The 68407-nt window shown below is 33.7% G+C and overlaps 4 protein-coding genes across 4 annotated transcripts; 1 reads left to right on the top strand and 3 right to left on the bottom strand.

Moving 5' to 3' along the window:
- Positions 1–10546: 10546 nt before the first annotated feature.
- On the bottom strand, positions 10547–12303 carry LOTGIDRAFT_59062 (hypothetical protein; the record flags this gene model as incomplete). Its single annotated transcript, XM_009056712.1, has 2 exons — positions 10547–10728; positions 12234–12303. Coding segments are annotated over 2 exons (252 nt in total), but the record flags the coding sequence as incomplete, so codon positions are not given.
- Positions 12304–14969: 2666 nt separating this feature from the next.
- LOTGIDRAFT_118591 (hypothetical protein) lies at positions 14970–15617 on the top strand (the record flags this gene model as incomplete). The annotated part of the gene is made up of 1 exon (XM_009056864.1): positions 14970–15617. The coding sequence occupies one exon, from the start codon at positions 14970–14972 to the stop codon at positions 15615–15617; it is 648 nt and encodes a 215-aa protein (XP_009055112.1).
- Positions 15618–21362: 5745 nt separating this feature from the next.
- LOTGIDRAFT_118767 (hypothetical protein) lies at positions 21363–21803 on the bottom strand (the record flags this gene model as incomplete). The annotated part of the gene is made up of 2 exons (XM_009056863.1): positions 21363–21562; positions 21626–21803. 2 exons carry the CDS (start codon positions 21801–21803, stop codon positions 21363–21365), a joined length of 378 nt encoding a protein of 125 aa, XP_009055111.1.
- A 14871-nt stretch (positions 21804–36674) lies between these two features.
- Positions 36675–61622, bottom strand: LOTGIDRAFT_161484 (hypothetical protein; the record flags this gene model as incomplete). Its single annotated transcript, XM_009056862.1, has 14 exons — positions 36675–36694; positions 44580–44688; positions 48142–48333; positions 48546–48759; positions 48918–49059; positions 49306–49447; positions 49793–49968; positions 50219–50299; positions 50610–50733; positions 51058–51197; positions 51397–51496; positions 52069–52129; positions 58100–58203; positions 61563–61622. The coding sequence occupies 14 exons, from the start codon at positions 61620–61622 to the stop codon at positions 36675–36677; spliced, it is 1665 nt and encodes a 554-aa protein (XP_009055110.1).
- Between the last annotated feature and the right edge of the window lie 6785 nt (positions 61623–68407).

Below are 68407 nucleotides of genomic sequence, written 5' to 3'. Positions count from 1 at the left end.
CGATCATCTTATTCAGGTAGCAGATCTTATTCAAGGTAGCAGATCTTATTCAAGGTAGTAGATCTTATTCAAGGTAGCAGGTCAATCTTATTCAAGGTAGCAGATCTTATTCAAGGTAGCAGATCAATCTTATTCTAGGTTACAGATCTTAGTTAAGGTCCCACAGATCTTATTCAAGGCCACAGATCAATCTTATTCAAGGTAGCAGATCTTATTCAAGGTAGCAGATCTTATTCAAGGTAGCAGATCAATCTTATTCAAGGTAGCAGATCTTATTCAAGGTAGCAGATCTTAGTAGATCTTATTCAAGGTAGCAGATCTTAGTAGATCTTATTCAAGGTAGCAGATCAATCTTATTCAAGGTTACAGATCTTATTCAAGATAGCAGATCAATCTTATTCAAGGTAGCAGATCTTATTCAAGGTAGCAGATCAATCTTATTCAAGGTAGCAGATCTTATTTAAGGTTACAGCTCTTAGTTAAGGTCACAGCAGATCTTATTCAAGGTTACAGCTCTTAGTTAAGGTCCAACAGATCTTATTCAAGGCCACAGTTCTGTTTTAAAGTCAGATATCTGTTTTAATGGATAAATTTCAATTAATCATGATTAGAGTTACACCAATAAGATAGCATTAACTACTTTAAACCTTTTCTGATATAGTATTTCACACAATCTGAATGGTTTCCAATTTTAGAAACTTATCTACTGATTGGGTCAAAATTTTAAAAAGATTGAAGCAAGCTTTGGCACCCTGCTGAGAAATACCCTGTAAATTTTTTTTTCGATGTTATCATTCAATTTATTAAAAGTTTGAATGTCATACTAACCTAAAAAATATAGTCATATCGAGTTGATTACCAACATATTTAATCAGAAAGTTTTAAATAAGAAAAACACCTAAAGTTTCTTACGCAAAGATTTACAACAGCTAGTAATATTTACAGCTAGTAATATTTACAGATAGTATTATTTACAGATAGTATTTATAGCTAGTATTATTTACAGCTAGTAATATTGACAGCTAGTAATATTGACAGCTAGTATCATTTACAGCTAGTATTATTTACAACAGCTAGTAATATTTACAGCTAGTATTATTCACAGCTAGTATTATTTACAACAGCTAGTAATATTTACAGATAGTAATATTAACAGCGAGTAATATTTACAGCTATTAATATGTACAGTTAGTATTATTTACGTTAAAATTCATCTCAGCATGAAATAAAGTTTTTAATGATCTACTATATGATGTGAAGACTTTAACAAGTTGCAGACACTTCAAGTCTAAATATCTGATATCAATAATTCAGATTTTTATATCAAACTTTTTTTTTCAAGGCTGGAACCTAGAAACTTTTTGTTGCAACTGCTAGTTATTTTTTGTTTTAACTGTTTCAAACTTTTTCTGCTTTAAAATCTTGATTTTCATAGTAGCAAAGATTCGCAAAATAATAACAAAACTTTTACATAATAAAGAGAGTATGGTTTTATATTTCTATAACAAGGTCCTTTTATGAATTCCATATTTACTTTGTAACGGATATTCCAATTGGAACAAAATAATCTATAAGATTTGATTTACAGATAGAATTTAGTAGTAGACAGTAGTTTGATTAAATTATTGTATTGCATTTATTTGGTTTTCACTTCTATCTAATTCTCTTTCTTTAAAATTCAACATTTATTTTTAAACTTAAAATGAATAAATGTATAGTTGTTCAATTTTTAATATATAATAATAATATACTTGTAGTATATAAAGTTGGATTCCACCAGAAGATAATGATAATATTTACTTTCTTAAACTCTCAATCCACCACCAAAAACACTCAGAAAGATTCAATATTATAGCAAAGTCACAGCAGTAGAAATATAATAAGCATCCAGAATCCACGACATAGCAAAAAGCAATATATTTCAAAAGAGAACCTAGTGACATTTTGTACAGAGAATATTCAGGCATAGTAAATAATTCACATCTTTTTGGAGATTATAATCAAGTTTTTAAATATGGCTCTTAAATTTTAAACACTTTTGAAAGTAGTTGATAATATAATAATACATAGTTCATATTTTAAATCGAAAATAATTTTCAGAAAAGCAAATTAACATTCAAAAAACCACTGCATATCATACCAATGGATACATAAAAGCATATAAGATAATGATTATGTGATATAATATGATACATGATGATACATGATGATACATTGTAGGGTCACCTGATAACATGATTCTTTCTAATACTGGTTCAAATATTTCAACTGAAAATACAATCAGATACATTGATTACAGAACTTGTTTAAAGCAGGAGGGCTACATCAAGTAAGGATACAGGGAAATTTACACATTCTGCATATTAAGTACCATAGATATTTGCATGTAGCCTACAGCTTCCATTATTTTTACCTTTAGAAGATAATGCCAAACTGGAAGTTGCACATAACAGACAATGACAAAAAATTGGAAGTAGGTTGGGTTAAGATTAGTCATAGTATAAACATAAATTAAAGCTTTCTTTTTCTTCTGCAGCTGCTACGATGACAGATAACACAACAATTAAAACATGTAAGAGAAACATAAAGTTGAAAATACAGCAGATACATGACCTTCAGAAATGATCAAGAAATACAAATTTTAGACTTATCATGATAAAGGTTATGCTTTATATATGTAACTTTCAATAATAAGACAGTCTATTTAAGTAACTAAACACTGAATAGACTCAATAATCTTCCGACCAAAAATCAAAGTTTGATCAAAGTCTAGATTCTTGTTAAAATCATTAAGTTGGGTATTTTAATTTAGTATTTGTGAAAGTGATGTCATGATCAAAACAACCTTAGGAATCGGAAGATAGAAAAACTCTTTGGATCTCTTAAAAATGATGATGAACAATCATAAAACAATATTGTAATTTATTGCCAAGTCAGTCATCAAGCAAGACGGCAACTATCATAGGACATCAAATTCAATTTCCTCCTTCAAAATCTACCTTACACTCTATCAGTTATCTGAGGACAAAAAAAATCTTTATACCAACTTGACCACAGTGGACTTTCCTGACCCTTATAAAAATGATATTGACCTACTAAATACAATACAAATAGATACAGGTACATTTTACTTTGATCTGACATCGTTAAGGAGTTACCAGGTAACTTTCTGATTTAATTAGGTCAAACTCAGGTATCTTGACCTTGTTTAAATTAGAATAAATAATTTGACAGTTTTATGATGACTTTTTAAGTGCACAGCATGTAGTTGCAAAGCATATAAGTCTCCATCTTTATTTTTCAATCTGAACAACCAGACTCTTTTTTTCATTTTTGGTCTCTCTTAGCTATAGGTAAGATCATATGAACTGTCTGTATCTATGCTATGAGGAACTAGGATTGGCTTACTCTTTATCATTTTCCACTTTTGGTATATTGTCCCCTCTGAACTAGATATTTTTTCCATCTGAACTGCATCATTGACAGGGGAAACAAGGTTAAAAAATATGAAGGTATTATCTCGACCTATGACCTCCAGGTTAGCAAACATCTTACTCACTGAGCCATTGGCAAAGAGTGACATATGCCAACCTGAGGTTTGATACAGAACATAGTGTTGTTTAGTTTGAGGCTTTAAAGATCATCTGAAGACATGAATCTTATGAACATGTTAAAATCAATTCTTCTAGGATCACTGACTCCTCATTAAAAATTAATTGGTATAATCTCTTATTATTTAAATACGAGCAAATATTGGCTGAGATGGGTCAAGTTCCTGGTCAAACTTTGATGAGTAAGTTTGTAACTGACCTTCAATATTACTGATTTGACTGATTTGGTAGTGAGGTGAAGCCACCAAAGATGTTAGGAGAAGGGTGTATGTGGGCAGAAAGGACTTGAGTCAGAGGTTCTTGAGGTTCAATTGAACAACAAATAATTTTCAATATTGGGTAATTTACAGAATAGCTGATCTTGCTGATAAATTCAAGTAAGAGACAATTTCAAAGTGTGTATATATCTGGAAATTCAACTTTTTACAGCTCTACAACTAAACTGAAATGTTTTTTTTTTACAAAATCTTTAAAAGTGTTCTGCTCACAACAATAACACCTCAACATTTAATGATAGTCAAAAGATTTTACAACCCTTTTATCCACCTATAGTAAAAACTACTTTCTACATACCATATGACAAGGGTCTAATCTAGTTCCCTATCTTTAATACATTTACTAGGCGGTGGTCTGTTAAAATCACATTCAACAAGATAACAGTAAAGTTACACATCCACTAAACATACCTTTATTTCAGAAGATTGGCCACCAGAAGAACCACACTTTAACAAACAGAAAGTAGCTCTCTATACTGGTAGAATAGTGAACATTGCTTTAACCCTGTGCTAGTGCCTTCTATTGAATAGTAATTTGCTACCATTCAACCACCCTAATCTCCATACTGGACCATAATTCATATCTACCATAGGTCTCTATAGTCCCTTCTTCTAGGTAGATCGGTGTTCACTACCATAAAGCTGATATTACAATGATGAGTAATAATATGCGCTGATAGCTTCTTCTTTTGTGATGAGCTTTCAAGAACAAGATTATCATGGATCACAGACTAGCAGTGTGCTCAAATGCCTAGTTTCAACATTTGTCTTTGTATTACATTGAACACTTTTAAGTAACCATAGAGTTCAAATGCATCAACTAGATTTTGAGCAATTATCTGAACTCAAGTCAAATTGTAAAGAGTATTCAAGGATTAGTCCTGATTGGACAGGGGCAGTTTATCAGACACCAATTATGCAATGAATAGAACTTCAGTTGGTTAAGAGGGTTCAAATACTTCTATAAATTTCCTTAAAAGTTATCCAAAATAAAACAAAGCCTGGAGTTCGCTTAAGTAGACTATGATTAAGGGACTGAGTACCATTACTACTTAATATCAGGAAGAATTTTGACATGGGCAGATGATCAGGCATTAATGAATAGAGCTCAGCTCCAACTGAATGGTTAATATTTTAGTCAGTTGTCTGAAAGGTTAACCCCAAAAAAAAAATTAGCCTAGAGTTAACTTAAGTAGAGGGATATAAAGGGACTGAATACCTTTACTAGTTATATGATATCAGAAAGAATATTGAAGATAAAACTGTCTCTTTGTTGGTGACATGTGATATCTGATATCAATTTCATCTTATCAACTCATTCTTTAGTTAATTGATTGACGTTAGCCACATTTAGGAGTAGAGTATACTATAACATTATTTTCAACACAATTCACTTACATAAAGATTAGTAGTTACATGTTTTATAATTTGAACCAGGTTGACAAAATACAAAGTAACTAAAAGGGTTTGATAAACCTTTTAAATAGTATTGACAGTCTAAATATTAACAGTACAAATCTGTAGTTAAAACTGTTAGATAAGGTGAGAGAAGCTTTCTTTTTAGATTTTGGTCTACAGTTTTAATTTGAGTCAGACTGCCCCTTTAAGATCACTCCTCAGATTGTGGATGTAACATCTCCTGGATAAGTTTCAAGAACCACAGATGTCAGCTGGTAAATCAAAAGGGTGCAACTAAGTGAGATTAGTGTAAAAAGGTTCACTGGAAAAGGCTGGAAAACTTTTTTTTTCCTTTGATGGATTAAAAAAAAAACGAACTAAATTTCCACCATTTTTCCAAACCAAAATTTGACCAAATAAATTACACAAAAAAAACAATGAATCTCAAAAACCCCTTAAAAGTACACTAAGGTTATTCAAACTTTTCTTTTTTTAAACAGTAAGGTGTGAAATTTGATGCTAGTCAGAAAAATTCACCTGAGATTGTTGACAAAACTAATCATTCTAATCTCGACTAAATCAAATTTCCCACAATACAACAAAACTTCACAGACGGACACAAGATCAGCATGGTATTCTCATTCAATAGACTACAAACTGGCCATACTGTGACCTTGAATGACCTTCAAATACTGGTGTGTCTGCTGTCAAACGTCACTAGAATTGTAAATGTCTTGATAAAAGGACATCAAAAGACGATAGGATGAGAAATATGTGATAGGTAAACAAGAGTCCATGTTAAGAGTGTAGAGTGAAATTTTAAGAGTATTGGTAATTTTATTATATTGATATTTTAGACATTTCAAACAGCTATAAATCAGAATGTCAATAAATTTGGATATTTTTAAGTCCTGTTTTGGTACTAATGAAGCTCAGAAAGATCTTGAGTGCAATAATGAAAAATTTACTGACAGAAAAAAAGGCACCATTACTCTACTCTTTTGTTCAATATCCAAATGTCCAGGGATCTTTATCATTGACAGCAGTCTGTTGCACACATGGCCCTGGGTTACTGTCTTTTATACCTTAAGACCTCCCCCCCCCCCTCCTTCCTACCTTCCTTCCTTTTGAACTGGTACTTAAACAACTTTTATCCCCACTGGGATATTAAACAAAAATATAAACAGTCTATGTTTAAAGCAGCATGAACAAATTATTCTGTTAAAAGCCATTAAAAAACTATTTAAAATTGTAAAAAAATGTTAAAAATGCCAAAAATAAAATTATAATATACATAGTACAAGAACTATTCCACTTGTCATATTTTATTTTATCAGACAACTCTCGAATCATTGAAATAATAAAATATGATAGAAGTTGACAGAAAACATGAAAACTATAATCTCCAGTTTACATTTCTAATAAATTATTGTTCTTTCTCACAGTATTTTAATATTTCATCTCTCATAAATAGTCTTTGTTACAATTTCTTTTCTAAATGGTCTTCTCTACAAACTTTATATTTTCTTTAGACCCAAAATATCAATAACTTGACCAAAATTTTCTATTTTACTGTCTTTGGTGGTAATTCAAGCAAGGGCATGTTGACTTTCATAGAATACTTTATGATGATATCTATACTAAAAGACTGAGGTTGAAAACACTGGCTAAGGCATTTAGAGTTGTTCAGGTAATTCCAACTAACATGCCACACCTTACAACTTTGCAGCTCTGTTAAGCCAACTCACTATTTACTGAGATATCCTATCCTCAAATCCATGAGTGTCCAGAATTATCTGCGTTTGAAAAATTACGACTTGTCATTTTAATATACTTTGTGATATATAGAAAAGACATATATAGAAATGGCAAGTAAAATTCCTAGTTTGAATTATTTTTAGAGGAATTTTCGTACATTTCTAGTACTTCTGAAGACCATTTACATATATTCAAGCCTAAAATCAACCCCCTAAAATGGCGCCTTGTCCCTTTAACGTGCACAGCCTGTAGCACACGAGGCCTCGATTTATTCTCCTATTAGATGAAATCTGAATGTAAATTGTATTGTTGTACAACATAGGACCATATCTTTATATTCTAGACATGATTCAACTTTAAATCAACCACAATAATCTCACCTGTCAGGTTTTATATTTAATATTTCTACTTTAAATTCATTCACAACTTTCAACAGATAGTCTTACTACTAACTATGGAAGACATTCATTGCCAAATTACATGTCATTAAGCTCTATTCAGCCATATCATTTCTAAGATTTAATTTCATAAGTCTAGTTTGTCTACAATCAAGAATAAAGACAGGCAGATGTATATTTCAGTTTCACTTTGTGAAATAAATACCTTTAATACATTACAAATTTCATCCATTTTGTTCGATTCAAATACAAATACAAATTTGTCCAAACCAATGTAAGAATTCAAAAAAACTTCTAAAAAAATAACTCACATATATTCCCAGAGATTAAAAGTAGGCTCACCATTTTGGTCCATTTTCTGCTACCCTTATTTTCATTTTGTCTATGTGTTTGTTTATGCTGTATACATGTCAAACTCATGTTTCTGTCAACAACAGTGTAAAAATGTTAAAATATGGTAGAAAAATTTGATTGAAAAAACAGTCTGAAAATCTTTCCACAACAAAGCATGAGAAATTCTCAACACAAAAAAAATTGTTTATGAAAAAAGCTAAATTTTTAATATAACAAATATAACAAACGAGGTCTTTGATTTTAAATAAAACTGAAAAAGGTTTCGAGATTCAATTACATCTGAATTTCTAAAGTGCACAAATACTGAGGTACCTAGTGTGCCACCAAAATATTGAGAATCATGTATTTCTGAAGTTGAAAATACAAACATAACAAAAATTCTCAGAAAGAAAAAAACAAGTGAGAAAGTAGTTTAAAGAGTAAAACATGGAGTAGATGATGTTTGAGGAGACCCTAGAGACCAGATATCAAAATATCAACATGTTACCAGGGTAATATGAGAGGGTATTTGGGGGTAGGTTAATTGTAAATGGGGATATATGATCCTGTATCTTGAGACCATGGCTTGTATTTATATAAGATAACCAGAGACATATCAACTCAATGAAAATATCATGTCTAATAACCTGCTGGGGTGAATATTCATCTTGTATTCACTGAGAACAAAATGATAAAGTTGAGTTTTTATAACCTTAGTTTTTATCTCTCCAGTAGTTGTGTTATTTGACAAACTGAACTATTCTATAGATGTTAGTTAATAGTATATACCAGTAAAATCAAATGAATGGAGTTTTACATCCTACTCTTCTGCATCTAATTGGTCTTACGAAGACAATAGTTGACATATAAAATGCAATTTCAATATCTCTGAAGTAACAGTGAGGTTTTGAATGAATTCTGAAGGATGCTTGCTTTCCATAGTTGAAGGTGAAACACATTTCGGTGAGAGAGGTTAAAGTCCTCAATATATCAATTTTAACAGCAGAAATAACTTTTTAGCAGATCAGTCTAAATTACAAAATTGCACTTTACTACCATGTTCCAGATTATGTTTACTGTAGACTAACTCAAATTCATTTTTTATCCTGAAAAGTGATAAAGGTAATTAAAATGCTGTTCTTTTTAATGCAAGCCACATATCCCTTTTTAATTTAGAAAACATTCATAATATCAGATAATATCAGATACAGATAAGATCAGATATCTGCATACAAATAAGATCTCATCTAAGCTTACTTATTGAAATATAGTGAATTTCATATTTTTCACCTTTTCATATGTAAAATCTTTCACTTTAGATAGTAGGCAATAAAAGCTATGTGTGTCCTTAAATAATGTTCATTTCTCCCTATCCTAAGTCCCCACAGATATTACAGGACACAATGAAATGAATGAGTGTTATGTCCTACTTTTCTGCACCATGTGGGCTAATGAAGATGGGCCAAGCCATGTAGGGTGCAATGAGAGAAAATTTGCCAGGACAGTAGCATCAGCCTGCTCGTTTTCAATTTCCAACTATCAAGGGATCTTTAAAGTGCACAGTCTATAGCACATGGGGACTCGGTTTATTGTCCCATCCTAACACTCCTTCCATGTCAGCCCCTTACCCTCATCACTGACAGGAGGAAATCAGGTTGAAAAATCTGAAGGTATTATCTGGATGTATGTCAGGATTGAAACCTGGACCTTCAGGATGTGAGCAAGCATTTAACTCACTGAGCCACACTGGCTCCCAGGTATTAGAGGACAGCAGGTCATGTAACTCCAAGAGCGAATCAACTTCTTGGAAATACACTAAATTGCACTCAAAAACCTTAAAAATTAAAAAATTCCTGATTACTATTCTCATCATTCTATGATCTTTGTTTTCAAAATCAGGTGTATTTTATCTCCAATATTGAAGAGTCTACTTTTGTGTTTCTCTTTATGTAGTCTTATCTACCTATACCTTGAATTTTTTTTATATAATGTCATGTTTTGTATAAAAATTTATCTTAATGTTTATAGCAGTTGTGATAGTACAAGATTAAGTCTGAATAATCTGGGAAAATTAAGTATAAAACCACCATCTCAATGTTTTCTATTGGTAAAGGCCCTGTAAGATTTTTAATCAACTCAAAATTTTGATTAAGAATTTCTATCTTTAAGATAATACCAAACTTAATATATTACTATACATTTTACAAATTTTAATACTATACTTGAAATATAATCGTGTGTAAAATACAAAATTAGATTCTACTGAACAATATTTGAAAAAGAATTTCTTCAGATCACAGATGGTAAGTGTGGTATCTAAATTATATTATGGCATTGTCTGTAATTGAAACTTTTTCATTTCCTTTCTAACACAAGTTTAAAATGTTCTTCTGCGTTTTTAGAGTAAACATTTGAGAGAAATGATAATTATAAATCAAAACAGATATATTATCTATAAAATCTTATTTTCATTCATATATTTGCATTGCAAATCATTCATTCATCTGCAATCATTTTCAAATTCATTCATAGTTTTGTTGCCTTTCATTCATTCATTCATTCATTCATTCATTCATTCATTCATTCAATTGGAACTACTCCACTCCGAGGGACAGGCACGATATAGGTTTATCAACAAATCACGAGAAAAATTCACGAATATACAGCAGTAACGCATATACAGATATGATTTGAAACTGGTAACTATGGGTAACCAATGGCTGACGATTCTGCAACCTTGAAAGTTACACAAATCTGACATACCTTCAGATGGAAACTGGACAATATCAGAGATAGGACCAAACATCATGTTGAATCTAGCTCGAACTTTAAAATAATAGGTTAGATTCATATTAAGACGTTGAATGGTGGTCTCTGTGATATTGCCGATGATTGCCTGAGCTGCCCACTGTTGTTCTTCTAGTCCAACATCATTGGTATAGTAGATGATATAACCTGAAATAAAGACCAACAGTGGCATGTTTAGGCAGTAATTTTAGCCAGGCATAAAGATGAAAAATTTTTCTGCTTACACTTCCAACTTTCTACATTAGAAATTGTTCCACTATGACTCTCCACTATGACTGGTGCCCTCCAAAATCAGCAGAGGTAAGTCAAGACTCTCAGATACATAAGATAACCACTACTAACCTGTGATGCGTCCATCAATTTCTTCAGGTGGTTGCCAAGATATTATCAAACTTGCTGGTCCATCTTGCTTTATTTTCAGATTCTGTGGAACATTACCTTGAAATACCAACATGAAGTATATCAGGATAATGAAAACTAGATTGGATATTCTAAATATGCTGCTTAAATATGATTGTATCAGGAATGTGTCTTCAAAATCTTAAAAACTTGAATTTATTTATTACCTGAGGATCTTTTATAGTTGTTTCTTTAAAAATAACTTTGTCGATTAAATTACCCAGTAATTCGATTTTTTACTATCAAATGAAAGTAGAAAAAGTGCTAAAAGAAGATATAACCCTGTTGATTTGACTGGTCTTGATGGTCATGTCTGAATTAATTACATCCATTCAGACACAAAAATATTCTGTTTTTTTATGTTTCAAAGGATATGCTACAGCTCTGAATTTATGTGCAACAGCATAGAAGTTTACCTGGCTCAGAGCTGCTATCTGTACTTTCTGAAGATTCATTCCTGGAGGATTCTGAGGATTCACTGCTGCTACCAGCCTGTCCAGATTCCCACCTTGTTCCTGACTGTTCTCTGGAATGACCGGTTGACAATACTGAATCACTTCCTGACTTTCTTGAACCACTACCCAACTTTCCTGAACCACTTCCTGACTTTCCTGAACCACTTTCTGACTTTCCTGCCCCACTTCCTGACTTTCCTGAGCCACTTCCGGACTTTCCTGAACCACTTCCTGACTTTCCTGAACCAGCAACTTGAACACTTCCTTGACCCCCAGAATGACCTGTTGGCATTCCAGAGTCTGTTCCTGAACCGCTACCAGATGTTCCACTGGCCAGTGAGAACTTAAGGGTATACGAAATAGGACCAAGCATTAAGGTGGATCTTGCTTGTATATTGACATAATAGGTTGAATTCAAATTGAGATTATTGAGGGTTGTTTCTGTTCTATTTCCACTAATTTGTTGAGTTTCCCAGTTCACAACATCTGAGTCATAAACATCACCTTCAGCATAATAAATATCATAACCTAAAATATAAATCAATCAAATATTACTTTCTTTTATCTTAATTTATTTATTCAGCCAATGCTTTTTCAATGTAGAAGATCTTCTTCATCAACAGTGGTAGCCAAAGTCTTTCTGATATTCATCATTGCAAAAAATCCCAGATATATCTGCAAAGTAAACCTCTATAACCTACATCACTGATGAGGGAAACCATGTTTGAACATCAAAAGGCAAAAATCTAATGTAAGCTTTAGCCACAAAATGTGATATTTTGTTGATTAAAAACTAACCTATAATAGGTCCTTCTATTTCAGAAGGTGGTTGCCAACTTAGAATCAAACTAGATGGTCCACCTTGTTTAATCTCTAACTGCTGTCGTACAGTATCTGAAAGAGATAAAAAAAAAAAAAACATCAGCTATCGTATATCATCTGTTAAAAAACCTAGTCTTGATAGATTTGAGTTCATTTGATATACTTCCTCATGTGAAAAGTTCATTAGTTGCTACCAATATGCTGTTTTTGATTTCGGGTTATTGCTTTGTGGTTTGTATCTTTGGTTTCTTTATATGGACTGAACAAGAGAAGGCAAACTACTAGAAAATATCATCTATGAACATAACAAGGTAAATATTTATCTACCCTAATCAAATACCAAATCAATTAAAAGGAAAAGTTCATAAAAATTGAATAATAAAATATCAGCAAAAAAAAAGATTTGAATCATACCCTGTTCTGAACTGCTTTCTGCATCATCTTCAGATTCACTACTGGAGGACTCTGAGGAACTACTCATTCCATCTGAGGTTGATTGTCTGTTGCTACCATCCTGTCCTGATTTTCCACCAGTTCCTGTTTGTTTTTTAGAATGACCTGGTGTCATTTCAGATGCATCACTACCTGACGTACCAGAGTCAACTTTTTGTCCTTCTTGTCCTTCAGATTTTGAGCCTGAGACACCAGGGCCTGTTTCTGCTCCAATTTGACCCTCTGCATTACCAGAACTTCCATAGATTCCTCCATTTCCTGTTGATCCTTGTCCTTGTCCACCTGGTGATCCAAACTCACCCTTTGTCCAAAAGACAATACCTTGCCCTTTAGGTTGACCATCATCCGTTTCCGAGCTACCACTTGTAGCTCTGAACTCAGTTTGAGTACCTACACTCTTAGACCTACTACCTGTTGCACCTTGTCCACCTACAGCGCCAGATATATCACTTTTGCTTTTTCTTTCGGAGCTACCACTGATCAAACCACCAGAACTTCCAATGCTTCCAGCTGATCCCTGTCCACCTGTAGCTCCAGATTCACTTTCCCAGCTTACACCACCATGTTTTCCAGTCTGAGTACCAACATCTCTGGAATTACCTCCCTCTTGTCCTCCAGTTTGACCACCTGTACTCCATGAACCACCACTTTGTCCTCCAGATTGACCATCTTGTCCTTCAGTTTGACCACCTGTACTCCAGGAGCTACCTTGTCCTCCAGTCTGACCACCTGTACTCCATGAACCACCATCTTGAGCGCCAGTCTGACCACCTGAACTCAAAGAGTCACCCTCTTGTCCTCCAGCCTGACCGCCTGTATTCTGTAAGCCACCATCTTGTCCTCCAGCCTGACCACCTGTACTCCAGGAGCCACCATCTTCTCCTCTAGACTGACCATCTTGACCGCCTGTACTCCATGAACCACGATCTTCCCCTCCAGTCTGACCACCTGTACTCCAGGAGCCACTACCTTGTCCTCCACTCTGACCACCTGTACTCCAGGAGCCACCTCCTTGTCCTCCAGTCTGAACACCTGTACTCCAGGAGCCACCACCTTGTCCTCCAGACTGACCATCCTGTCCTCCAGTCTGACCATCTTGTCCTCCAGTCTGACCACCTGTACTCCAGGAACCACGACCTTCCCCTCCAGTCTGACCACCTGTACTCCAGGAGCCACCACCTTGTCCTCCAGTCTGACCACCTGTACTCCAGGAGCCACCACCTTGTCCTCCAGACTGACCATCTTGTCCTCCAGTCTGACCACCTGTACTCCAGGAGCCATCAAATTGTCCCCCAGTCTGACCACCTTGTTCTCCAGTTTTACCATCTGTACTCCATGAGGCACCCCCTTGTCCTCCAGACTGACCATCTTGTCCTCCAGTCTGACCATCTTGTCCTCCAGTTTGACTGCCTTTCCCCTGTGAGGCACCCCCTTGTCCTCCAGATTGATCACCTGTACTCCAGGAGCCACCCCCTTGTCCTCCAGTTTGACCATCTTGTCCTCCGTTCTGACCACCTGTACTCCAGGATCCACCACGTTGTCTTCCTGACTGACCATCTTGTCCTCCAGTCTCAGCACCTGTACTCCATGAACCACCACTTTGACCACCAGTCTGACTCTCAGTACTCCATGAGCCACCACTTTGTCCTCCAGACTGACCATCTTGTCCTCCAGTTTTTCCATCTGTACTCCAGGAGCCACCATCTTGTCTTCCAGACTGACCATCTTGTCCTCCAGTCTGGCCACCTGTACTCCAGGAGCCACCACCTTGTCTTCCTGACTGACCATCTTGTCCTCCAGTCTGACCACCTGTACTCCAGGAGCCACCACCTTGTCCTCCAGTCTGACCACCTGTACTCCAAGAGCCACCACTTTGTCCTCCAGACTGACCATCTTGTCCTCCAATTTTACCACCTGTACTCCCGGAGCCAGGCCCTTGTCTGCCGGTTTGACCATCTTGTCCTGCATTCTGACTGCTTGTACTCCAAGAGCCACCACTTTGTCCTCCAGTTTGACCACCTGTACTCCAAGTGCCCCCACCTTGTCCTCCAGTTTGACCACCAGTACTCCATGAGCCACCATCTTGTCCTCCAGTCTGACCAACTTGTCCTCCAGTTTGACCACCGGTACTCCAGGAGCCACTACTTTGTCCTCCAGTCTGACCACCTTGTCTTCCAGACTGACCATCTTGCCCTTCAGTCTCAACACCTGTATTCCATGAACCATGACTTTGACCACCAGTCTGACTCTCAGTACTCCATGAGCCACCACCGTGTCCTCCAGACTGACCATCTTGTCCTCCAGACTGACCATCTTGTCCTCCAGTTTGACCACCTGTACTCCAGGATCCACCACCTTGTCTTCCAGACTGACCATCTTGTCCTCCAGTCTGACTACCTGTACTCCAGGAGCCACCACCTTGTCCTCCAGACTGACCACCTTGTCTTCCAGACTGACCACCTTGTCCTCCAGTCTGACCACCTGTACTCCATGAACCACCACTTTGTCCTCCAGTCTGACCGTCTGTACTCCAGGAGCTACCACTATGTCCTCCAGGCTGACCATCTTGTCCTCCAGACTGACCACCTGTACTCCATGAACCACCACTTTGTCCTCCAGTCTGACCGTCTGTACTCCAAGAGCCACCACTATGTCCTCCAGACTGACCATCTTGTCCTCCAGACTGACCACCTGTACTCCAGGAGCCTCCACCTTGTCTTCCGGACTGACCATCTTGTCCTCCAGACTGACCACCTGTACTCCAGGAGCCACCACCTTGTCTTCCAGACTGACCACCTTGTCCACCAGACTGACCACCTGTACTCCAGGAGCCACCACCCTGTCCTCCATTCTGACCACCTGTACTCCAAGAGCCACCACTTTGTCCTCCAGTCTGACCGCCTGTAGTCCATGAGCCACCACTTTTTCCTCCAGTATGACCACTTGTACTCCAAGAGCTGCCTGTGCCTCCAGCCTTGCCACTTGTACTTCCAGAGCTACCACTGGTCCACTTCACATCACCTTGTTCTCCAGCTTGGCTACCTGTGCCTCTAGCTTGACCACCTGTACCACCAGAGCTACTAGTCCACTTTGAACCATCTTGGTTAACATTTTGACCACCTGAACTCCATGAGCTACCTGCTTGATCATCTTTTCCTCCAGATGAGCTTGACCAACTTGAACTGCTGGTCCAACTTGTTTGTTTCTCAGATCCATCTCGTCGTGCTTCTCGTGGTATCCTTCTGCGAGCTGAAAGTAAAAAATTAAGGGCATAGAACTAAGTTCAAGAATTAAAAATTTATCTTTGCTTAATAATTGTTCACTTGGTATTTCTAGCTTCATCCAGAAATAAACCTCTTAGGATAAGCAACTACTTCAAGACAATATCTAAGATAATTTAGTTAATAACAACACATGCATTGTTAGATTTAGACATGACATGTTTGATCAGAAATGCACATGGGAAAAAGGGGTTTTACCTCCATCTACTGATTTTATTATACGTATATAATTTTGTGGCTTTTTATTCATCCAAATAAAAAAGGATAGATTATATCAATTCAATAATCTAGATTTCTTTGAGCATGAAATTACGATCAGTGTAAATAGTAATGCTTCTGTTGAACACATTTCATCAAATTAATAATAAGGATATGAAAAATCTTTTTATTAAGAAAATCTGAGATTTTGAATAACTTACCCTTTTCAAGACCCTGTTAATCCGTTGGTAATTAGTAAACATAAACCTTTAGGAATACAAGATGCATCTGGAAAAATTTTAATACAAGCCACTAGAAACCAAAGGTCTGTAAGGCTTGTATTCAGGAAGGCTATCATCACGAGACCTTCACTACGATCTGTTAGGGGATAAGGGGATTTTCTAACAAATTGTTAATTCATATTTCTAAAGCATCAAGTCATTCAATTGTTCATTAGTAATTCATTCATTTAGAAATTCATCCATTGACAGATGTATTTACCATCCAATATATCAATCAATCATTCTTCATACATTAATAAATTCATTCATTCATTTGTTTTATTATGATTCAATTCATCATGCTGTTATTAACATTAGATTCAGGCATTTTTCTACTCCTTTCACTATTTATTCAATCATTCTTTCCACTATTCATTCATTCCTTTCATTGATACTTCCCATTATTCATTGATTCTTCCCATTAATCATTCATTCTTCCCATTATTCATTGATTCTTCCCATTAATCATTGATTCTTCCCATTATTCATTGATTCTTCTCATTATTCATTGATTCTTCTCATTATTCATTGATTCTTCTCATTATTCATTGATTCTTCCCATTATTCACTGATTATTCTCATTATTCATTCATTCTTCCCATTAATCATTGATTCTTCCCATTATTTATTGGTTCTTCCCATTATTCATTGATTCTTCCCATTATTTATTGATTCTTCCCATTATTCTTTCATTCTTCCCATTATTCATTCATTCATTTTTTCACAATTCATTCATTCTTCCATTATTCAAGCATTTGTTCATTCTATAAAACTCATTTATTTCCTCATTCAAATAGACAGATAGATTCACATCTTAATTAATCAATTTACAACTAAAGAAGTCACGTCTGTTGGAGAAACCCAGGTAGAAAACCAAATAGAAACTGAATTAAGATTTAAATTGATAATCATTCATAATTAGATTTCTGTTCTTTTGAACCAGAAAAAAATCAATCTTGAACCCTAATTCTAAGATTAATTATTTATTAGCAATGGCTGGACTTATTTTGTTGAAGTGTTGTCTTAATATGAAATATTTCAATCACTAGTATGGCCAATGAACTTGTTCAATCAGGCAACTTTTCCATTGACATCAAAAGCTACGATATGAATCATATTTGTGCAACATGACATGTCATTTAGAGATGATCAAAATCTATGAGAAACAAGTATTTTTAGTTACAAGTTCAGTTGCAAATGGGTCACCCAGTAATAGGAGTTCTCATTCACATCTTTGAGACATGAAAAAATATTATACTGTCAGTATGACACGAAATTTGTTGACCTCAGAGTTGGTTGCACAGAAGACCTTAAAACAATCATTCAGCTAATTAGAGGTGGACATGTTGGGAAATGTTTTTTGAGCAATATAGAAAGTTATTACCCATCTATTTGGCAATATAGATAGTTATAACCTTCCTCAACAGTTACCATCACTGACTCAGTCATACAAAGAAGTTTGTTTACATCTTGTCATGTAGTGAATGTATTTTATCTCCTATCTATTGTTTCTATCATTCACTTACATCCTTCAATAAATAAACACTAATATGCTTATAATCAACCATTTCAGATAAATTCAAGAAGGTAGGGATAGAGAATAAAATATACCATTGAGCTTTAGTAAGTTTTCTTGTAAATTTTCAAAATAATCTATCAACCTAGAGTTTCTCCTATCAACCAAGAGTTTCTCCTATCAACCTAGAGTTTCTCCTATCAACCTAGAGTTTCTCCTATCAACCTAGAGTTTCTCCTATCAACCTCCTATTAACCTAGAGTTTCTCCTATTAACCTAGAGTTTCTCCTATCAACCTCCTATTAACCTAGAGTTTCTCCTATTAACCTAGAGTTTCTCTTATCAACCTAGAGTTTCTCCTATCAACCTAGTTTCTCCTATTAACCTAGAGTTTCTCCTATCAACCTCCTATTAACCTAGAGTTTCTCCTATTAACCTAGAGTTTCTCCTATCAACCTAGAGTTTCTCCTATCAACCTAGAGTTTCTCCTTTCAACCTAGAGTTTCTCCTATTAACCTAGAGTTTCTCCTATTAACCTAGAGTTTCTCCTATCAACCTCCTATTAACCTAGAGTTTCTCCTATTAACCTAGAGTTTCTCCTATCAACCTAGAGTTTCTCCTATTAACCTATAGTTTCTCCTATCAACCTAGAGTTTCTCCTATCAACCTAGAGTTTCCTTGTAAGCTTGGGCTTCACAAAACAAACCAGAGCTTCCAGCAGCCTTGAGGTTGAAGTAATTAACCTGGTTTTCCCATATCAGCCTGAGAATATCTAGAAGTGAGTCTAATCTCTTAATCAACACATGCTTTCTGTATTACCATAATAATAATAAATAGCATATCTTGATTAACACAATCAGTGAGAGATATCTCTACAGGCATTCACTGGCTGGTACATCAAAGAAATGCACCCTGGACTCTGGTCAGTGAAAATAGGTTAGAATTCATGTTAGGATGTTTTTGGTTCATCTCATTTTCTTCACTGCTATTTCAATATGCCTGTTTTATGAAGATCATGTATAAAAATGAGTCATTGTTAAATGAAAATTTTTGTTTTTTCATTTATCCTTCATCTGAAAGGGATTGTAAAAAGGATTTATAATTTTTGTATGTGTATCAGGGACATTGATACATCACCTTAGAGATTAGTGATGTCATCAAACACTTAGTTTTGGTGGAATTGCAGGAACCACAGACATCTGATTCATCCATTAATTCATTCTTTCATTTTCCCATTCATTCATTCATCAACAATTCATTTATCTATCCACCCACAATTCATTTATCCATTCATTTATTTATTCAAAAAACATGACGTTTCAGCTGACATGCATTTCAACAATATCAACTCTTTAGTTTGGGAGATAAGAAAACACTGAGTCAGCATCTGTTACTAAGTGGATATGAAATATGCACTCAGAGAATTTTATAGCTGATATGAAACTTTGGGAAATGAAATTTCATAACATGGTTAGTTAGGTAGGCTATAAATTGATAACAGAAACTACTGCTTAAATGCTGCTCAAACCAATTTAACTGAATTGAAAATAAGGCAATTAAATTTGACAAAGTTTTAAAATAACTTCACTGTAATATTTTAAGAAACATTTGGCAAAAAATTTGTAAGATTTTCTGAAATTTATTAGGCATAAATGAAATTCTACGAAATCTTATTTCATATCAGTAACATTTGATAGATAATATCTGATGGTAGTCTATAACATACACTAGATTAATTAAGCTATGATGTATTCAACTTTTTAAAATGTTTGATTTCATTGTTCAAAAGTTCAATAGGGAAATAAAATAAAACAATTGAATGTGTTAAAACAAAGGGAAAGTCAAATTTTCTTCAATAACACCCTGACATTTTACATTAATCTTTGATAAACTTCAGTTACTAAAATCTTCAATATGTTAAATACAGTTTCTATAGCAGCAAAATTTGAATCAATTCAACCATAAATGTTGAATTCGACAAAAACTGGAATGCATACATGCAAAATAGCACATGTGCAAAACAAATGATAATTTATCATGCATACTGTTAAAGTAATCATTTATACAACTCAAAAGATAGATTCATGTTCACAACCTTCAACACCTTTTACTCATTATAAATGCATTTAAAATCATTCAAATGGGATAATGAAATTTGCATACTTGAAATAAACGTAGGCAATGAGACATATAATGCATTCTTATAAAAAGTCAGAATTTAAGTCATTATCAAAGAAAAGAAAGTCTATCAATGTACAATTAATATAACATGTTTCTTGTTAAATATACATTGTAATAGACTCATGCTAATAAAGTACAAATATTCATGAATAACATTCTGGAACTTTCATGCAGTATTTTTAAATGCAATGAAGTTTTAAGAAATTTCCATAGATATGATGTCCATTTTAAAATTCAGATTTCCTTGTCTTAAATACTAAAATTTGGTAGATTTTGAAAAGCCTATTTTTAAAAAATAATTTGCATTGAAACTAGAACTTTGTTAAGATCTGATCTGATAAAATTGAAACCTTTTGTTCTATTTCCTTGATGATATCAATAGTTTTTCACACAGGACATCAAAAGCTGAGGTCTTTACAGACAAATTTGCAGTTATCAATTGCCATTTAAATATAAGTATTGATATAGCAAGCAATTAGCTACAGAGAGTTCACAAGGGTGGTCTGTCAATGTATCAGTAATCATTCATAAAAATTATCTGAATAAAATGGTATCTTTACATTTATTGATCTAACTATTGATGCAAGCTAAATGAATAGAGATACTTTTCATATTTATAAAGCCATTCATATTTTATATTTCAGAAAGGATTTCATATTTTTACCCCCACTTGGTTTCATAGAATCAAATTCATAAAACTAAATTTTATAATAATAAAAAAAAAAATTACAGATGAAATTATTCTAATTGGTAAGTTTTCCTTGATGAAAACTTTTTTTTAGCAAAGTTTAATTTCAAATAATATTCAGAGATAAATGAAGAATATACTATTTTAAGTTCTATTAAAGAGTTCAATGAAATATCTATAGAATGACCTTCAATGAAAACAGGACTAAAAAGGACAGGTAAAAAAACTAGCTAAGAGACTACTAAAGTAAATTGGATGATAATAAAAAAATAAATCATTCATAAAAACAAGATATATCAGATATGCAATTAATATGTTTAGCAAGACAGACATCTCAACCCTTAGGGTTCAATAAACTAGGGGCATAAACATACCACAAGCCTTAAACAAACAAAATAAAATTGATAAAGAAAATAGTGAAATGAGTCAAGTAGTGAAAGCAGATATATAACAGCCAAGCTACAAGAATGATTTCCCTTTGCTAAAGCAAGCAGCAGGCTACAAAAGTTATCTGCCCCTACCTGGTGCTGTGTGAGAGGACGTGACTTTGCACGCTTCGAGACATTCCTGTTGTGTTAGAAATCTGTTATCGTTTCCTTTGCAGCCTCCGTACCAGAATTTTTCACACGTTATGGAACTGGAATCAAAGTAGAATCTCAAGGTAAAGTTTCCACATGTTCCTCGATCTTGATCCAGTTTACACCGCTCTGAAACATCCAAGGTTGCTTTACTAGATCCGCCATGTTTGAGTTTTATTCTACTATCTCTACGAAGACAATGCTTGACACATTCAACTCTTGTGGAAAAACGATTTTCATTTCCGCCACAACCACCATACCAAAATCTACGACAATTTCCACTGTTTTCGTCATAAAACCATTTCACCTTATAATCCAGATGACAAGAACCGACTGCAGCGGGAAGCCGACATGATGCCAGCGTGAACATCACCGGCATTAAATCTGCTGCCATTTTGATCAATTATCAAATAATCCAAACTTTTTAACTATTTAAAAAAAAATCCACAATTTTCATTCATCATAATCCAAAAAAAGAATTCTTTAATGGTTAACTTTAACTTAGACCATCCGATTCCAAAAACTATGAATTCTTAATCCTAAAATTACTTTTAATCCATTTTAATCCAAGGAGTGAATGAAAAATCAATATTTTTGTAAAAATGACCACACACGGACTGGACTAGGTAAATCAATCAGTATAAAGTCGAGTCCAGTGTAGTTAGCCAGCTGTCTAAACTAGCTAGTGACGGGTAAAACACTTCGTCAAGTCACACTGTTCTAGCCAGTCTTCTTCCACATTACACACCAATCAGTCGCGACTCCCACAACTTTCTTAGTCTTACACTCCAGTCTCTCACTGACTGCTAACCACTGAGGTTCTAACTATCCCAACTCTTAACAAACTGACGGACTCTACAGTGTGAATTATCTAAGGTATAACTTCTAGCCCAGTGTAAAAGTAAACCCTATGGTATCAGTAGAGTAGAGAATACATGAATGAAGAGTAGTATGGTAGCTGGGCAGGCTGGTCACTTACTTTTAATCTATTCTACAACTTTACAACCTCTTAATTAAATCCTTTTACCATAGATAGTAATATAGGGACTGATATATAAACCAAGGGTTTGTCTATTTCTTAAAACACCTGAAAAAATCAATTACTTGGAAGTTCCTGCTAACATTACATTCTAAAATATTTTACAGATCAAGATCAAACCAAGAAATAATTTTTGGCAATCCTTTTACCATAGATAGTAATATAGGGACTGATATATAAACCAAGGGTTTGTCTAATTTGTAAAATACATATCAATAAATAACTTGGAAAGTTCCTGCAACATTATATTCTAATAGTGTTTACAAACCAAGTTCTACCTAAGAAATAATTTTAAGCATTCTCTATCCATTTTCTGTGAGATCATTTCCAACTTTCATACTTATAACCCTGCATATTCAAACCTTTGTTAACACATTATAACATATCTTAATTATGTACATATTAATTTGATTCTTGAATCAAAACTTATCAATTTGCGAATATTTCATAATAGTTCTATGCATTTTCCTTGAAATAGCTCAAGAGTTTTACTGTTATCATCTGTATTATAACTTATACTGCACGTCAGTATACTATTAAAATATTACTATAAAATATCAAATTTCACATAATTTAATTCATAATACAGGCTACACATGTTGAATGTTAAAAATTCATCGAACAAAGGCCACCTGCTTTTTAAAAAAATTAAATAAGAAATTCACGATTTGGAGAAAAGATACCTGCACTTATCAAAGCAAATAACCATAGATATTTTACAATATCACAACTTAATGTAACTCTAAACATTTACTTAAAGGGTTAAATAGATTGAATAAAGGGTTACAAAGAGGGATTTGAACTTAAATCAAAGGACATCCGTAGTAAATCAAACAAAGTTGAAATTTAAACCTGAGCCAGACAATAGGACTAGATGTTAATCTTGTAAAATGCAACTTTTAAACTTGAATACTGATAATGTATTCACTTGCTCACGTAAAACCCAAAAAGCAGAATGCAGATGTTTATAATCTCATCTTGTGTTTCAAATCTAATATTTCTCCAAAAAAAAAAAATACCTAAGAAATATACCAAGATGACAAATCCAGACAAAGCAAAAGAATTTCACCAAGTTGACACCAAACATATTCTGAATTGCATAAAACAACCCTGTCAACTTTTCCTTTTTCTGTTAAGGGCAATTTAACCAATACACAGAATCATTAAGCAGACGTCAAACTCACTTGATCTTGAATTTCGCGAAAATGCACTTTTTTACCTCATTCCTAAGAGAGCTGCATGCACTTTTCTGTTCTCATAATCAGACAATATTAATAAATACAGAAGTAAAAACCACAATTCCCACTGCAGTGCAATAAATTCAGCACTGTTTGAACCACAGACCAAAATGTCAAGAATGCATATTAATATTCCCTCCTTTTAACATATTGAAGTCCTCTGGGTTTGCAAACATTCAGTAGCATAATAACATTCACATTTTTTGAGTGAAATGTATCTGCTTATCGCTCTAAATAAATTACTCTATTATGAAACTTTCTTATTTATCGAAAATCATTTCATTTTTGTCTGAAATGAAATTTGAGTTTTATGTCCTACTTTTCTGCAAATGATGAACTTACAAGTGACACCGCTGAGACAGCAGTATTAATCTCCTCTTGTTTTGATTTCTAATATGAAAGGATCTATCATATTCACAGCAGTGATTTATTTACTGAAGGACAAGACACTTTCATTTTGAATAGAAATTTCCAGAAAGATTTTATGTAAAAAAATGATAATTCAATTAATGACAGATTCTCTCCTTTCATCTCTCATGTCCTCTTGACATTTTCAAAAAATCTTCAATAAAATTTTTTGCCTGGAACATTAAAATAATTTTACCACTTGAAAACTTTTTTGACTTCGTTAAAAGTCTACCCAAGACCAATTGACTGATATAACACTTAATACTTTCTCACATTTTCTTAGCAAGAGCTTCTTTGTCACCAACAGAGACTGGTGAGAACATCAATATATCTTCTGAAGATGACTGAAATTTCAGATGACTTCTATGAAATGTTCTTCTAATAATTCTTTTGATTGAATGAAACAGACTTAAAGGGGCAGTATGTCAATTTTTCATTATAAAAAACATTGAAACTTGTACATGAAAAGATTTCTAAAATATGCTATTTACTTTTATGTTTACACTTGATCAACCTAAATTTGTTTTTAAATGGCGTGATTAAAAAACGTACATAATAATTCTAAATTATGTAGTTTCAGGCTTACCAAAAAAAATTCTGTCCCTTGAAATTTTACAATATGGTGCAGGAAAGTAGGACGTAAACCTCTATTCATTTCATTTCATTTGAAATTTTATAAAATCTATGTAAGTACAAATTGAAAATCAACAGATATTAGAAAAAGATCCTGTAAATGATGCTATGTAAATAATTGATGCAGATGGAAGGATTTGTTATATTTAGTTTACTAACTGATTTAAATTTCAAAACAACAGTAACTGGTTATAGTGACATACACTTTTTAACTAGCAATAATCATAATTATAATTATAATATCTCATTTAATATTAATATCCACATATCATAGTTTTTATCCTTTTAATAATATCTTTAAAATGATTGAAGTTAGAACAGTGTGAAAAATAGTATAATTAGAAACATTTAAAAACGTTAAAAATCAAAACGTTTTGTTTTAAATCTTAACAAAAATGCTGAACATCAAAAATATATGTTTTCCTTTCAGTCTACTTAATTTCTCATTTCTTTTTATGAAGAGTTAACAAATTTCTTTAATACTAATAACATTTTCTTTACAAGTTGAACTATTTTTTTAGTACATTCAAAATAATGAAATGAGTTTTTTAAATAGTGTTTAAAGCCTAATAAAATAGAATTTAAACATCATGAAATCTGTAGAAGCAATCATAGTGTACAAGGTTAGATGTTATCTAGAGATAAAGCTATATAAACTATAGGTTCCAGGAACATATCAATTCCTCATATATGTTATTTTAATCATTTTTCAAGAACTTTGAAAGTACTTAAAGATATTTGAAATACAATTTCAAACTTAGATATTGCTGTATAAAACCTCTTCAAATTGCAGAAATATAATAGAAATGAGAAATAACACAAAAATTATAACAAGCACTAAACTTTTATTTTTTTTTTGAACAGAAACCAATATCTTCTCCATGTGAGTTTTGGGTTAAAAATCCTCATCAGGGTACATGGTTTAAACATAAATGGAGGCTATTTCTTAAGAAATGAAATAAAGTGGAATTAAACATTTCTCTTCAGATTAAGCTTTTGAAAAGAGGCAATGTGCAGTGTGCAATGATGGATACTTTGTTAGACTACTCTTTTTAATACCAAGCTGTTCAAAAAAAGTTTTTCATATATTTTCAAGTATCAACTGTCTTCAGATATCTTTGTGAATCAGCACTTTAAATGCCAGATCTCAGACAACTTCCACCTGTATAGAATGGTAATATTATCATTCCTGGTAAATTCTTCAGACAATTTCAGTCAGTACTACAACATAACTCATAAGATACAAGTGACAAGAACTCAACATGTAGAGTGTAAAATCTTTTATAAAATTCTCAATAAATCTTCAAACTTCCTATGACCATAGAAAACAATTTCCTCTTGAAAATAAATTCTGCTGCAATAGATGGTTGGAAATTTAATTTTACTTTTCTGCACCTATTTGGACTAAGGAGGACAGGCAACACTATGCAGTGTGCAATTAGGGAGAATAGGATAGCAACATTAACCTATTTTTTTTCGATTTCCAACGGTCAAGGATTTTTAACATGAATTGGCTTTAAAACACGAGCCTCGATTTATGTTCTATTCGAAGGACTAGATGCTCTTTTCAGCTCTTTTTGGTGCAGAATAGTGGGATGTAAAATTCCAGTTATTTCATTTCATTTTTCAGCTCTTCTCACTGAAGGAGAAAATGGGTTAAATATTGCAACCTATGCTGGTATTGAGGACTGGATCTCAGCTAGCAAGTTTCTCAGTCCTCTGAAGCTTCCTTTAAATAAATGGAGAGAGCAGTACATGTGTTTCAGATCTAATCTCAAAATTTGAGACATTTGCTACAACTTGCTAAAATGGAGCCTTAAAAGCAGACGTTAACTTGTAATCGACCAATCAACTTCTATCAGCAAACAAAATTTAAAATCAATATGAGTTTTATTTCAAAAGCCTACATATTACAGTATCAAATCAAAACACTACATCCTTCTCTTGAAGATCTGAGTACTATGGGTTTTTTCCAGTTCTTAAAAAATACTCTCCACATATTCTAACTACAAGTAGCTGCAGCCTGATACCAGATGGTGATGTTGTAAAAAGAAATAAAGTTTGATTATAAACTACAGGAAAGTTTTATGTATATATTTATCAGAGTCTTGACCCATACTCATAATATTTATATAAATTGGTCAGATTCATATAACTAAATATTGTACTTATACTGCCCTTAGGAATAGAGGGTAGCCTAATTGCTTTGCAAAGCCAGTATTTTCACTGAGCATCCATGATTGTTGGCTTGATGAACATAGTCGCTTTTGTATCTGCTTTGATAAAGTCTCTAATAGTTGGTCAGACAAGAGATCGAATTTCCAAAAAGCGAAGATTTTATTTAGCCAAATTTTACAAAACAGAATTTGTTACTGATCTTAATAGTTTGTAAATTTGAACATTTATATGACATGACTCAATTATATTAATTTAAGAAATTTTGTCTAAAAAATTAAAGTAATAACTTCTAGCTATACCTTAAATTATCTAAAGCCCAGTGGACTCTCCGAAAGGAATGCCGGATTGAGAAACCTAGACAAATATTGGCAATAAGGATATCAAATTATCAAACATTTGAGTGGTTTTGCATAACATGATAACTTGGCAAGATAACTTCAAGCTAAGTTCTTTGTGCTTGTAAGGGTGCCATTTGAGCTAAAGTTCTGCATGATTGAAAAAGACTTCCGAGGAAAGTATCAACCCAATACAAACAAATAGTTCCTATGTCTCCAATTGACCAGATTAGAACTTTCTCAGAAGATCTATCTGTGTATCTTAATGATCTTGATGAAAAGAAAGCCACTAATTAAATTGTTAATTGTTTAATTAAGACAAACATTGATAGAACATGAGGTTAAGTTCAAAGCACTACAAGGTTTAACTAGTACATTCTGTACAGTAGTGGCATACCTTTAACACAGGTTCTTGGTGAAAGAAATTATTAGGTCAAGATCAATTGGTAAACTTAGTCAGACTTTCTGTTTTGAATGTAATGTTGAAAATTCATGCCAATGTACATTTATACTTAATCAAATCCAGAATCCAATTCTTGGTCTTGCAAAGTTCTTGAACTGCATTTTTCATGATATAAAACTACTAACACAGATTCAATAGAAAAAATTTTTTGTTTGTTCTGCATTTTTGGCAATTATCTTTTAAAATGTTAATTTGACAAAATGGTTCATTCAATCAGCCCTTTCCAGATACCTTTATATGGCCGAGTAGGAAACTCAATCTTATCATATAATCAACTTCAAGTATGTAATTTTTGATATATTTTACTAAGCATCAAAAGAAACATTCAAGTGATTCTAAGATAACTTTATTGTATTCAATCTTGTACAGGTTTCAGGTGAGATTAAAGAGGCTGTCTCCCTTATGTGGCATTTATGGTTTATATCATTATTGTTTGTTCACAGGAGGATTCAATTTTCAGCCCTTTTTCTCAAAACTCAAAAATCTGCTTTACCACAAAATATTCATAGCAGGTCTAGTAAGAAAGTTCTTCCCTTTTTAAGAAAACCTTTTATGCCATGTCTAACAAAACAATTCCAAATAGCCTTTTCCCTTTATTCAACTGTTCAGGGATCTGTAGTTTATAGGCCTACAATATGTAATATATTTTTAAAAATTTACACAGGCCAAATCAATAGAAGAATAATATAAACTGGTTTTAAAAAAATCATAAGGCATATAGACCACAAATTTGTAATAAAACAAAGGTCCCTGTAAGAGCAAAATTTCCTTGCTTTGTTAGTTTAATAAATTTCGCAATAGCAGAGCTTTAAAATAATCAAAAGGCATCTAAGAGAGTCTCTTGAAATTGGGTTTAAAAATTCAACTGAGAGCATCACTTTAAAGGGCTTTAACTCCTTGTACTGTTATCTTAGCCGCACATCCTTAATTGAAGATATAGAAAGATAATATGAAGTGTGTAAGTCTGGTAGATGAATCATGTCTCATATCATTGATACCCATCTTAATTATCAACATCTAAACATACTCACATTCTACAGTTTCCTTGCATGTTACCTGCACTTTAAAACAAGTACAACTATTAATACTACTATTAAAACCTGTTACCAAATATCTATTTCTGATCTCTAATAGATTTAACAGGCTATGTCTGATTGTAGATATAAATGTTTTGTTGTAAATTACCTCATTATACTTTAAAGAATAATGTTTATAATATGTCTGCAGGGAATGAATTGGTCCTGGGGCTCAGGTTTTGTACTCAGAAAATTAGAAGAATTAAAGGCCCAGAGAACTCATTTCTGTCAATTTTAAGGTGCCAAAGACATATCTAAATCTATATCGTTTTGATTTTATACAAAGACACTGTCAATCTCTGTTGAACTGAAGAAGATTTTGCTGGGGCCCAGCCCCCATGGACCCCACCCTCACGACGGGCTGTATGTCTGTATCTATATGTATTGTATCTTTCCTAAAATTAAGCTCTCAATCTTGAGATTGAACAGGGCAGCTAACAGGTCTAGCTAGAAAGCAAAGGTTAAGCATGGCTTGGAAACCATCAATTCTAGTGTCACTTTAAAAGGTATTCAGACATTGTCGGCTTGCATGATTCTTTCTTGGACTTATATTACAATATGTTACAGAATTTTGAGAGTAAATTCACAGTCAATCTAAATTACACCTATTTTATCAGTAATAGTAAAAAAAATGGGAAAGAAGAACCTTCATAAAAATACCTTCATATTTTATGGGAATGTAGGCTATTGATATTGTTCAATTAACCAAAAGTCTAAAATTAAAGCGACATTTTTGAGCATGTTAAGTTTAATTGACTGTAAATTTACTTATAAACTCCCTTTAATCTTGAGTCAATTGGCTGGAAAACAGGGCTTAAAAAATTTCATGTTGACAAATTCACTCTCATAAATCATGTATGGTGTAAATAAATTGCAAATTGGGGTTATCTGAGGATAGACTGGTTTTTGGTTCAAGATGACTAATGTGGGCCCCATATTTTTTTTATCAATGGCAAAGTATATAGTGATATACACCGCTTTATATATCAATTACTTGTTCTATAAATCATTGAGGTATAACAGGTCTGCTCAGGATATGTTTTTAATCCCCATGCTCAGTACATGAACCACGTTTATTGTTTCAATTCAAAACATGAATATGAAGTTGCTGTTTTTTTGTTACTGACAAAAATTAAAGCAGGAAGTTTGGTTTTAAAAGGTAGAATTTAGAGCTTAGGTGCTCTTGAGATTTCAACTTCATCAATGGTATGTCTCAAGCCGGCAACTTCAAAAGGAATGACATTTGGTGTATGTTTTGATTTGACTTTTTCTATTAAGCAGAGTTTCAAAACTTACACAATGCAGAAATCAAGGTTATAAAGTTCTATGATATTCATCTAATATACAGAGTTCTTTTAATCTGACCTTTAACCTCTGTTATTGACCTATGACCCTCCCTAATCCCCTATCACCTGCCTATCTATCCTCTCTAGACCTTATGTATAGCCCCCCTGACCCTACCTAAATCCCCTATCAGTACAGAAATTTAACCCTGGTCAAATTTATTCTAGAAATTATCTGAACAGCTAACAATTTATTTATCATATTCAACAGTTTAAAACTCAAGTGGTTTAAGAGCTACATGAATTATTATAGGGACCTATGATACAGGTCAAATATGCTTTAGAATTCTGTACAGACCCCAACTAAGTTGGTGTAGCAAAAATGCTGTAAAAGAAATATATACAATTCCAATTTGCCTTGTTTTCATAAAAATTATAAAATTCCTGATACTGGCAAATCAAACCTTATATCTGTTTAGTTTTCCAAAATTATCAATCATAAAGCAAATATGTGACACAATAATCTTTCAGCTTTTGAAAAATTGTGACTGTTTAAAATGATTAAAGGGATAAGTTACATAGTTTATGATATTTAATACTGTGAAAGGTGTAAGCCCTGTGATGTCCATTACTTGACATACAATTTGATATTTTACAAGTTAAACTGCCCAATTATTATATGATGGATGAGGGGATTGTAAGTCAGAAATATCAGAACCTTGAAACATGTTACTAATTGGCATATAGACCAATATTATTAGTAGTACCTGTCAAATATAGCAATTAGTTAAAGGAATAGTGTGTCCTGAAAATTTTCTTTTTACATTTCAGTTTACATATTCTATCGTATAAAATCACACAATATGTAACCTTTCTTTGAATTTTTAAAAGATTGTCAAAAGAAAGAAAAAAAAAGGACTCTTGGCATTGATCAATCCTAGATCATCCATACCTATTTTCAGATGGTTCTACTGGGTCTACTAGAGGATTATGGTTACCAGACTTTCATAGGTCAGAACCAAAGACCATTTCATGTAATAGACTCATCCACTGAATTAAACGCTGTCTTTATTGTTTTGAGTAAAGAATTTAAGGGTGAATTCATCTCTGTATTTTTCCCTTTGAATAGAAGATCTTTAGACAGCAAACAGTTTACATGCACAGTACAGTATGCTCATATTTTTATTGTTTAATGAAATATTTCATCCACCGCTACCTTTAATCTTATGACAATTATAAGTATGTATTACAGGTAAAAACTGACAGACTGTCAGAATATAAATCATCTGCTTGTTGTCTTCAGGGTGGATAAAACAACACAATTTTTAATATATATATATGTCTGTTGACCTAACCCATTAAACTACATAATTTTTTGCACACACAGCTAGAGAATTTTTTTGGTTGTTGGTTACATCAAGAAATGATACTAATCTCAGTCTGTACATGAAAAATTAGTGGTCTTTAATAAGTCATCTAGCCTGATTATTTCAGTCAATCTAGCTGTAAATGAGTATTGAATAAGTCATCTTTCCTCATTGTTCTAATTAACCAAGGAAAATGAATTCAGACTATCTAGGAAAGATCAATGCCAAGATGTTTGGCCAAGGACCAGCTGGAAGATAGTATCTTCAAGAACCTAAGTTGTAAACCTTGTAATAAATGGTTGTTATTTTCATGGAATTGGTAAATATCAATTGTCTACACCACTAAAAAAAAATTAGGGGAGATGGTGGGATTTTTACGTGTGTCTTATTTTTCTAAATCTCTGGCAATGATTGAAGTCTTAGAACAAACTGTAGAAACCCATTCTCATTCAAGAAGCCTTGGCTGAAACATTTGCCACTAATATGTGATGAAAACAAAATGAAGGAAACTAGTCAAAACTGTATATTATCAAACTGATGGTTGATATATAACAATAAACATAGAGAAATATGTCCTATAAATCTGTTCAGTATGACAATAAGATGACCAGTGTATATACTATATTATTTATAATCTGGACACACCTTGAGTCTACAATCTTTTATTGGTCACTTACATAGTAATTCACCATTCATCTATACATTAAGGGGAAGGGGGCATGGTTTTAGGGGTTCGGGCCCACCTATATGCGACATTCCTTTTTATTGGTATACTCCATTTTAATTTATTTCACAATTAAACAGTTGTTCTACAGGAAGCTAGTTACAAGTCAAATGAAGAATAAACTTGAAGATGAAAGTGAAAAATTATTCTAACAGGTTGAAAGCCAGCACCAGGCTGATTTTCAAGAGCTTCCTGGCCTTGAGGGAGAAATTCCATCTATTGCCAAATATGGAATCTATCTGCAAACAAAATCTATCTGCCAACTGACCAATCGATCTGCCAAATGAGCAATCTATCTGCCAACTGAGCAATCTATCTGCCAACTGAGCAACTGACCAATCTATCTGCTAACTGAGCAATCTATCTGCCAACTGAGCAATCGATCTGCCAACTGAGCAACTGACCAATCTATCTGCCAACTGACCAATCTATCTGCAAACTGAGCAATCTATCTGCAAACTGAGCAATCTATCTTCAAACTGAGCAATCTATCTGCCAACTGAGCAATCTATCTGCCAACTGAGCAATCAATCGGCCAACTGAGCAATATATCTGCTAACTGAGCAAGCAATCTATCTTCCAACTGAGCAATCTATCTTCCAACTGAGCAATCTATCTGCCAATTGAGCAATCTATCTGCCAACTGAGAAACTGAGCAATCAATCGGCCAACTGAGCAATATATCTGCGAACTGAGCAAGCAATCTATCTTCCAACTGAGCAATTTATCTTCCAACTGAGCAATCTATCTGCTAACTGAGCAATCTATATGCCAACTTAGCAACAAATCCAAATAGCCACCATCTTTCTCACTTCAAGAATGTAATATTTTTTTCAACCATGGGAATCCATCTTTAATGAGTATATAACAGTTTGACAAATAGGTATTATCAATTTCTTCATATCTAACTGACCTACTCTCTAAAAGATCAAAGAAAAATATCTAATACCTCAGTAATTGGTTACCCTCTCAACTTACTAATCTATTTTAATGGATATTCTTGTGGTTGATTGCTCACTTCTGTTCAGGAAGTGTTTTAAATCCACAAATCCACACATTAGTCTTATAATGAGAAATTTCATGTTCAATAGATGTCTTACAGTAGATGATCTAAACATCCTTGACAAAGTTGTGCAGTGAATTTCATGGAAGAGTGCCAATAACTGACCTATTTGTCTCTGACAAACAACTTTTTAGAACCCTCTCTGGTTTTGTGTATGCCTGAAATAGCTTCTATTTTGTTGTTGTTTATACTCAAAGTTAGTGTAATGTAATCGATAACGGTGCCCAGTATGCTGTACTGCTCATGCCTTACAAGCGACCTTCACCTTTTCCCTGCAGATTTTTGTCATTATTAAGTGCAATTGTTGATTACATTCAGATGTCTTTGATTACATCAGGGTGACTACAAGGATTAATTTTAACTCCATCAAGAAGAATTCCACAGATAATCGTGCCGAGAGTGCTTTTCATTTAAACTACAACTGAAGAACCGTTCCGTTCTCAGATCTCTTGAGTTTACTGTAATGTAAATGGGCAAATTCCTTAAACGGCCTTATCTTCGCCGAGAACGGAATGATTTATAAAAAGCAGCCTGCATTTCTAACAACACTATATTCTTTTTTTGTGAAATATTTGAATTTGAGATTAATTTTAAAACATAAAACACTATAAGATATTGCAATGTTATATGTTCTTAAAACTATTAATCAAGAATGTTCTACACAAACTCTAAAATGCTGATAAAACATTTCACCAATTGAACCTAAAATTGATACTTTAAATTTTTTTTTATTATGTTTTCTGAAATAAAACAAGTGTTTTCTGTTAAATTTTAACGCAATGTGATAAAATTTTGAAAATGTTGAAATAGAGAGTATGAATTACAAAGAAATAAGTGGAGACTTGAAGAATAAACATAGGGTGAATGTATATAATAGTTTGAATAGTTGTTATAAACAACTGATCACTATACCACTAACAATCACTGTAATCAAGTCATTTAGTGGAGAGGAGTGGGATTAAGGTGTGGTAGGATAATGTCAGAGTGTCTTGATGTATGGAACAGGGGAGTGGAAGCTTAATGGGCTTATGGCGACATGTACGGGTCATGAGGACTTCTAGGGGAAGTGGGGACTTCTTGGGGCATGTGGGCTTCTGGGTGAGAGTGGGGACTTCTTTGGGCATGTGGACTTCTGGGTGAGAGTGGGGACTTCTTGGTGGCATGTGGGTTTCTTGGTGGAGTCATGGTGATTGTGAGACTGGAGTAGGGTTAGAGGAGGCTTTAAGGGGTAAGAGTGTAGCCTACTTGGAACTGAAGAGTGGAATTGAAGCTTCTGTGGGGTAACAGGTGTTCTATTTTTGGGGGTCAAAAAAGAGTAACTCCTACTACAAAACTAAGTTATTCTTGAAAAACTGGTGGAAAAAAGCTTCTTGGAGTCCATGAGCAGGGAAACTGATGAGGTCCTAGCAGAATTAGTCATATTCCATAATTTCATGTTTGGAATTCTCACACGTTTTATATCACAAACATCAGTAATTCATCTTTTAACAAATTTTACAATATGATTACAAAAATTTGATAATTTCCTATGTTAAATATACACCATATATGAAGCCAGTGGTAGGTGACATTTCAGGTCATGCCAACATGATTCTATGTACAGTTTTAATAAACTAAATCTAAGATTTCACAAGAAAATAAACTGTATTATATACATGTGTTGAAATCTTATATAAATAATTTATCTGTAACTTTCTTAAACATCACTTTCAATAAAATAAACATACAAATTATATTCAAAGATAAAATTCTACAGAATTTTGGAGCCTTTGCACTTTTTAAATTTCTAACTTTTTGAACATCACACGTATTACAAATTCTTGAGATCTAATACAAAATGATAATTTGAATGTTGATTGGAGTAGAAATCCAACTTGAAATTTCTGATGGTTCTGAATTATCCTCGAATTTGTCCGTATCTTTTGAAATAATACAGAAGGAAGAGCAACAGTTATGTCACATATCTTTAGGAAGCAAATCAAAGTCATACTAGTTGGTTTTTATTTTCAAAAAAAGCTAAGGACAGACCAATCTCTTTTCTTGTTTTCACAGATCTTCTTACCTCAATTACCAGAATTGAAAGGAAAAAAAAAAGGCTAAATTTAGTCTTGAAAGACAAGAAATTAAATTGATCTGGCTAAAATGACCTAAAAATATGCAAATAAACAATTAAGAATTAAAAACAGAAGTTTGGGCTTAATGTGTCCATCAAATAAAACATACACTTTCAACTGAACAACTTTTATTGACAAAATATTTAACCATTTTACACCTGAGTCAATTTCAACAAGAGTTCATCAAAAGTCAAATTTAAAAGCTTAGTAAATTTTCAAGGAATGTCCAATATTTTCTGGTTTGTCTCAGAATTCCAGGAACCTCTGAGATAAATGAAATGTTTGTTAAATAATTTATACTCAGCCGTACCAAGAATCTGATCTACCAATAACATCAATGCCAGGAATGTTAAGATTTAGATTAAAGGAGTGAGTTTTATAGCTGAGGTTTCCTTTACATGGTATTGAGAATGTTTAAAATGAAAATATGACTCTTCTATTCTGCTGACTGACAACTTTCATATGGAGATCACTTGAAATAAAGGAAGACATTCCTCTTAATAGGCCTACATTATATTCTGATTTAAACTTTGTTTTGTCAATACACAATTTAAAACATTATTATGAGAAGTCAACTTTAGAGGTGCAAGAAACAGTAACTAGAAGTAATGAATGATATAATACCCGAGTTCTCAAACCCGGGGTACTAATACCCTCTAGGGTTCCAGCAAACACCACAGGGGTTACCTAAGATGGCTCTTGGAGAATTCTAAATAATAGTGTTTTGTTTAAATATCAGTAATGGATTGAGTTCTATGTCTACCGTGAACTACAAGTGATTAATCTTACTGTAGAATTAGGGTATGAAAAGTCCAAAAGGTAGGAAATGAAGGCTATAATGTGTTCATTCGAACCATTCTACCTAAGAAATAAAATTACCTGCTTTATGTCATTTTAAATAATTCCTGGATGTGTACAATTTTGATTTTGATTTTGAAAACCTTCTTTCCTCATGAAAGTACATAATGAATGTCGCATTTTACACCATCAGACAGTTGCCTCAAGATCCCAAACAAACTTAATTGCTTATTTGTGTTTATCTTTAAGCAAATTAGCCCCTAATTCCAATCCTTTTCCAAAGTTTGGTTACGTCATCGGTCTGTGAATGTGTTTGTGTCTACGGAGGTAATAAATTTATTTGCTTATACAAGATATACTCAATACTTTATTCTCTTTCTTATACTGGTATAAAGTCAGAAATCCCTAAGGGAAAAATTGTTACATCATCTTTAACTCACTTTACAAATAAACACTAGAGTTTATTGTGGTTTAATTCAGACTAAGATAGATTTTCGGAGCCAAGATCTAGTCTTTATTTATTTATCTGATATCTGAATTTCCTGAAAAGTAATATTGACAAATTTTTATAAAATGATAAATTCTGATTTGAGCTACGAATCAATAAAATGTCTGCCAAATTTGAGAAGATTCTAATCGGCAATATTGAGATAATTGGGAATCTGATTTCACACTCAAAGTTTTTAAAGAGTATGAAATTTGTCTAACATGACTGGTGATGTTGAGAGTGATTTATCATTAACTAATAAATCGAAGTCTCACTCAGATATCTTAACTGGTCTAATGTACATCTTAATTCTGAAGTTCTGTTGAAATATTTTTGTATTCCATTCAGCCCTGTCTCTAGGAATGAATTGTAGCTGGGGTCCGATATTTTACCAAGGTGGTGTGGGTGGGGCTTTATAAGCTGCAGGCCTTCCCCCTTGAAAATTTAAAATTAGAAGCCCAGAAAAGTCATTTCTAACATGCTAAACACTGTAACATCTTTTTGGTTTTGTCTGAAGACATTGCAAATCAATCAAAATTGACTGAACTGAAGGTTTGCTGGGGTAAGATTCTCACTTGTTGGGGCCCAGTCCCCGTGAACACCACCCTAACAATGGGGCTGAGTGCATTGTGGTTCTGAACTAGGGAAGTTCTCTTCTAAAGTCTAAGAGTGAAAAACATTTCAAAATGTCATTCAATAACAAAACACATCAAAAAGACAGAATTTGGGGCTGTTTCCAAAATTTTGCACAATAACAGTGGAATATTATGAACCATGGTTTTGTCTAGTTATTGATCAGGGTGTTTGGTTATAACAACATGATATACCCACAATCACTGATGACATTATCAGCAGAAAGTCTATCAGCAAGAATTCAAGATTATTAGAAAAACATTTATTTTTTATCCTAGGTTCATCTTGAAGTAATTCTCTTATCAACTTATATGATAGCTATGAAAAATTCATGTTCACACTGAATTCTTTACACATTTCATTAAAATGTTTAGTCTACATCACTCCCTCTTTCAGTACGTTCAAACTCTTAACATATTGTGTGTACTTTAGTGAAAATTAATTTTCTGCATCTTATTTCAACATCAAGCTGTGATTATTGAGAGAAATTTTAAATCTTAACATAATACTGTATGTGTAAAAAGTTTTTCTGTAAATTGATTTTCCTTCAAATATGTGTGAATTAAAAACTAGGCCAGTGCTTCTATATGAGCGTATCTTCTTTCATATCCAATGCTATTTCATCATCCATTAAAGAGGCAGTGTGCAAGATGTTCATTTACCACCTACCGAAATGCATAACGAACTTAGAATTAACATAAACTTCTTTAATAGTTTTGATGTTATTTTTTACAAATTTGTTTTTTATTAAAATTTCAGATAAGTTAAGGGACACATTGTCTAAATTGTTGTGTATTGTTTTAATAATTTGAGAAAAACTCTTTTCAACCAACGAAAACATCATAATACCCCTTTAAAAGGTCATCATGTGGTTTGTTAAAGCTTTTATTGAAAATAGAAATCTGCCTACTGAATTAGATGGTAAGACAGAAATCTGGAATATACACTTGAAACAGCAATACTTCAACCATATTGCAGACCAAGCAGAAACCAACACATCTGTTCAGATGACCTGAACCAAATCAAAACAAACTGCATAATTATGGTGTATTGCCTTAAATGCAGAATAACATACACTTTATTTTTTGAATGTGTATAATGTAATATACATAAATGCAATACACATTTGCTAGATCATTTAAATTTGAAAAAAATGTCCTCAATTTTCGACAGCATTAAATTTTTGTCTCAATTGGGTTAAACAAACAAAAATCTTTCATAAACAAAGAAAACTTCAGAGTTTTTGGTTATTGAGTAACCACTAGATCTTCATCTAATATTTCAAACTGAAATACTTGATGTGAACCTCATCCAATCCCTTCATCTTTGACAGTTCTAGGTGAAAATGAAATAAAACCTCATGATATACCCTGAACTCCAAGGATTTTAACTTTAAGTAATGTCACTTGATAATGGCTTCTTTACCAGCTGGGTATATTTGCGTATAGTTTGGCCGGCAAACTGGTCACTAGGGTTGAAAGGCTTCACTTTTATTTTACTTAATGTTTAAGACTTACGCTGCGTTAATTATTTCATTTCATAAAAATCATATTCATTTGTATAATTAGAATCATGCCTGAAACACATCACATTGCAATAAATATCTGTGCTTTAGAGCATGACTGACTAAATTCATACAGCATAAAATTTATTGAGGAGGAAGGTGGCCATTAACATTTACTGTTATTGAAATAAAACAAGAGCTGCTATCAATCTTTGATTACATCATGTAGATTTAAAAGTGTCTTATGAAAGCTATCTTGATGATCTAAATTCTTTTCAATAACTTAACACCCATTTTCAGTCTTGAATTTCATAGAAAAATTCCACATAAAATCTGAACAATTTCAGGAATTGTCAAATGGCAGATTTAGGTGCATTTTTGTATCAACTGAAAGCTTTATGACAGACATTTTGAGACAGGTTCTCTAATAGAAATATCTCGAGGCTAGGATTTAGGCAATTAAGTGCAGACAGTTCAAATGGCCGTTTCTACTATGCAATTTAAATATTTTTGATGATACAGACCACTATTAAATAATAGTGTTGTCAATATGAGGAACAAAGAATATTTGCTTGGTTTATTCACATTTTTTATGCTTAATGTCCTTAAATGTCTTGTGTCAGCATAAATTTCAACATGGCTTTTTGGATGTTGTTTCACAGTGGCAGCTGTAGAAATTTGGAGTCGCCATTGTTGCCTCATAAAGATAGACAAATATGAATTCTGAATCACTGTCTCCAGTCTGGATATATTTGACATATAAAGTCAATCTGTAAACACATGTTAAAAGCTGTTGTGTGAAATCTGTCTTGCTATCAGCCATGCACGGCAAAAAAAAAAAACAACTTCCTCTCTTATCTAGCCATAAAATCTTGTAGAACCTCACCCCTCCCAGGAATGGTAAACACATTAACTATGTCACAGTGATCAGAACATGCTGACCAATCATTTCAAAAACTCAGTAAATATATTGTTAACCCTTTAAACACTGATGTGGCTATCTGAACCAGAAAATTAAGATATGATAATTGGTGGGTAATGCATTAATATTTTTACACAAGTGGGCTTTATGCATTTTTAACCACCTAGACAGACTTCAGAGCATCACCCGTAGTTTGCCTCAAAAGAGCCAATTTGATTACAATTTTAAATGATGCATTCGTCAAATATGCCAAGAATTTTAATTTATCAAGAGCAAAAAAACTAGGGATCATGAAGTAAAAGAGCTAAATGATACTAAAAGAGGATGCAAAATAGCATTATCACCAGATTTTCTTACTCCATCTGGGTTGTGTGTTTAATTTTGGTGACCTTGACAAAGTCATTATTCCAATCAACCCAGCTGTAAATGGGTATGGATAATCCAGGAAGATCAATGCCTCTTTCTATAAACCCAGCTGTAAATGGGTATGGATAATCCTTGGAAGATCAATGCCTCTTTCTATAAACCCAGCTGTAAATGAGTATGGATAATCCAGGAAGATCAATGCCTCTTTCTATAAACCCAGCTGTAAATGAGTATGGATAATCCAGGAAGATCAATGCCTCTTTCAATAAACCCAGCTGTAAATGGGTATGGATAATCCAGGAAGATCAATGCAATGAGGTTTGACCAAGGATCAATGGATAGAAAGGATCATTGTGAATCTAAATTGTTATTCTTGTAAAAAATGTCACTATCTTTCTTTCTTGAGCACTTATGGTATACATGACAGTTATCTTACCATATTCAGTATGATCAAAGTATTCACGCAAGTAAAGAATAACAAAATCTTAATAAAAATCTTATCATAACACATATGGTAACAGTTTGCATATTTCATAAAATGTGTCAGGCCTTATCTCTAAACACCAGTTGAATATTCAATGTTTCTTTTCCTTCAGATACAAATCTCTTGACATGTGTACCCTATAGCATTGGTGCATAGGCTGAAAAATAGTTAAAGAGGGGGTGTGGGAGGGGGTTGTTTAATGGTTCACAATGTCTCTGTTAATGTATATAAGTATTACATATTTTTTACAGTGTTTCACTTTAGTATGTAAACCGGTAATAAATATTCAAGTTGCATGATTTTCAATCTGACCACTCAATGTACCTTAACATACGGTTTGTTTTGTAAATATTAACACATACATCTCAATATTATGAGTTCAAGCAACATCTCTTGTATGAAAAAATTGTATTCATTGCCTCATATGACCATATTTTGATAACCATAGTCTCATCTACTTCCTGATAAAAAGGCGTGGTTTTAACAGATGATGAAATACCGACAATCAGTCTGCTGAAAAAACAACATTGTTTTTAAGAGTCTGTTATTCAGTGAACATCAAGAAAAAACATGTAAAAACAAGTTTCCATTTGACAAGTTTCCCACTAATCTGAAGTGTTTTTGCCATTAACGAAGTCAGAAGAACTACTTTTCATCACTCTAAAGGATATTCTTTCAGATTAATGTGGGCCTATAAACAGAGTTAGATAAACAATTCTATCTTCTGCCCTCCATGTTTTAGCACCCTCTGTGTTTTAGCAATTGACTGAGTCATAGAAAACAGTTCAATAAAATGAATTTGTCATCACTAAATATTATAACAGACTAAGGCTTGGTACAGATTTTGAAACTTTGAGTTGTGAAAGCTCACTTTGCTTTCCTTTTTTATTTCATGAACTACAGGGACATTGTTTTCAGAACAACCTTGAGCAACAATGACCTTACCAATTAAAGGATTTTCTTAACCGTTTGGTATATTGATTGTGATCATGATCTTGTCTCCCATCAATTGGGTTTTAGAATGTGGCCACGGCTAGATCTAATCAGATCTGATCAATTGATAGATCTTCTGGATCTTTTTCAGTACATTGATAGTGACCTTGCAGTAACACATTTGTAAGTTATTTCCATCATGAAAGACATCATTTTGAGTTTTTAGAATGTGACCATGGCCTAATATACTAATGACTTTAACACTTTGACAGTAATGAAGTAATAATTTGTTTTCCACCTTACAAATATACTATAATAATAGTTTTAACATTAACCCTTGTGTCTCAATTACTAACTACATCAAATTTTACACTTGTTTAAATGGTTAACTCTCTAGGAGTTCCACGTCTTACATCATGTTTGCAATGGACCATAAGGACCTACTTACATTTTATTAGTATTCCTTTGTAACACAAGATTTTCACTCAGAATTTTGTAGTCACATCAAATGAACATAACAATTATCAAATCTTAAGGTGTGGCTGTTGAATCACTTGAATTCTGATGATATTTTTGTTATATTTTCTTGAAATTTTGCTTGTCAAGCATGGGAAAGTCTTATGACCTTGAGTGAAACACTTCAATTGATCCAAATGATTCAACAGCAAGAGCATTGCCACAAAAAAATTGATCATGGGCCAGCTATCTACAAAAGAGATTTCAAACTAAAGTTTTATGCTTGTAAAATATATGCGTTTCCTTTATTCATTTTATATCATTTAAAAAACATCATTTTTTTTAACCAAATCTTTCCTTTGAACTCGATAACATCAGACCTTGAAATTTAACCTTTAACGATTTGTATGATAGACAGATAGAGAAAGTATAAAAACAGATGAATGAAACATAATATTATCCCCCCTTGATATCCAAGATCTTTTATCAAGGAGGTAATTTTAGATGATTGAAGTTGTCAGCAGACGGTAAGATAATTCAAAACATGAGATAATATTACACGCTTGGTTGTCTGAGTACGAAAAATTGAACTAGATACCCAAAAAACTTTCCTGCTTTAAGACAAGAAATGCCGTGTTGATAACGAAACAGAATTTGGGATGTCAGACAGAAGCCAATTCTTAAAAAAATCATGCTCTGCAATGGAAGGTGTATACACTACTGCAGTGGCATTTCTATGAATCAATAAGAGGGAGATCCATGTAAGGGCCAAAGAATTGTCAAATGGGGCATACAGGCATTTCTTTCCCTTTGTAAAATGATAAGAAATTTGAAAATTTGGTGAGTAATTGTCAATTGGAAATCTGTCCAGTGAGCACCTGTTCAGTGAGCAGTTGTCTCTTGAGAATCTGTGAATTTGTTTGGTCTGCAAATACACTTATTATGGAATTAAAGAAGCAGCAGTGCCTCCGGACCAACTCCCCCCCCCCCCCCCCCCAACTCTGCCTATGTTGCTAGACATATCATGATTCAAATGCTTTAAAACTTTGATGCTGTGGTCAGTATTTATGAGAAAAACAAAGTTAAAATCTCTACTGAATAATGATAATCTTGTGTAGTAAAGATTCATTTCTTATTTCATTAGAAACAGTAACCAGATACAGAGAGATTATCTGGGTCAATTGTGAAAAGTTGATGAATTGTAAATTAAAGTTGGAAGTTTCTGTAAAAAATAGAAATAGGTGAAGCTAGCTATGATAAAACTAGCTTTGATCTGTTTTTGGTGATTTGTTACAAGACAAAACTACTGTTTTTAGAGATGAAGTTTTAGATAATACTGTTTTCAATATGAATATTTGAAATATAGACTGGGGCTGCCACATATATTATAATACATGTAATGTATGTACAGTGTCTTTGTATCAATTCAATGTCAATAACTGGATGCACCAAAATTATCTGTTGCATTATGGCATTTGATTATTCTGTTAAATTCTTTTTCTACGTCATTATGTAACAGAAGAAATAATAACATAGAACATAATTATAGCTTTGCCTATGTAGGATCACAGGCTGAATCACATCAGTTGACCCAAGGATATTTGTGGAGAATGTAAGTAATATTAAAGAATAAACAGACAAACAAAACACAACATATTGACGACAAACTGAACATAAACTATAACATCAAACTAACAGAGCATAAGATATAGATGATTTAAGCAGATGCACAAATAAACAATAAATAACACATAAACATATAAACATCACAATAAACAAAACCTATAGACATATTAAAAAACTCGTTTTCAAGGCAAGATTGTGGAAATTTGGGGTGCTTTGATGTTTGATATTAGGGTTTAACAGTTAACTGAAGTTGTTTAAGGCATGGAAGAACCAATTAGATAATTAAAGTGCAATAAACAAACAATTAGAAACTTATAGAATACAAACATAACTACATGCTATACAGATAGGGTGGTCCAATGCTCTGAAATACAGTATTGCTTTGATTTCCAACTTTTGGACACTTTTCACTACCATGTTAATCCTATTTACGGGTATCTCTACAGCCAACACATGCTTAAAGCGAATGATGAACCAAAAAGTAAATGATGTGTTTAACAAGCCTAAGAAAATGAGACGACACAAGGACTACAAACAACAAGCACACAACATATAAACAAACATGACTAAAACAACACATACTGAACAAACTTCTGAAATTTTTTAAGCTTTTGATAATTTAACACCACCAACACCAACACAAATTTAAATTCATCAGGTGAGAAAAAATCCATTCAATTAAGCTAGATAAAAAATAAAAAATGACAAAAACACAACACAAAATGAACAAAACTCTGAAATTTGGTTATTGGACATAAATTACCACTCAAAAAATACATTAAATGAATTTATAGATGGCATTTAAATACACTGAGCTAATCATATTAAATCATTCTGACCCCACCCAAAATTAATTGTAAAAGAACAGTTCTGGTTGGCCATTTATCTCAATTATAATATCTTCACCTCATTCAATTTAAATCAATGGAGAATGCCAACAAGGTCGGGATGATCTCAATCCTGCCAAGATCTGGTTGAACACGTCTGCCCTCCACCCTAAAATAATGATTTCTTACCTTTATTCTGACCACAATTAGTTTTCTTCCAGTTCTCTGCCCTTGTTTTCCCATCACTACAGCAACCATACAATGTTGCTGAACAATGAGCTATGATTTCTCCACTCTCCTGAAATGAAGGATGGAATTGGTTAAGCTTTATTAACAAAATCTTATCTTATTGCTTTGGACTTGATTGGGATATAAAGATCATGATTAGTCACTTTACAGAATGAGATAATTCATTGAAAAACAGTCTAATTTAGTTAACCAATGGTTAAATATAATGCCATTGTTAAAATAACAACTAGATGAACAACTGGACCCTGATAGTCACTTATGCAGACCATGCTTGTTACATTATTTGCAAAATTGAAAAGTATTACAGATATCTTCCTTGAGTGGCATTTAGTAACTGGCGTATGAATAACTGGACACAATCATATGAATAACAATTACTTTAATAAATAACTTCAATGACGAAAGCATCATCGTCGAAATGTCGCAAGTTATTTATTAAAGTAATTGTTATCTATATAATTGTGTGCAGTTATTACAGATAAATGAATTTGAGCTTTTTCAGCTGATAAACCTAAACTTTAGATGACTATAACCTGCTTGACACAAATTTTATAAAATTATTATTAATATAAAACCTAGCATAATTTCAATGACTTTTGTTACTTCAGGAAATCTCATCGGTCAATTTTGCAGTATGCATCCTTTTATGAAACACCATCCTATCTGTGGGAATATTTTTTTCTGATTTTTTTCAAGTATATTATTTCTATTGAACACCTCATGTTGTGACAGAAATTTCAGCTGTTTGAAAATCGTTACAAATTTCCAGATCTGTTTTTCAAGGCTAATAATAATGATATTATTTATTTTGGCTGATACATCTTACTCCTTTTTATTTTTACAACCTTGATTTATTGATATTATTTCAATTGGCTGTTACATTTAACTCCTGTCTGTTTTTACAACTTTCTGAAGATGTTTGACATGTTGAAATCGGAATCAGTTATCTTAACCTTAAAGAAAGTACAGACTGACAGTAATTTTATGTACCAAGTTCCACAAAAAGAATGAATAACTATAAATAACATTAAAATGAGATAGAAGAACATTTGAAAACAGCCATTTATCACCCTTGATGGTTTTTAAATGAGCAAGATTTTTGTTGCATTACATGTAATGTTGATATTATCAATCATATGTTACCTAATTGGCTAATTGGGAATCACTGGGATAGTAGTACTTTTAGGGAGTACCATTAAGCACCAAAGGGGAACCTGAGAGTTTTTAACAGTGTCCTATGACTTGACAATTGCAGTAGAAGCAAACATTCCTGTTCACTCAGTGACAATCTACAGTTTTTGTCTGAAGTGTACACCGATTTCATTTTGCTCTTGGTGGGTGAGGGGGTATTATAAGTGTTTTAATTTAGTCAAGAGTACTAGGAATTGAAAAGGTTCAGAACCATGATCCTCTTTAGTGAGTACTTAACTCTCTAGCATGGTTCAATAAACAAACATGTAAAATAAAGTTGCTCATCAAAACCAATCCTTGGTATTGACCTATTCATAGTGCAAAAAACATCAATATTATTAGTTAGTATTATCATTATTAACCAATTTTTCACAAACCAGTGAAAGCTGGAATAAAACAACAGATGGTCAAATAAAACTCTGTGTTGTTTTATACTGTAGTATGGTTTATAGATGAGGTGTTAAAAGATGAGTAAATTTCTGTACTGTCGAATGCTGGAAGGCTGGGTGGTCACTGCTAAAACAGTCAAATCACTAAGGTCAAGCTCCTGATAAGGGCTTTGGTAACTTGTTGCTTAGCACATTCACTTCTGACTGAGAAATTACAGGTATTGGGTATTACACTAGACACAACGCATCTCCATAGTCAAAACACTGCTATATTGTAAACTGACAGTGGAATTGCTAAGTAAGCTCATCACTCAGTGATGCATAAACTTGTTAAAGGAGTTGAGCGCAATGAGGCTGAATGAAACTGACAGTAGCCTTAGAAATGTTTTGCCTTGAGGTCATAAACTGACTTGAACTTGCAACTTGCAACTTGCAGTTGCAGATTTGTTGCTTTAATTGCCAATGACTATGCTTTGATGGGTTGGCTTATCTTCTTGGCTCTCACCCTGCCGCAGAGAAAATACAAATGGTGAACAGTCCAGTGTGTTTCCCATGTGAAACTATGTCTGAAGTTATGTATAAGCTATGTTTTATATCACAGACTGGCCTTAAGGTTGGGTGGTCATCACCGTTAGTTACAGTATGGATTACACCAACGCCACCTGTCTGATTCGGATACAAACTTAACCTGATCACCTGACACTAGAAATGTTAAATAAACTATTGAATGGAAGGTCACTGGGCGATCAGTGCTATAGATAGTCTTGTTAAAATAAACAACCAGTCCTCTCCTATCATGTTTATTGATATTAGTCAGTGTTAGTTTAAATTGATATAATTATTAGGTGTGAGAGTGGTTTCAGTGTGTGGGACCAATAGCAAACTGGCCAGAATACCTTAGTGAAAAGAAACAAAGAAACAATTTAACAGAAGGAGACCATCTTAGATTCCTTAAAGTCCTTTCTACCAACAGTTCTTGGCCAAACTTCTTGGAATTGATTTTTCCTGGATTATCCAAACCCATTTACACAAGGATCCTTTCAGATCCAGCTTTTCCTAAGCTGATTCAAGGTCACCAAATAGAGATTAGAACCCATGACCACCATGCTTTCAAGTAACTAAGCAAGCTCCAAAGAATCTGACCGATTTTGCTACATAACCCCTTTCTTATGGACACCTGTAGTTAAGATGAGTCACAAAACTCATTCTAGTTGATGTCTTGAAATCTTTTAACATTTTCCTCCTATGGATGCAGGTATGAGAAATAGTTAGAATGTAGTAGTTTGTACAAGATGAAAAGAGATTTGTGAAAGGTGGGAAATGGACGAAAGCTTCAATTTGGTCTATTGCCCACTGCATGACATTGCCTCTTTTAAGCAGACCAATAGATTGAATGCAACAATACTGAAAACCTCCTGGGACCATTCCATTTTACATCTTAGCTACACAGAAATTTACTTATAAACCTATGTTAATCCGGATGAAAAAGTTAAATAAACAAACAACATGGACCAACATGTAGGAGAGAGTACTGGTTAAGTAGATGAAGGCAGGTGCTAGTGTACTAGATGGAATACAACTACACTTTCTTAAGATAATCTAAAATATTTTCATGGTTCATGGTTCAAGGTGGTTCTATATTCAAACGTGACTAGCATATATAGACAAATCAACAGCAAAACTCAGTTTCTAAGATATCTCAAGATCTATTTTATAAGGATAATTCAAAGCAAAAACCTAGGTTATTAGTTGAAAAAGAATAATTGAAAATTTCAAGCAAAAAATACATGCCAAATATATATTGTTTCCTAAAAATAAAGTGGACTACTAATTTTCAAATATTGATTCTTTCTTGGATGTGTTCCTATATCTTTGCTCAAATATAAGTGTTAAAATATGATTGGCAAGAAGTTAAACCTCACCTCAAATTCCAGATAATTTCTATTGCTGCCGTCACTACAAGGACTCCTAGTACATAGTCTCTGTCGTGTAGGTCTGCTCTCATGAGCACACAGTTCATGAGGTCTTTGTTTTGGCTCTTCTTGGGAATTGGGTGGATCTTCTTGACAAAAGACTTGACGGGTCTGTCTACCAAATCCACATGTGACACTACACTGAAACATGTAATGTAGTTGATTAGTCTACCATTGTCAAAATGTTACAGGTAAACCTGACTAAGTTATTATCATAATTTTGAGAAATGGGACAAAAATTAACAGAATTAACTAATCTACAAAATCATCTCCTGCTTCCTAAGAGGCTTATGGTGTTGATCATAGTTACTCTTAATCTATCCTAATAAATGCATGATCGAAAAATGGCTTACCTCTAACCAAGGTCCTGAAGTCCAATGAGGACAACTAATATCTCCTTCACAAGCACGTTTATAATCTGGTTTAGGGCCAACATATCGTAAACACAGATCATCATCGGTATAAACTGCTTTACCCATAGTTCCCTTCTCTTGACAATATGCTAATTGCGTCTGCTCTCCTATACCACAATCTGATGAACATTCTCCCCAATGGCCTAACACCCAACTGAAATTATAATTGAGACATATTACATGTTATTGAGTAGCTATTCTATCCCATAATTTGTGACAGATATAATCATCATTCCAAATAATTTTGTTCAATATGAGATTTGATTTCTGAAAACAGGAAGCTCTGTAACTGTTTTTATACTATTGTCTTACCTATATCCAATTCTATCCTCCGGACAATCTTGTTGTCTACAGACTTGACGGCCATCTGGTTTTAATCTGATGTCACAGAGGTCGTTGCTAACAGATACACCAGACTGACGATCTATACATGATACTGCTCTAATCTGTAGACCTATAATAATAATATTAATTTATAAAATACATTGAACAAATTGTGGGAAGTTACATGATACGATCTATTTGAATTTTCAGTATGATTAAAGCCTGTTCCTTCCATTTGCTGTATAATTCTTAAGTAATCTAAATTCATTTCATTATGTTTTATCATCATCCTTATATAGTTCTTCCTTCCAGATTTAGACATGAAATCAACAATTCATTTATTATGAAATTGGGCGAAAGAAATGTAAAATTTTACCTTGTCCACAAGTTTTTGAACATCTTGTCCAGATTCCATTGATCCATGTGTATCGAAGTTTAGGATTCTCAGCGTGATGGACTAATGATCTCTGGACAGAATATTCATACTGGATGCCTGGATTGCCATCTTGGATCATCAACTAGCAATAGAATCAGATTATGTCATGGTTAAGAACAGAACAGAAATATTTCACATCAGACTGTCACTGTCAGAGATAGTGGTATCTGACTGCTGAAATTGTTTTTTATCCAAACCAAATTCCAAAATGAATAAAAAAAATGCTATGACTTCTAAGAACAATTGTTAAATCTATGTATTGGAATAGCTTAGTTTGCAGTGATATGAATTGACATTTGCTGGGCAATTAGGTGCTGTGGATTAAAACAGCCCTCAAGATAAGAATATTTCTGATGCCACAACCAGTGCTGTTAGGGCCAGCATTCAACCGCCTCTATATAACCTGTTATATCCATGTTATACTCACATCTACTTGAAGTGTTTCATTAAGTGGTCCTAGAGCTGACAATGTTTCTGGTTCGTCACGGCGATCAGGTTTTTTAACATATCTTATCGTTGTCCCAGCAATATTATTTTCTGAATTATCATTGGTTGATTTACTTAAACCATTTATATAAAATTTACCAGCACCATTCTTTACAACTGAAAAAAAAACAAACAGATCAAAATGAATGGTGAAAAGGATTATTAAAGAACTCATACCAAGAGCGTGACAGATATAACTAAGATACAATAAGTGATTACAGTGTGACATTTTAATGTGCATTATATTCACAATTATACAGTATACATTCAAGATAAAATACTGAATACAGACACAAATCTTTCACAGCAACAATTTTCATCTACATTAAAATCAAATGAAACATTATAAATTTTGTGATATAGTTACCTAAATAACTGAGGCTATTTCTGAGTTCTCGTACCACTATATTGGTTGATCCAATAGGAATGGTAACCACTTTATGTAGCCCTAAAAAAAACCAATAAACTCTCCAAATGTAGAGAAAGAAGCATTGAGCTTGTGTATAAGCCTTGTGTACTGGTTGACAAAGCAATAACAATATCTACAGTTTTTGTTCTGGTAATCAATTGTGTTTATAAGTTATGTCTATTAAGATAAGTTGCATGTTGACGTTTTTCAGAAAAGTAGATTCTAAAACATATCTGGACATTGTAATATGTAAGGTATGCCAGAGAATTTTAAAATCTTTAGTTTCACAAGTTCTGATCAGAGCCACAAAATGATGGAATGGAAAAAAGGGGTTTTGGATATCACTAACCTACTTTGAGATTTTTCTGATCAAAGATTTCAGACATGGTTTTACAAGTTGAGCCATCACCCCCACAAACACGACATTTATCTTCCTTCATGAATGATCCTATCACTCTGTCACATCCTACTTGCTAAAAATAAAATTACATTTTTAAATCATCAAAGTCTCAAATAGCTGTTGACAATCTGGGGCTCATTTTAAAATTTTCAATTTAAGTTTAATAAAGCTAGGTACAAGAAACATTTCTGTGACTGAATCAAATTCAAAATCCCCAATGAAAATTTGCGAAACTTGCCTAAGGTTTAGTTGAATCTTTTGATAAGTAAAAAAGACAGAAGAGTATGAAACTTAATATAAAATAAAAAATCGCGAGGACATGTCAGATTGCCAGTCAATGATGCCCAAAATCAACAGTCGCAGATTTCTGTTTCCCTAGACACTCATGTAAACTAACCTGACAGACTCCAGCCACACAGATGCCAAAACTGTCTACCCCATCACAGTTAGTACCATCTATTACTCTTCTAGAGAATTCTTTGACCAGTTCTGGGTTTTCTGATGCTTGACATTTTAAGACACATTCAGTGGATGATGCTGAAAAATCATAAAGGTTTCTGGATTTATTAAGCTCTTGTATCCAAGTCCAAAGACTTTATTGAAAACACCTGATACCACTCTGCCTTCCTAGCAACTGGGTTTGTCAACTCTGCCCTCCCATGCTCTTTAGTTAGTATATTTAATCACACCATGCCAATCATGATAACTTTCCAATGATTATTTTCGTCTTTCCTACCTGTATGGGGTAGCCATGAATACTTTCGACCATTGACCTTGACCTGACTATATCTAGAACATTGGTCGCTACGGAAATCTTTGGCATCAGCAGGACATGGCTGAAATTTATTGAAAGATAATTTGATATTATATGCTTCTGAAATGTATAAGAAATGGAACAAATCAGAAAGTTCTCTAACAAGGGAGAGCTTCAGAATTGAATGGGTCTACCAGTTATGCCGGGTTGGTGAGTTTTCACAAATGTCCTAGCATATTCTATTAGGCAGGATTTCAAACTTTTAAATGTAATGACCTTGAATTGTCTTAAAGGTCAATTGTTTTCAACAAATTAGTTGAGGGTAAAGGAAGGAAGGAAGGAATGCTACAATTAGCCATTGCAGTTGCACATCTAACTCATATTTAATAATAGATATACCATTACCTTCCAACATAACTATATTTATTAATATAATATCATAACCCTACATTAATCGTGGTTCAGAAATATAAATTAAAGACATCCTCACAATGGTTTATGGAGGTCCAATATGGTTGAGGGGACAGAACTCTTTATCGAGTTAAACTATTGTAGTCCGTAGCTATGAGATATATGATGTAGGAATATTTTTTTATTTTCATAAAAACTCAGAGTTCATAGGGCATTATGAATAGATTTAATACTATTTAATACCTGGGTGTTACAAGATGAATATTCAACCCCTGGACCAACACACATTCCATTCATATGAGATCTGAAAATATAGCAAGCAATTTTAAATAAAAGCAATTTTCAAATATTGCCTTTCAGTCGCTTCGTTGTTCGCAGAGGATGGGTTGTGTCTATTATTTGCGGAATCATGACGATGGAATATATTTTAAATGCATCAAAAAAGAGTAGAAAAATACGAAAATTCTGATAAGGGTTCGATTTCCTCGTGACCACCAGCCTTTCCCACAGTACACACCGGCTTTTAATACTGAAATATACTTCGGTAATTAAACGCTCAATTACTCCATTAAAATAAGGACAAACGAGATATGATCAAACTTTGCTCACGCTAGCGATACTATGAAGTCAGCATTTTTTCAACATACCTAGTAATTAATATCAAATTAATACCCCTATAATGTTACTAAAATGACGGGCAATTTGTTAAACCGATAAGCCATTGTTAAAATGGGAGACCCCTTGCTGTTTACTTCACCATGCAGTAGATACGATAATTATCATCCTATTTATCATTAGAATGGATACAAGATTCAGATGAAGAGGTTTGATTCTGATTTTAGCACAGTGTTTACATTCCCTCTTTTCAGCCCTCAATTGTCAAATCCAAAAAATCATGGAATTTTTTGAAAAGGAATATCGTCAATGACCACAATCAATAGTGTTGAATGTGACGTATTCTGGGATCCACATATTTTTTTTTTTTTTGAAAATTAATAAAAATTTGTGTTTCTTTGGCAGGTAACCCCGAAACTTTATTAGAAAAATGATTTAATTTTAAAGCTGCATATACCATCTCCGTCTCCTATCCGCTGTCTGAATCTGCCTTTGTCAAATCTGTGACACCTGGAATAGCTGACAAGAGTGTGTCCACAATCATCAGGTGTAAAACCCATTGGTTTCGATTTCTCAGATGGCGCGTTTTTTATTAAGTTCGATCTCATTTTGTTAAGAGGTTTAATAGCCTTGGGTGTCATCTTGCTGATAGTTGACAAATCACCTTCCGTGTAATTTGTCAAACATGATGGATACAAACAACAGTTAACTTGTTAGTTGTTCTTTTAGAAAAATAAATAAAAGTGAGATGATGGATTTATTTTAAAATTGTGTTTTCGAGTTGTATTTAAGCAGTTTGGGGGAAATCTGGATCTCATGTTCTCTGTCGATGGTCAATTTCAGATTGATTTGGAAACCTTCATCGTATTTCTGAAAATCTTGGTGTTTTTACTTCAATTTACATAGAAATCATCAAATCTGTAGGCTTAAAATGTCCACGTTTGATTTTGCAACTGAAGTGGCATCATAGGTTTCGGTTTTGTGTAAAATGACTTACATATTTTAAGAGGAATAGTCGCCTATTAATTCAGTTTACATGTTGATTGTGCATGACTTCAGTCACTCGTATCATTTCTCAAAATAAAATTCTTGTATACAATTGTCTTCATGCGAAGTGGCATCTTTGGTTTAACAGAAATAAAGAGATCTTTAAAGACAATATTCATTTGTTTTACACGTTGATAGAAACTCATATTGTTTCTCGCAATACCGATCAGACGCTCGGTTCGTCTACAATTATATCACAGATTCGGCAAATGGACATAGTCACTGTTCAATTTTACTACAAAAGGGATCGGTTAAGGCATCCAGTTAAGATAATATGGAATGAATTTCTATCATATGGTTATCAATTGTTAGACAACTTTCTCCATTAGGTAGGATTGTCATAACCACACGATTATGATTACATTAAATATTATATTTCAATGATTAAGTTATTTGAAACCGGAATCTTTCTCAACAAGCTTTTTAACTTCTAGTGTCAACTTTCAAATTTTTACAATAATATATTTTATATCTGATTTGAGGGTTACGTGAAAGAACAGTGTATGTTTGTTGGCCTCGACAGGTGGTCAAAAACCAGAACAATAGTAAAATTATAGTCAGTTATTGCCCGACTGTTGGACGTCTGTCTTTTATTTTAGAAAATACGAGGGTTGTCTGAAATGCTCTAAGACCCTTATCAAGTCGATGGTTTTCGTTTACTTCTGTCCCCTTCGAGATTACGCTTTTGCCAGCAATGCAAAAAAAGTCATTCATAGCGGAATTGATGTCATCATTACTTGGAAAATGAAGATTAGCTAGCTCCCTTTTGAATTTGGGAAGTCTGACGAAATTGAATTTGTAGATAGCCTTTATAGTTGCAGATTGACCACTACCTATTAAGACTCCAAAGAAACTCTCTAACAATTCTAATGTATCACAGACAATTAAGGGATTTTTCTCGGACTATCCTGTTCATGTGTATAAATAAAAGAAGTTTGTGTTATAAAGAAACAATATCACCATTGTTTTTTAACATAAGATGTTCTCTTGTAACATCATGTCAAATAGTTAAAGGAATTCAGACTTTTTTTTTTTTCAGTTTGTGTGACACATTCAATTGTAACAATCAATGTAACCTAAAAGTTATCGTTTATCATTGTCATATTACCCAATATTTCCGTGACAAAAGCTTAAATGTCATGTGTTGCTATACTGTCGGCTGCACTGAACCCACTGAAGAAAAGTAGGACGTAAAACTCTATTCATTTCATTTTGCACTGAACCCGAGAAAAAGCTAATGATACTGTGAATGATATTGATTCGTATGAAAATTTGTCCACAATCTACATAAATCTGTACCAATCTCGATATCAAACCCCCATAAACGAATATAACTGAGCATCGTTGCTATTGCATATTATGCGGAATATGTACAGTAGATGAAATTACAATATGTACATTATCCAATCATATGTACAGTATTCAATTATATATATACACACTGAAATTTTGGCTACTGAAACATATCATTATAATATTTCATAAACATCAATATGTTATCCGAGGAATTTTTGGGCTTGTCCATGTTAACGAATCCAATAAGCTTCTTTTGTAAGAAAAACACCTCATTTTCAGATAGAATTTGTAAGAAAAACACTTGAAAAGGTGTTAATAAAATCGACATAAGAAACAGATTAATGCTCAGATTTTCTCAAAAAGTGGCGAAAGGGAACTAAATATTTAGTAAATTAGCAGATATAAAAATCCTATTTTACACATGAACACGAAAATTGAATAAAAACATTTTATAAATGAAATCAACTCAAATTACAAACAGGGTTATAATGTGAATGAAAAATGCGAGTTAAAATTACCCAATTGAAGGCGTTTAGATAGTGGAATAGACGTAGTGGAGACCTCCTGTTGGCTAATTACAAGCTTCAATAAGCATTCACAAGGGAATTTGGGTGAAGCAGGGCCTGTCAATGTAACCAATGTGTCTTTTTGTGATATGTTTATCATATAAGCACAAGGGTAGGTCTGCAGTAGAATGCTTATGTGAAGCATGGGGGCATCAGTGAATAATAACCCTGGGGTTAATCAAGATATTTCGTCACTTTTTCGTGTAGGCCTGCAGTGCCAAGAATTGATGTACATTATCACTAAGTAGCGCCTCAATTTTTTATGTTTATCCACTCATTCGACTTTGGTTTGTGTCAGAGAGTGAAAAAAATAAGATAAACTTGGATAAAATGACTGTTTTTGGTTTCAAGAGCTGTGAAGGGGTATGCTACCTTAAATACCAAAAAGATCCTTATGGGAACCTGGGATGCACATTAATACAAAATCATCTTTAATGTAAGTGCACCATTATTCGAGTTCTATGGAAGGGCAAAACGGTCATAATTAGATTCAATGCACAATTGACTTAGACTGCATGTTTTGCCCTTCCATAGAGTTCACTTGATGGACGCGATAAAAACGTCTATTAATGCACCTTCAATGCATTCATTGATGACTTAAATATATTAAGCATATTTTCCTGTGTGATATTTGAAAAGATGTATATTATGATTAAAAGGAGTATCACCCGAGTAGATAAATTGTACATGATTACTGAGAAAAGTACATAAAATATATCGTGTACTTTATGACACTTTACAAGTGCAGCACTGGTTGTAGGGATGTAAATTGTGGATCGGTAAAAAACAAAGAACAATTAAATTTAAATCATACAGTTTATATGGTGATAGCAGTAAAATGACATATCCATAGTGTTTCCAGAACAGCTAAACCCAGTTTGTGTACTTAGCTCCATCTTCAAAATGTCAAGAAATTAAGAACTTCGTCTTATACCTCGACACAAATGTTTGTAAATGCAGTGATGCCAATCACAGGCCTCGACAGGAAGTCTGTAAACAGTAAGCCATAATGATTAGTCTTTCAATCAAAGGCTCTGAATGGCTGTATTCGCTGGTGGACAATCTAATTAATGCATTCTATTAAAATTCTTAAAACACCAGAACATCCCAATCATTCATAGGAACAATGCAGTTATTATTGCTTGTTCTCACCGAAAATATTCGCCGGAATCCATCTTTAAGATGAATAGCTTAAAAAATTAATATAAACAAATTCTATTCATCTTATGTCAACTTTCTTAAATCAGCCTACAAGATGTCATGAAAATAATAGGATTTTAACGAGTGTGACCTTGCTAATTATTCAAGGTCATACAATTCAGACTTGTAATTTATAAAGTGAAAATTCTCTAGCAATTTTTCATTCAAGGAATTTAATAAAACATCATTAGTCGACTGTCAAAAATCTCATTTAAAATTTATAACATAGACTGAACGAACCGACATATCTAATAAAAAATTCATTTCGAGAATGTAAAATATTTAAATTTGTAGTAAGGTGTAGTCCCCGAAGATGGAATGAGACATTACGACGTAAAGCTTTCTTTTATTTCCATTATTTCTATGTCTAAGTCGAACGAGATGATGGGTTTTGAAAAGTAGTTTTTCTAAAACCCAATCCAATTTGTGGTGATAACTTGTGTAACCATATGAAATGCTGACAACAGAAACAAACGTAAGGAATATCAGGGCCACATATCAGAGACCAAGCCTAAAAGTAGTAAAAATGGCATTAATTTCAGAAAATATACACCTATAGTGATGTGTATTTCAACAGTAACTTATGAAACCATAATGGGACACTTTAGAAACCAAATTGATTAAGCCGAAGCACTTTCGATAACACCTTACATTTTATAACCAAAAATACTTTAAAATAGTAAAAATCTTAACACCATAAAATTGATGTTTATAGCGAAACAGGTCAAAATGTATGTTTATATTACATAAAAAGTAATGTAGCGTATCTATGTTTTAATTTAACCCTTTCTTGTCCAACACGACACCATTTTTATTATCAAAAATAACATCAATGAAATAAGTAAACTCATTGTTTCTTAAAACCTTATTTTTATTATTGTTTAATATGTTTTCTCAGGGTTGTAAAAAAGTTATGGTCATTATTTTTATAACTCAAATATCACAATATGTTAGTTCGTCAGAGCACCTGTCTTAGTTGAGTGAGTTTTCAGAGATTTTTCTGACCGAGCTTCTAGTCAATCTCACCAGGGATATTTGTAATTTTTTAAGTGGTAAAGACCCCACTAATAAAAATACCAAAGTTTTTTGCTCCTTTTTGCGGGGATTGCCCACTTATCAATAAATACATAGGACCGCTATTCACTTTTTCTACATAGTACATACGAAGCAGTGAAAAAAAAAACAATAAAGACGGTTGCCTGTACTGTGTGTTCATATTTACAAAACAAACTGTATGTAAAGGCGTTTTGATTGGTCGATCTAAAAAATCTTTTAACATCATGAATACCTATTACCTCAGTCCCTAACAGATTTACTTATTAAAGTGGCAGACATGATGTGCGATGTGTTACCAATAGAAATGGTGGGGGAACGATTGAGAATTTGAGACCACGGTCTGGATCTGAACCAGCAATCTATACCAAGTCATGTAAAAACACCGTACAGGTAATGCTGCACATCAATTAATGGTCTTGTTACAAAGTTAGGTTTGAGATATTTTGGTAAACCGTCTTAGAAGTTTGAAAATTTGAAATTTATAGCCTACTTACCTTCCTCGAATACATCGTCTATTTCTATGTTGAACTCCACCTCCACACGTTCTGGAACAGGATGAATACTGCCCCCAATCTTCCCATCTTCCCTTCTCACGGCACTGAAATAATATAAATACACATATAACTACAATATTGCAGATGTTGATGTTCCCTCAATTTTAAATCGCATTCGTAAACGAACATTGCAAGACTAAAAGGGCAAGGCATGAAACCGTAGAGCATCTTTAGATTCATTGCCATATAGAAGAGACATATTGAAACAGAAATTCCCAGTTTGAGGTTTTTTTGCAGGAATTGTGCGGGTTTCGTACATTTCTCTTATAGTAGTTCTGAAGACTATTAATAAATATTCATGGCTCGAAAATGACGAATCTCTCCCTTTAAATGCGTCTCAGTGAACCACACAAAAAGCACAAGTAAGGTCTTTTTATAACGACAATAACAGTAGTCTTTTCATAAAGATCTTTTGCATTGGTTAATATAAAATTCAAATATTGATACAACGAAAGTGAAAGTGGTTGCACTTTATACTATGTAAATTAAATAATTCTGTACTTCAACTACACTTTGATGTCACCGCTATTTAACCCCAGGTTTAGTGCGATATATTTAGTTTCATTTTAATTGAAAATATAAACAACCGATGGGGAAATAAAAATATGAATTTATGTTTCACATTCCTACGTGGGTTATTGAGATTGAATAATTGCTGAGTACGCACAATTAGTTTCATGGCCTTTAAATAATAATTACATTTTACTTTTTAAAATGTGCGGATGAAAAATCAATTCTGAGCTACACTTGTAAAAGACTAAGCCATGACAAAAGAACTGACTGTAAACAAATACTTTGAAGTGAATAAGCAGTTCTTACATTGCTTTCCGCATGCAAATTTTTAAAATTCAAATTCAGGAAAAACAGTTCTTGTATATCTATTGGTTTTTCCATTTAACTGTCCATTATTGTCCATTAGCTACTACCACCTACTATTATTTCAAGTCCCAAAATAACCATAATATCTTTATATCAATCACGTAATATTAACTTATCTACTACTTTACTCTTATACCTTTTATATATACCTATCTACAATACCACTAATAGTATATCACGACATTTCGCAATATACTATTTAGCTCCTATTAAGTAGACGCCATCTCGGTAGATAGGTCGTCTGAGGACACAATTTCTCGTTTCAACAATATCGGTGCTTTGCATACTCTGTCATTATGCCACTGCATGGCATGTAAGACAAAATATTTTAGTATGATTCTAGTAGCAAACTTTACTTGCCAGTTGTTCCTTTAAGTAAAAGTTCGGGAAAAACGTACACATCTGTCATCAGTCTTTATATTAGGGGAAAGGAGATATGCCCGAATCTGATTCAATTCCATTTCATTAATATCTAATGCAAGACCACAAGAAATGATCCCAAGTTTTTAATTCTCGTGATTATTATTGTAGATGGAATGTCATGACATGCTCACAGATAACGACTTTCTATAAAATGTGACTTAACAAATAAATTGAACATGATTTTTACATGCTATTTTTTGCTGATTATGCTAATTGTGCAGTATGTAATAGACGAAGATTCCCATGATGAAGACATTAATCTCCTCCTTGTTAATTGTCTAAAGATCTGTCATGAGTACCGGACCTTTGTTATTATTAGCCCCATACAACCCCGAACGACTTTAGAAAATTCGAACGACTTTATATATTGTTTTTGATAGAAAAGAGTTGCTGAACTAGACACCTTCCAACAAACAAACCCAGTTTTCTTCGTCATGTCCAGTAAAATTTTACAGTAACAAAATAGTTGACGTTCCAACATGATTGTCAAGGACAACAAACCATAGGACGGTATGGCGATGTTTTAAAATGTTGTAGGGTCAGACGAGGTCAAGACAAGTACTGAAGACATTTCATTGTATTCACAAAGATTCTCGACATCTTCAGATTAAAGGTAATGTTTTGGGTAATGATTGGTAATAGTAGCCTATCAATGTAAAATAGGCCATGCAGTGTTGTATTAGGGAAAGTTTGTCAGAAAGCTACTTTTCCAAATAAAATTGTTCCAAGACTGTAGAACGCACGTCTGGTTAATTGTTATGAGGAAACCATTTCAAATCATACTTATGCATAGAGTTATGTCCTCTTGCATTATACTTTGCGTTTATTTCAAATATCGAATGAGAAGTTTTTGAGCCAGTCTCCAGTGTATTGTCGAAAGCCGTAGTGGCTAAGTGAGTTAGACACTTGCGCACCGACCTAGGATTCAATCCCGACATACGCTGTCAGTGATGCAGGAAAGAGGGGTTGACATGGAAAAAGCGTTTTGTCGTTCGGATGGGACAATAAACCGAGGCCCTGTGTGCTACAGGCTGTGTACGTTATAGATCCCTCAACAGTTGGAAATCGAAAAACAGCAGACTAATGCCGCTGTCCTGCCATTTCATTTCCACGGTAAAAGATTGGTATTGTCCCTTTAAGCTACAAGATAGTTGTCCTTTTTAACAGTCCGTCTTAAAATGTCTATATAAATACCAACATTAAAGACTCGATAATTCTATTTTAAACCTAGACTTTACCTTTTCTTTTGTATAATATTAAATCAGACTGTCCCAGTATCTCGAAGGCACATTAGTATATTATTGCGGTATGGAATGTCTTTAACAAATAAAGCTGTTTATTATGTTATATAGGTATTATTATCAGATATTGCCCTCTAACAAATGAATTTATTACTAAGATATGTTCTCTTTGTAACTGAACTGAGGACATTCCCACATTCTATTTGTACTATTAGAAATATATCTCACCATGCTACTACTCATATTCGATACACCATGAAAAAGAAGTGAGATACGAGATGAATTCCATATTCGGGATATTTCGTCAAGGGTTAGTTTAGTTGCTACCCTTGCCTTATGGGTTGCTGAAGATGCTAAAAGCAAGTAACAGAAAGTATATTTTAGGCGAATTACTAAGAAGCTGAATGGGCATTCTGACTCCTGTATTAGCATAAGAAGAAGATTAAGCGAAAACGAAGAAGAGGAAGAACATTAAGAAGAAAAACCAGGAGGACAATTCGAATTGGCAAGATCTTGGTTTAGACCAATGCTGAGAAGAAAGGTAGAAGGGGAAGAAGAAGGGGAGATAGGAAGAAGAACAAAGAAACGAAAAGAGGACGAAGAAGACAGATGAAGAAGGAGGTGAAGAAGAAGTTGAAGGTTGATTTGACAAGATATCGGTTTGGTCCGATGATAAGAGGTAGAGAAATAACAAGGCTAGACTAAGGGGAACTAGAATATGGATAAGGAGAAAAAATATATAGAGCTGAAAAGGACCAAGAGCACAAATAGCAAGAAGGTAAATTTACTGATGGATGAGTCATTGAATTATATAAATTGTCCATACAGAACTCAACCCAAAGTACGAAATAAGAACATACCTGTACATAAGTTACTATAGTAATCAGTATAAAAGTTTGAATTATCCATGAGTATTCCATTTCGTCCGACCACACTCGGTTTTCTTGGAATGTGGCACTAATAAAGATGTTAATCCTCAATTTTCTGTCATAAAATCATCTCTTGTAAGATTCTTCAACACTGACCTGGAATTAAAACCACATTAAATATTTAAATGTAAAAATAATGTGTAGTTGTGAAATGCAACCATCTATCGTATTTAATAAAATTGCGTCTGGTGTGTCTCTTGGCTGGAACTATTCACTATGAAACTGGCACTGTCATAATATCAGACAAAATGTACAGTTTGTTAGTTAACATCATCAACACTGGATGATCTGAAGTCGGTCTGTGTGTCTCTTTATAGTCGAAGATGTAGCATTGGCGTTTCTTGGGTGTGCCCTTGGAAAATTTTGCACGGAACCTCACGCCACTTGAAACGCTCCGTGATATTATGAACCAGCAGAGGCTCTCTGAAGAGGCTGATGACAAATCCTAGATCAAATAGCGTCCCTGGCTCAGAAAAGGAATGGTGTGATTTTGATGTGATTATCGGAATATTCAGAAATAGCAAACTCTTTGTGGAGACACTAAACTTTCTGAAGCAACTTTTTGCGGATTCCTGTTCCCTCAAGCAAAATTTTTTATCAAAATTTGTTTGTTTGCCAATGCAGTGACTATACATTATATTTGACAAGATATTACACTAGATATAACAGTCCTTACAATTATAAGTATAATCACCTCACAAAACATGTGAGCGAGCAACTGTATACATATAATATTGAGCTTGTTAAATGAGGCGAACATTTAACATGACAACTTAACACGGAAAATCTTTAAACGGTCTACTCTATATCTTTTTATACACCTTCTTAAACAGGGACTAGAACGTTCATATCGACATAATGGGGCCCTTAAAGGGACCCTTCAAACTGAAAAGATTAGTTTGTTCATTTCTTGATAATCTTATACATATAAAGAAATTATACAGAACAATACGAAGCAATAGAATAAATTATATAGACCACATTATCAAGATCTTTTTATACTTTTTATTTCTTAGGCCATAATTGCAGAGTTCATAACGCTCACACTAAAGATGAATATACACAAATACGTAGTTCGAGAAGACTGCCGCTTTAAACAAATGGTTCTATAACTGTACCCCTTAAACGAATAGTACCATATTGCCGCTTTAGACGAATAATTCGATGAATGTACCCTTTTAAACGATAGTTCGATAGCTGAATCCCATTAAACGAATACGTGTAGTTCGCTAACTGTAACCCATAGAGCAAACTGTATCCCCTGAGGCGAATAGTTAGATTACAGCTTTAACGAATAGTTCGATAACTACTGTAACCCTTTGAGCAAATAGTTGATAATTGTAACCTTTTAAACGAATATTTAGATAGCTGTACCCCTTTAAACGAATAGTTCGATACCTTTACTATTCAAGCGAATAGTTCGATAACTTTACCGCTTTCAGCGAATAGTTCGACAACAAGACCCTTTCTATGAATAGTTTAATTACTTTACTGTACCCCTCTTAGAAGAAAATAGTCAGAAAACTATTAAATGCAAATCTTTAAGTAAATAGTTTGACGATTGACCCCTTCAAATGCCTTATACTAGTATTTGAAATAGATAAAAATTCCAATTGAAAGGAGACTATTGAGTGTGACATAATAATAACAGAGTTTAAATGATCAATTACACGTTAATTTTGAAAGGTTGTCATGGGCTGGGAAAGGTCAGGCTAGTCAATTAATCTGTCAAAATCAACATTGCATATTTTAAATAGTGAAATATGCCTACGATCTCCACTGTTGGAAACTGAGATAAAATGTTCATGCCATTTTCCTGGTAAAATTTGTGTAAGCAGTCATTTGGGCACATATCTTTTAAGCACAAGACAGTTAGACACGGTACTGAAGTCAAACTTCTTTTAGGCACAGCGTTATTTAGGCAATAATTAAGCACATATATTCACTTAGGCACACACTCTTTAGGCACAGTAATATTCGGCACAATGTCATTTAGGCTCAGCGCTTTAGTCACATATTCAATCAGGCACATATTCAGGATATATTCTCACATGAACAAGATTACAGACAAAAGAAAAAATTGCGATATGGCAAGGTTTTATAGGGGGAAGGGGTAATACAATCGGTCAAGAATTCTGAATGGTTAATAGAAAAAAAAGTTTGAAACCCCTCCAACATCAAGATTACACACTAGTAGTAGCTTTGTATACAAATTATACTAAACGAAATATAGTATCAACGATGATAGGATGCTTTCATTGGTTGATGGGCATATTCATCAAACCGTTGTATATGAAAAAAATCGGAATATTTGATAGTTAAATAAATATAACATTTCAAATCAGATTGCTTCATGCAGTTTTAAATGTTAAATGGTAAATTTGTGGGTGGATCGTATCTCTTTAAATGATTACCTCGAATATGAAAAAAAGTTTAAAAAGAACTGATATATTTCAGTTCTTATCCAATAATAAATTGCATTCAATTATAAAATGATAAAATGTTAAAAGTTCATAGTATATCATAGCAACAATCCAGAATTGCAGTTTCAAATAGGAACGTGTCGGCTGACACCCGGGGTTCCAATGAGAGTACGCTTACCTTCAGACGTACTGGATATCGATGTTTCTTAATGGCTAGTTGTATAAGTAACAGCTTCCGAAATACTCAAAAAAGAGTCTAATCCAAGTATTCACTCACAATAAGAAAGCCATATATAGTATCAATTAGAAGACAAATAAACATGTATATAACAATATCCAAAGCAATAAAATGGCAACCACTGATGACAGCGAAATCATAAAAAAATGTATTTCAATACACCTAATACGATCTAATCCGCTTTAATCCATATCTCCCACTGGTAAACTGTTAATCTACTCGTGTTCGATCAAGTTTGCTTCAATGATCCACGGTAAAGCTACAGCAGTGAGGGGAAATCTTTAAAGCCTAAGTTACTGTTTCAACCCTTACTTCGACCTTCGACATCTTAAATTTTGTTTACCAGTATGTCTTTTGACGCTCACACAAAGTTACATCAATACCATGACCATAGATTTACGCTCTAATTCAAAATTTTAAATCTCGGACTGCCCTTTATCGACCAAACTATAATAATTTTCTTTCTACCATGAAACCCCTATTATCTAAAATCAAGTATATCCCTTTTAGGTTAAAAACCCGCAAAACCAAATTTGCCTCTCTACTGGACATCCTAACTATTTTCCCGTTTTCTCTTTCTTTCAATTTTCCACTTGGATAATCAGATTATTTTTAAGTGAATGAAAACATAACAAAACATATATAGGGGCGGAGTGCCCTTGTAGATGTTAAAGGTAAGTTGCCATTTTGCTGACGATCGTCTTTTCCATTCTCGAAACACTAAATTGAGTGGTACATGGAGTAGTTGATCAGATTGTTGTAATGTATAAAACAGACATTGTGGACCACGTATAGGCTTCAAGCAAATATCGAGATGGGGAGATCGAGAAGTTTTCTTATGTGTTTATTGTAAGGGTTACTACCTTCAACATTCTTGCTCTGAAATGATACATTCGACATTCCTGCTCTGAATGTGTCAGTAGCCGCTGTGGTTCAGTGAGTTTGATTGCTCTATTCCGGCATAGGTCGAGATGATACTTCCGGACTTTTCAACTCAGTTTCCCCATGTCAGTGATGCAAGTAAGATGAGCTGACATGGATAAAGTGTCTAGTCGTTTGGATGAGACAATAAACCGAGGCACCGTGTGCTACAGGCTGTGCATGTTACAGATTCCTCGACAGTTAGAAATCGAAAAAGAGCAGGCTAATATTGCTGTCCTGGCAAAATTTGTACCCTGCATGGCGTTGCCAGTCTTAATTAGCACGCATGATGCAAAAACGTAGGACGTAAAACTCCATTCATGTCATTTCATTTCTGAAATGCTGTCTAATTTTGATTTGTTTGCGTCATTATAATATGTCAACAATGCCAAAGTATTTGATTATTTGAATATTTCCGCGATAAAAATTGTGTTCATGACAAAATTTTTCAGATCGCGGTTGAGGAGTCACAGCAGAAGAACACCACAAAACAGCTCTGTCTTTCAATCAAATTTAATATTTTTTCTAACCAAGAATAGCATACTAATTCTTTAAGCACATTGTATTGTTTCAGAACAGTGTCCAAAAAATTGATTCAAGGTCTGTTACTCCCTACAAGGACTTTACTCGGGACGTAAAAAAAGGTTTTCAGCAACGGGACTGTTTGTGGTCATTTGAAAATAAAAACTGTATAAGATTATAATGTTCTGGACAGTGATTGACTACAATGGAACAAGATAAAGATATTATTATATATAATTATTGTATTTATAGTCTTATATACACCTTAGATGGTAACTTCCAGAACGCAACTTTAAACATGGATACCAGCACCATGAAATATTGACGATAGACATAGATCTAATAACCTAAAATTTTGAGGATGAAGGAGGAAATCTTCACTTTATCTTTTATGTGACTAGGACCTAAGAATAATAATGTGCCCCACTTGCGTTTTTTTTTTAGTTCTTGAGCTGTATTTGTAATTTAGTAACTCAATACAAAATCAACTGCCCTGAACCCTAATTGGGTAACTGCCGGCGGCAGACGAAAATTCGTGCTGGTAATTGCCCAATAATGGGAAATTCTAAATTATCAGATGGATTAATACGAGCGGACAGAGTTGACATAAATTATACCAGAAAATGACAATGTGGTCAACATAATGTCGGTGGACATTGATGAAATAGTTGATGTAACTAAAGCTGAGACCTGTTCGACTTTTGAAGTCACATTGACCATTGAAACTCAGCTTACATTTCTATGACCAAAAACACCAAATATGATCTCACATTAAATTCTTGTCTTTATTCTATCTGACCCATTTTTCAAATATATTATATATGCGCCAAAAAATTCGAGGGTTTAAGCGTATTCTCATACATTCTTCCAGTGCAAGCGACACTCATTTTGACCATCAGTAGATTTTGACATAAGATAGAACAAATACTATTGAGAAATTGGAAGAGGTCGTCAAGAAATTGTTTCTTTAAGTAACATATTATCTTAAACCGTTTGGCTTCAATTTCAATGAAATGGTCACCAAACGGGCAAAGTTGTCCCCAGTTTAGACTACCAACAGGTCAACAATAGTTACGATTAGGTTACAAAATAATCTTGAAATAATATCTTTCAGATTTGGGTTGATTTCATCACAGATTATTCAGATTATTTCGGATTATATTGTTGATTTGTATCACCTTTTAAATCCGAGGGTAATCCGAGGTAATCTGTTGGTGAGAGATTTATGTATATTTATAAGAGGTCTATCTTGGCCTTGTTACTGGAGTGGCTTTCATGAAAGATGAATTACATTTCCACAGCGGTATACCTGGTGAAACTGAGATGTCATTGTGATTAAGTGGATGCTAATCTGTCATTCTCTTCCATGATCCAGTTTCCCCATGTCAGTGATCCAGGTAAGAGGGGCTGGCATGGAAAAAGCGTTTAGTCGTTCGTATGGGACAATAAACCGAGGGTCCGTGTGCTACAGGCTGTGCACGTTAAAGATCTCTCGACAGTTGGAAATATAAAAAGAGCAGGTTAATGCTGGCAAAATTCCACTCATTGCACTCTGCGTGGCATTGCCCGTCTCCATTAGCCAACATGCTGCAAAAAAAGGATGTAAAACTCCATTCATTTCATTTAATTTTCTTTCATGATCCAGGAGAGACATCTGAATTCATTCACGTTTGCCTCATAGATTTGTTCGATTACAATTCGGATATGTAGATGGTGGTTTTATTTCTCAGAACAGCATGTTTCTTTAATGGATACGGAGAAAAGACAGAAAGGGGCTGTTCTGTTTAAATAGATTCAATGGTAAACCAGTCCTATTTCATAGCTAGAAAACTGCTCGATAGGTTACAATAAAATTCAGATAATCAAACATGCACTTCTCCAACCTGAAAATGCCCCGACTAACCCTTGCTCGGAGAGATATACATATCATGATCTTATCTTTTTCATACTCAATCTGATCTGATCTGATGGTTTTATTAGATCTTATATTATTGTAATCCACTCTTGTAAGAAGAATTAGTTGTGGAGGTCAAACTGAATCAGTTACCGGTATTCAATTCCCCCTGAATCGGCAAGAACTAAAGACTTTGTTTCAGCATTATGCTCTGGCTTTACCTTTAATTCGTCTCATTCCCATTCGGTTTAGGTTTGGCTCAGTTACGTAAATGCCCCAGGGTTCAGGGTTCTAAATACTAATAAAATCCATTGTTCAATGGTGCTGTAAAACCATCGAAATAATGTTGACCACAGAATCTAGAGGCTATTTTCCATAATTCCAAAACAAATTATCACTAGTTTTCTAAGAGAAACAATTTGTTTTTTTAACAGACGAGAAAAGAATTTTTCGACTCATTGGCCTTCATGATGACCTTTAGTAAATCTTAAAGGTCAAGTGTGATAATGTTAAAACAGACCCAGTCCCTCACATGGGACGAACATTTCAGAGAATTGACGAAAAGATCTGTCTGTGGAACAGAATCTCAACATCTGACAACAATGGAACGCATAAGATGCTGAACCTGAACCATATCTGAAAGTCAACAAATTTTCGCTCATGGTTTTATTGGTATGATATCTTTCCACAACCTCCTTTTGACCAGTAGATGACCATTATATCTGGCTTTCCCACACACCTGATGCCGTTCCGAGGCATTAAGCTCATACATAGGGTT

Source organism: Lottia gigantea (assembly GCF_000327385.1).
Source record: "Lottia gigantea unplaced genomic scaffold LOTGIsca_29, whole genome shotgun sequence".
NCBI lineage: Eukaryota > Metazoa > Mollusca > Gastropoda > Lottiidae > Lottia > Lottia gigantea.
The sequence above is the reverse complement of the archived record's forward strand: the minus strand, read 5'-3'. Positions and strand labels throughout refer to the sequence as shown.